At 49.7% G+C, this 72,089-nt stretch overlaps 2 long non-coding RNA genes across 2 annotated transcripts in view; one reads left to right on the top strand and one right to left on the bottom strand.

The window, feature by feature from the left end:
* The window catches only part of LOC136615107 (uncharacterized), a 20,798-nt gene extending 8,674 nt beyond the window's left edge, over nt 1–12,124 (top strand). Inside the window, exons 3-4 of the long non-coding RNA XR_010790974.1 lie at nt 11,567–11,672; nt 11,967–12,124. This is a non-coding gene — a long non-coding RNA (uncharacterized lncRNA). The remainder of the gene's footprint in view (nt 1–11,566; nt 11,673–11,966) is intronic.
* A 31,868-nt stretch (nt 12,125–43,992) lies between these two features.
* On the bottom strand, nt 43,993–62,464 carry LOC136615096 (uncharacterized). Its single transcript, XR_010790973.1, has 3 exons — nt 62,393–62,464; nt 44,374–44,485; nt 43,993–44,081 (listed from the first exon to the last, which is right to left on the bottom strand). It is a non-coding gene; the product is annotated as an uncharacterized lncRNA (long non-coding RNA).
* Between the last annotated feature and the right edge of the window lie 9,625 nt (nt 62,465–72,089).

Raw genomic sequence — 72,089 nt, 5'->3', positions numbered from 1 at the left:
CTTACCGATCTTCTCCTGGCTCCTCTGGCACCCTAAGTCACTGCCAGCCGGCCGAATCGTCACATCTTACATCCTGCAGGGCAGTGTAGGCTCTGGCACTAATGATGTGGCCGTTCACTGCCTAGCAGAAAATGCTGAATCTTCAGCAGCCTGTTTTAGCTCGCAGGCACGGAATATCGAGTGTGCATGTGCTAGAAATAGGCGGAGTAGCACTGTGAGGGCAGATGAAGCTCTCCAGCGGTAGTGACCCTGCCGGCAGAAAGGAGCAAGAGCTGAAGGTGGGAACAAGAACATAAAGCTGAAAAATGGAGCATAGGTAAGTATTAGGCCCCTCCCACACACAGCCCGGCAAAACGCCACGATTTTGATTGCAGCATTTTCCCGTGATGTTATCGCTAATTTTGAAGGCAGGTTATTGTGTTTCACAGCGGTTTTTAACGCACTCCATCATTGTCATGTGTGATACGGTGCAATAAAAAACATAAAAACGCAGCAAAATAGAGCAGACAGCACTCAAAGATCGCAATCGTAGAAAACACAGTATTCGGCTGCAGGTCTGAAATCAATAGACCGAAGGGAGTGTTCTACCACGACTACCGCGGTGTTCAAAATGCGGTAAAAAGCGCATGTGTGAGAGTGTTCTTACTTGTGAAAAGAAAGGTTTTGCACGTTTTGCTTAGAACAATTTATGCAGGCAGACCGGGTCAATGGGAAAGAAGAAAAACACAGACTGTATTGAGGAAGGTGACCAGATTTTCCCAGGGTCAAAGCGTGACAAAGGGGTGTGGTCAGGGCTTACCATGATTTTACCTCCTTCCTTAAAGGTACAGGGCCGGTTCAAAAAAGACAGGGAGCAAATTCTGCATCCAAAAAACAGTCAGAATTGACATTGACTGTAAATCAGCCGCATATGCACCGCTAATTTCATACTATACGGCGCTCCTCCTCACCTCCTCCGAAGGATTCCACTGTCAGCGCTCCCAGGCTTCTGGTTCACAGTGGCCTGTAGCAGCCTCACCTGACCGACGGTGCTGCACCCGACCACCTAAACGTGCGGGAAGGTGGCAGGCAGTGAAGGAGGAGTCGGGGATTTGGTCGTTGAAAAGGTGAAAAAAGAGGGGAAGCAGTGTGAGGGAAGTGCTGGGGACATGTTACAGTGAGGAGGAGAATGTATGCAAGGAACACTGCTCAGGAGTGACTGCACTTTGCCCCGGTGTAATTACAGGTCAGAGGAAGTACACGCATCCCTGCATAAGACATCCATTTTTGCACAAATACCCATCTGGAAAACAGCTTAGACGGGTGGGATTGGTTTTCCCCAACAAAGAAAAATGTTAAATAAGTTCAGGTATTACTGCTCAAGGGAAAATGTTTGAACTAAATACTCAGAATTCTGCTCACATGTTATGGATTCCCTGCAGCAGCTGCACTAGTGGTATAAGGGGATGCTCACATGTTATGGATTCCCTGCAGCAGCTGCACTAGTGGTATAAGGGGATGCTCACATGTTATGGTTTCCCTGCAGCAGCTGCACTAGTGGTATAAGGGGATGCTCACATGTTATGGATTCCCTGCAGCAGCTGCACTAGTGGTATAAGGGGACGCTCACATGTTATGGATTCCCTGCAGCAGCTGTACTAGTGGTATAAGGGGACGCTCACATGTTATGGATTCCCTACAGCAGCTGTACTAGTGGTATAAGGGGACGCTCACATGTTATGGATTCCCTGCAGCAGCTGTACTAGCGGTATAAGGGTACGCTCACATGTTATGGATTCCCTGCAGCAGCTGTACTAGTGGTATAAGGGGACGCTCACATGTTATGGATTGCCTGCAGAAGCTGCACTAGTGGTATAAGGGGACGCTCACATGTTATGGATTCCCTGCAGCAGCTGTACTAGTGGTATAAGGGGACGCTCACATGTTATGGATTCCCTGCAGCAGCTGCACTAGTGGTATAAGGGGATGCTCACATGTTATGGATTCCCTGCAGCAGCTGTACTAGTGGTATAAGGGGATGCTCACATGTTATGGATTCCCTGCAGCAGCTGCACTAGTGGTATAAGGGGATGCTCACATGTTATGGATTCCCTGCAGCAGCTGTACAAGAGGTATAAGGGGACGCTCACATGTTATGGATTCCCTGCAGCAGCTGTACTAGTGGTATAAGGGGATGCTCACATGTTATGGATTCCCTGCAGCAGCTGCACTAGCGGTATAAGAAGACGCTCACATGTTATGGTTTCCCTGCAGCAGCAGCACTAGTGGTATGAGGGGACGCTCACATGTTATGGATTCCCTGCAGCAGCTGCACTAGCGGTATAAGGGGACGCTCACATGTTATGGATTCCCTGCAGCAGCTGTACTAGTGGTATAAGGGGACGCTCACATGTTATGGATTCCCTGCAGCAGCTGCACTAGTGGTATAAGGGGACGCTCACATGTTATGGATTCCCTGCAGCAGCTGTACTAGTGGTATAAGAGGACGCTCACATGTTATGGATTCCCTGCAGCAGCTGCACTAGTGGTATAAGGGGATGCTCACATGTTATGGATTCCCTGCAGCAGCTGTACTAGTGGTATAAGGGGACGCTCACATGTTATGGATTCCCTGCAGCAGCTGCACTAGTGGTAAAAGGGGATGCTCACATGTTATGGATTCCCTGCAGCAGCTGCACTAGTGGTATAAGGGGACACTCACATGTTATGGATTCCCTGCAGCAGCTGCACTAGCGGTATAAGGGGACGCTCACATGTTATGGATTCCCTGCAGCAGCTGTACTAGTGGTATAAGGGGACGCTCACATGTTATGGATTCCCTACAGCAGCTGTACTAGTGGTATAAGGGGACGCTCACATGTTATGGATTCCCTGCAGCAGCTGTACTAGCGGTATAAGGGTACGCTCACATGTTATGGATTCCCTGCAGCAGCTGTACTAGTGGTATAAGGGGACGCTCACATGTTATGGATTGCCTGCAGAAGCTGCACTAGTGGTATAAGGGGACGCTCACATGTTATGGATTCCCTGCAGCAGCTGTACTAGTGGTATAAGGGGACGCTCACATGTTATGGATTCCCTGCAGCAGCTGCACTAGTGGTATAAGGGGATGCTCACATGTTATGGATTCCCTGCAGCAGCTGTACTAGTGGTATAAGGGGATGCTCACATGTTATGGATTCCCTGCAGCAGCTGCACTAGTGGTATAAGGGGATGCTCACATGTTATGGATTCCCTGCAGCAGCTGTACAAGAGGTATAAGGGGACGCTCACATGTTATGGATTCCCTGCAGCAGCTGTACTAGTGGTATAAGGGGATGCTCACATGTTATGGATTCCCTGCAGCAGCTGCACTAGCGGTATAAGAAGACGCTCACATGTTATGGTTTCCCTGCAGCAGCAGCACTAGTGGTATGAGGGGACGCTCACATGTTATGGATTCCCTGCAGCAGCTGCACTAGCGGTATAAGGGGACGCTCACATGTTATGGATTCCCTGCAGCAGCTGTACTAGTGGTATAAGGGGACGCTCACATGTTATGGATTCCCTGCAGCAGCTGCACTAGTGGTATAAGGGGACGCTCACATGTTATGGATTCCCTGCAGCAGCTGTACTAGTGGTATAAGAGGACGCTCACATGTTATGGATTCCCTGCAGCAGCTGCACTAGTGGTATAAGGGGATGCTCACATGTTATGGATTCCCTGCAGCAGCTGTACTAGTGGTATAAGGGGACGCTCACATGTTATGGATTCCCTGCAGCAGCTGCACTAGTGGTAAAAGGGGACGCTCACATGTTATGGATTCCCTGCAGCAGCTGCACTAGTGGTATAAGGGGACACTCACATGTTATGGATTCCCTGCAGCAGCTGCACTAGCGGTATAAGGGGACGCTCACATGTTATGGATTCCCTGCAGCAGCTGTACTAGGGGTATAAGGGGGCGCTCACATGTTATGGATTCCCTGCAGCAGCTGCACTAGCGGTATAAGGGGACGCTCACATGTTATGGATTCCCTGCAGCAGCTGCACTAGTGGTATAAGGGGACGCTCACATGTTATGGATTCCCTGCAGCAGCTGTACTAGTGGTATAAGGGGACGCTCACATGTTATGGATTCCCTGCAGCAGCTGTACTAGTGGTATAAGGGGACGCTCACATGTTATGGATTCCCTGCAGCCACTGCACTAGTGGTATAAGGGGATGCTCACATGTTATGGATTCCCTGCAGCAGCTGTACTAGTGGTATAAGGGGACGCTCACATGTTATGGATTCCCTGCAGCAGCTGCACTAGTGGTAAAAGGGGATGCTCACATGTTATGGATTCCCTGCAGCAGCTGCACTAGTGGTATAAGGGGACACTCACATGTTATGGATTCCCTGCAGCAGCTGCACTAGCGGTATAAGGGGACGCTCACATGTTATGGATTCCCTGCAGCAGCTGTACTAGGGGTATAAGGGGGCGCTCACATGTTATGGATTCCCTGCAGCAGCTGCACTAGCGGTATAAGGGGACGCTCACATGTTATGGATTCCCTGCAGCAGCTGCACTAGTGGTATAAGGGGACGCTCACATGTTATGGATTCCCTGCAGCAGCTGCACTAGCGGTATAAGGGGATGCTCACATGTTATGAGTTCCTTCTATGTATTGCTCTATCTGCCCCATCTGCCTCCTTAGGATCGTCGCTGACTATGACTTTCATGTCCTCCTGAAAGGACAGAGCATATTCTCTGAGAGATTTACTGGGCTTGTCTTATGTTAAAGAAGTGCTTTTTAATCTCCGACATGGTGTGCACATCAAAAATTCCCTGTAATCTCTGAAAGATCTCCTTCACTGTTTTTGATGCTCTTGGGGCCAAGTCCTGACCTCTCAAGTGTTAGCTCCTGCTAGCTGTCCTATGAGAATCTCTACTTTGTGTTCAGCAACGAGCGGGTGAAGTCGGAACACTGCTCCAATCTTGCCATTGAATTCCCTTAAAGTATGTTTTTCCCCATTGTACCACGGCAGTAATGGGGCACCTAAGCAATAGGGCATTGTCAGTTGCACAAAGCCAGAAACGCTAGGAGCTGGTGGAGCAGGAGCAGGAGCAGCTGGGGGGGGGGGGGGGGAGGTTGCTGGGGGCCTGCAGGGAACTAGGCTGCTCGTTATCGCTTACCTCGGACATGGTAAATTTTAGTTAATTTTATTTTCTGATGCAGTCTTGCAAAATGGGGCACTGGCATTTAAATTTCAGCTTCTTCTGCACACATGTGCATTAAGTCACATAAGTAACTATCCTGTTTGTGACGCCAAGACTTTTGGCTGCTGAGCATGGGCCCTAGCGGGGGGACAGCAGGGAACAAGATAGTTGGACAGCAGGGAACCAGGTATGTCCAGATGCGACCTGGCCTGTCTGCGCACAGAATCAAAACAGCAATGGCAGCAAAGAATGATAGAGTTTAAATGTTCTCGTGACGTCAGTACCTCTTAAATGAAGCGTTCTGTTAGCGATTAAATAAAGAGATCAAACCAGACTTGGAAGTTAACGAAAGGTACAGAGTTTACTCCACGCTTGTAAAATTAATAACAGTTCACACTTTGCAGAATTCTTAGCATTTAGTTTAAACAATTTCACTTGAGCAGTAATACCTGAACTTATTTAACATTTTCCTTTGTTTGGGAAAACCAATCCCACCAGTCTAAGTTGTCTGGGGTTGTTTTCCAGATGGGTATTTATACAAAAATGGTTGTCTTTGTTGCAGCCATTCTGAGGTTCCCACCTTGCTTTCAGGCCAAACCAGGGTTTAGCAGCATTCCTACCTCTCCTGGAGCTGAGAGGTGTGGTGGTTGCAAGATTAATGTCAGTCAGCACCTGGTGTTAAGTAGCTCTGCTGCTATTTAAGCAGTGCTAACGGTTACTCCTGTGCTGGTCAATGATGCACTGCCGGTCCATGTTGGACAGCGATGGAGCAACACAGTGTGGTGGAAGCTCTGCTGGATAAGCTAAGTTCTTTGCTGTTTTTGTTTGGTTTTGTTCTCCTTTTGTTTTGTGCTAGGGCTCCCAGTTAGGGACTGGTCAGTGGCCCAGGTTCGAGTGTGGGCTCACACTTCTCAGCGCGGTTAGTCTGCCGAGTAGGCAGGGTCACCTCCCGGGTTAGGGGACGATAGGGAGAGCATTCCCCTTTAGTCTTTGTTTTCCTTTTGCACAGTTGTGCCTTTGATTTATGTTATTGAGGTTGTACGTTTATTGAACGCAACAGTCTTATGCAGGGTTGCATGTACTTGTAATTACACCGGGGCAAAGTGCAGTCACTCCTGAGCAGTGTTCCTTGCATACATTCTCCTCCTCACTGTAACATGTTCCCAGCTCTTTTCTCACACTGCTTCCTCTCTTTTTCCCCTCCAAGGACCAGATCCCTGACTCCTCCTTCACTTCCTGCCACTTTCCCGCACGTTTACTCTTTTATGACATGCTTCCTCCTCCACCTTGCTCACTTTCACAGGCTTGGCTAGATTCCTCACATTCCACCGATTAGAGATGTTACTGACAAGCAGCCAATAAGAGAGAACGATTGCCGGGCAAACTAAACTCAGCAAAATTTCTGGGAAATACAGTGCCTTTCCCTCTGAAGGATACCTGCTATGTCTTTGGAAGTGCTCACAACCAGCTTTTCAGGACTTGCTGACCATTTGACTACCCTGTAGTAACCTCTGGGTCACTACAGTGTCCCCCTCTTTAAACCACAGCCGTCCTCAGCATAAAATCAAATCCGTAGGACAAAACAGGAGACCTACCTGAATTTATGGCAGTACATCACCATTTAGGAGTAGAGTAAGAGCAAGTATAAATTTTAAGTAAACACGCTGGGACTAGACGTACTCCTGAATCCCAGCTAGCTGGGATCAAACCACATTAGATATGTGTCCACTTATACCGCTAGTGCAACTGCTACATGGAATCCTTAACATGTGAGCACTCCCTTATACCGCTAGTGCAACTGCTGCAGGGAATCCATAACATGTGAGCGTCCCCTTATACTGCAAGTGCAGCTGCTGCAGGGAATCCATAACATGTGAGCGTCCCCTTATACTGCAAGTGCAGCTGCTGCAGGGAATCCATAACATGTGAGCGTCCCCTTATACAACTAGTATAGCTGCTGCAGGGAATCCATAACATGTGAGCGTCCCCTTATACCGCTAGTACAGCTGCTGCAGGGAATCCATAACATGTGAGTGTCTCCTTATACCGCTAGTGCAGCTGCTGCAGGTAATCCATAACATGTGAACGTCCCATTATACCACTACACCAGCTGCTGCAAGGAATCCATAACATGTGAACGCCCCCTTATACCTCTAGTACAGCTGCTGCAGGGAATCCATAACATGTGAGCGTCTCCTTATACCACTAGTACAGCTGCTGCAGGGAATCCATAGCATGTCAGCGTCCCCTTATACCACTAGTGTAGTTGCTGCAGGGAATCCATTACATGTGAGCATCCCCTTATACCCCTAGTACAGCTGCTGCAGGGAATCCATAACATGTTAGCGCCCCCTTATACCACTAGTGCAGCTGCTGCAGGGAATCCATAACATGTGAGCGTCCCCTTATACTGCTAGTGCAGCGGCTGCAGGGAATCCATAACATGTGAGCATCCCCTTATACCCCTAGTACAGCTGCTGCAGGGAATCCATAACATGTTAGCGCCCCCTTATACCACTAGTGCAGCTGCTGCAGGGAATCCATAACATGTGAGCGTCCCCTTATACTGCTAGTGCAGCGGCTGCAGGGAATCCATAACATGTGAGCATCCCCTTATACCTCTAGTGCAGCTGCTGCAGGTAATCCATAACATATGAGCGCCCCCTTATACCGCTAGTGCAGCTGCTGCAGGGAATCCATAACATGTGAGCGTCCCCTTATACTGCTAGTACAGCTATTGCAGGGAATCCATAACATGTGAGCGTCCCCTTATACCACTAGTGCAGCTGCTGCAGGGAATCCATAACATCTGAGCGTCCCCTTATACCACTAGTGCGGCTGCTGCAGGGAATCCATAACATGTGAGTGTCCCCTTATACCACTAGTGCAGCTGCTGCAGGGAATCCATAACCTGTCAGCACCCCCTTATACCCCTAGTACAGCTGCTGCAGGGAATCCATAACATGTGAGCGTCCCCTTATACCCCTAGTGTAGCTGCTTCTGGGAATCCATAACATATGAGCGTCCCCTTATACCACTAGTACAGCTGCTGCAGGGAATCCATAACGTGAACATCCCCTTATACCGCTAGTACAGCTGCTGCAGGGAATCCATAACGTGAATATCCCCTTATACCGCTAGTACAGCTGCTGCAGGGAATCCATAACGTGAACATCCCCTTATACCGCTAGTACAGCTGCTGCAGGGAATCCATAACATGTGAGCGTCCCCTTATACCGCTAGTACAGCTGCTGCAGGGAATCCATAACATGTGAGCGTCCCCTTATACCGCTAGTACAGCTGCTGCAGGGAATCCATAACATGTGAGCGTCCCCTTATGCCGCTAGTACAGCTGCTGCAGGGAATCCATAACATGTGAGCGGCCTATTATACCACTAGTGCAGCTGCTGCTGGGAATCCATAACATATGAGCGTCCCCTTATACCACTAGTACAGCTGCTGCAGGGAATCCATAACGTGAACATCCCCTTATACCGCTAGTACAGCTGCTGCAGGGAATCCATAACATGTGAGCGTCCCCTTATACCGCTAGTACAGCTGCTGCAGGGAATCCATAACATGTGAGCGTCCCCTTATGCCGCTAGTACAGTCTCTGCAGGGAATCCATAACATGTGAGCGCCCTATTATGCCACTAGTGCAGCTGCTGCAGGGAATCCATAACATGTGAGCATCCCCTTATACCACTAGTGCAGCTGCTGCAGGGAATCCATAACATGTGAGCGTCCCCTTATACCGCTAGTATAGCTGCTGCAGGGAATCCATAACATGTGAGCATCCCCTTATACCACTAGTACAGCTGCTGCAGGGAATCCATAACGTGAACATCCCCTTATACCGCTAGTACAGCTGCTGCAGGGAATCCATAACATGTGAGCGTCCCCTTATACCGCTAGTACAGCTGCTGCAGGGAATCCATAACATATGAGCGTCCCCTTATACCACTAGTACAGCTGCTGCAGGGAATCCATAACGTGAACATCCCCTTATACCGCTAGTACAGCTGCTGCAGGGAATCCATAACATGTGAGCGTCCCCTTATACCGCTAGTACAGCTGCTGCAGGGAATCCATAACATGTGAGCATCCCCTTATACCACTAGTGCAGCTGCTGCAGGGAATCCATAACATGTGAGCGTCCCCTTATACCGCTAGTACAGCTGCTGCAGGGAATCCATAACATGTGAGCGTCCCCTTATGCCGCTAGTACAGTCTCTGCAGGGAATCCATAACATGTGAGCGCCCTATTATGCCACTAGTGCAGCTGCTGCAGGGAATCCATAACATGTGAGCATCCCCTTATACCACTAGTGCAGCTGCTGCAGGGAATCCATAACATGTGAGCGTCCCCTTATACTGCTAGTATAGCTGCTGCAGGGAATCCATAACATGTGAGCGTCCCCTTATACCGCTAGTATAGCTGCTGCAGGGAATCCATAACATGTGAGCATCCCCTTATACCACTAGTGCAGCTGCTGCAGGGAATCCATAACATGTGAGCGTCCCCTTATACCGCTAGTACAGCTGCTGCAGGGAATCCATAACATGTGAGCGTCCCCTTATGCCGCTAGTACAGTCTCTGCAGGGAATCCATAACATGTGAGCGCCCTATTATGCCACTAGTGCAGCTGCTGCAGGGAATCCATAACATGTGAGCATCCCCTTATACCACTAGTGCAGCTGCTGCAGGGAATCCATAACATGTGAGCGTCCCCTTATACCGCTAGTACAGCTGCTGCAGGGAATCCATAACATGTGAGCGTCCCCTTATGCCGCTAGTACAGTCTCTGCAGGGAATCCATAACATGTGAGCGCCCTATTATGCCACTAGTGCAGCTGCTGCAGGGAATCCATAACATGTGAGCATCCCCTTATACCACTAGTGCAGCTGCTGCAGGGAATCCATAACATGTGAGCGTCCCCTTATACTGCTAGTATAGCTGCTGCAGGGAATCCATAACATGTGAGCGTCCCCTTATACCGCTAGTATAGCTGCTGCAGGGAATCCATAACATGTGAGCATCCCCTTATACCACTAGTGCAGCTGCTGCACTAGTAAATATTAGCTCAGTTTTCTCTCATGTTGTAGAATGGCTTTAGCAGCAGGTTGTGTTGTTGGAAGGTTTTTCCTAGGTACAGGACCCCCCACTGATACTACAGTCTGCGCAGGGTTAAATATAGTCAGTGCCAGCAGCCTCCCCTTCAGACACAGGCGCACCGCACACAGACTTTCCTCACCTTCCACCCCCTATTCTCCTTGTGCAAATTGTTGGGCACATCGATGACCTTTTTAGTGCCCATCTGGGGTCCTGCCATTGGTGCTGGGGACTTGTGCCCGCTCCTCTCATCACATCATGCCACCCTGGAAGAGGCGGCACACAAGTCTCATCTTGACTGAGCCGAGATGGTAGGGGGCAATTACATGTTCACTTTGAGCTCCCCCTCTGTGAACATTACTGACTACATCTGCAGCGTCCCAGCGGCCACCTAGACACGAGGCCCACACTGAGGAGCTGTGACAGTAGAGCTGGCACTTGTCACGGTGGCTCTTACCAGACTCCTCCCCGGAAGGGATGCACGTGACTTCGGCCCAAGTACTGCTAGGCCTCATCCAGGCAACGCTAGGACACCGGTAGTCGTGACGCCACCATTCCTTCTCACCGTAGTTCTTACTCGGTGGATAAATGAAGAGTCCACACACACAGTTGAAATTTGAATACCTCAATCACAGGGAACGGGCTGGGACTGGAAACCTATACTTGAAGCTTTTCAGGTTACAACGTTACATACGCCAATGCAGGAAAGACAATGAATGTGAGGTCAGGAAGGAGGCACAGGATGACACCGGGCCTACAGTCCACATTATCTGTTAGGTACCACTCCTGGAAGGGGAACACTCCGGAGGAGGATGGGGGCAGGATCACTCCGCAGACACTTACTCAGCACTTGAAGATGCTCTGTAAAGCGAACTCTCCACTTCAGTCGCTACTTAGAGACAGTTCCTGGAATACCTCATGAGGGTTGAAGGTACTCCCACGTGGCCGGCGCTCCACTCCACACTCAACCATTGAAGATAATGAAAGACCCTTTCCCGATCTCAGACACTCACATTTATAGGATATAGACATCATGTGACTAGACATTGATACTTTTCCAGATACATCCCAGCCACTTCCAGACATTAACCTCCTACATGCTGCAGCTGTGCAACACACATAACAGCAGACAAGACACTTTGCACAGTGCTTCCACATATAAGACATGACATGTATGACATCTATGGAGGGGCCAGAAATATAGACTTCGGCCCACTACACACCTATGGAGGTTCAATGTCTGAATGGTTTCTATTGTGCTTCCTCTGCAGGTTGGGATGCCAGCAGGAGCTGCGAAGACATGGGAGCATCATGTGTCAGGAAGTGTTTTACCCCCAATTTCTGTACTATAAATGCGGCATGTCCAGATGGATACGTGTAAGTGACATAGACTGCTGGCTGCAGCCCCCGTCCAATGTACCATCAGCAGGTTATATTATAGGCACTGTGCCCCATTAGTGCCCCCCCTAATAATGCCCCCCGCCTCTCCTGCCTCCTTCTAGCCCAGCGCTGACCGGCACCCTGTATTAGAGCCATAGACCTTCCATACAGTGTTCAGTCCTGATGACTGTTTCCACTAGTCATGTGACCTCACTGATCCCCAGACACCTAATAGCAGTGTGATAGGGGAGACGTCATCCTCATCATCCTCATCTCTTTATATTCCTACAGATGTTGTATATGACCTATCAATATTTACATGTCAGAGAAGATGGAAGAAAAGAGGAAGATTATAAATATCACTGACCGGCGTCCGATATCAATGAGGAAAAATATCTATTAGAAAAGTGACGTCAACGCGACATGTAATAAAAGTACTACAACTCCTATCATTCTAGTGTTATTATTATGGCTCTGACACAGAGTCCCCCTCTCCTCTAGCAGCGCTTGCCCCCCCCCCCCCCCCCGTATACATCCAGCCTGTGTTTATAAGATGTTGCACCCTATTATGTAGCTCTTTATATGTCTCTGTCATCACTCTATAGTCCGCCTCAACCCTATTCTATAGTAAGACGTGCCCCCCCATTCTATACTGCACCCAGTCTGGCCAGCCTTGGCATGCACCATCATATAGCTAGCTTCCCCGTATACAGACAGCAGTGATGGGGTAGATGGGACAGGGCTGAAATATTGGGATTGGAAATCCCCATCTCATCTTTACATGCCTGATCCAAAACTGTTACTACTGAATGACCGTATATACTGCCCAACTTCAACCTGCAGTATCTAGAAATGAGAACTCAGATAGCATAAAAGGAGGAAAAGGGAGCTCACTGTGATGGGGTCAGACTGAGTAATGACATAGTATAAACCACCTCACAATATATCTATGGACCTTCCTATCCTCCATGGAGACCCCAAGTGAGTTCTAGCCCAATAGATACTAACTAGGCATAACGCTCATAGATGGGTTCCAATATTATGTCAAAGACTCTACCTATGGTGGATGATCTGATCACTAGCCAGATTTAATACTGACTTAGCGTAGCCCACCTATAGTATACAATGTGTCTATGGATTTACTCAAAGCCAAAGATGCATTCTGACTGTTCGCAACACTCGCAAATGGGTTCCAACATGTTATAAAATATCCAGAATACCACTATTTATCCTCGGACTTGATCTAAATCCTCAGCGGAAAACCATTGAGTCTATCAGGAGTCTAGGTAGGTAAAGAAGATAGTGCTATCTGTTCTATTAGCTTCCAGGATACACTAAAGCTTAGTCAATCTTTATGCCCTGATGTCTGGTGGAATAGTCTAGAGCAGTGGTTCTTAACCTGGGTTCGATCGAACCCTAAGGGTTAGGTGAGTTAGTCTTAGGGGTTCGGCAGAGTTCAAGACACAACATTGTCATGCAGATTATTTGGAAAATTCTGAGTTCATTCCCATTTTGGCATACATGAAAGATATCTTCGATGCTCTCAAACATCTCGATCAACAGATGCAGGGCGGTCGAGTCAACATCATCGAAGCGGAAGAAAACCTGGAGGCTTTTTGAAAAAAAGCTACTGTTATGAAAGCGCCGAACAAAGAATGATTCCTTTGCAAACTTTACCCTGCCGGGTGACTGTGTAAGTAAGATCGAAGACGCGCCTGTAATCTGAGACATTTCTGCACCTGGGGAACTGAAGCAAACAATTGCCATGCACTTAGATGAGCTTGTAAAGTCTCTCGACAGATACTTCCCCACCAGAGAGTCATATCCAGCATGGGTGAGACAGCCGCACACATTTAGTGTTGCAACAACAGATGTCAATGGTGAACACCTTGACAAAATAATAGAATTTCCGCAGAGCCAGGTTCAACAGTAAGAACAACAACGCTCTCAACATTTTGGAGTGACCAAATCAAAGCACATTCTCTTATTGCTAAGGAAGCATTCTTTAGGTCCAAAATAGGAAAAGAACAGGGTCGCAACTCAATTATTCAATGGGCCAAATCTACTTCTTTAACTTCCCGATGTCACAAAAACATGGAATTTGGCACCACCATTCTTTAGGTCCTAAATAGGAAAGGTGAAGTCGTCACAACTCGATTATTCAATGTTAATTGCAAAGGTATTGGCACCCCTGTGTAATGTACCTAATCTAATTCTCTAACTTTCTGGTGTTGTACAAACATGAAATTTAGCAAGACCATTCTTTAGGTCCTAAATAGGAAAGGTAATAGGTTTCACAACTACTAGAGATGACTTACTCAAGCCAAACTTTTCATAAGGCTCAAGAGCTTGTTTCGAGTAATGAACCCCATTGAAGTCAATGGGAGACTCCAGTATTTTTCAAGGTGACCCATGCTCCGCATAGGGGAGGTTGAGTGAATCACCTGAAAACATCAGAAAGTGATGGAAATACCACAGAAATGGATAGGGAACAGCAGGGGCAGCATGCATGGATGCATCCGAGGCTCTCAGGTCGCACTATTAAGACAAATTGTGGGCAAGAGCCAGTTGGTCACGCCCCTAACAATGTAGTTGGGACAAACCGTAATCAGCAAGGCACACATGCTGGCACATCTTAGCTAAGTACCACAACAAGTGCAACGAAGGCCAATCACCACCTGTGGGTGACACCACTGCCTCTTCTCCGAGGTAACAGGCTGGCATTGCTGTCCAATCACCCCAGGATGCAGGACGCTACCCCCTAGGTCTGTTAAGGCCCACTTGGTACCTGGTTGAGCCCGGGTTTTTGATGCTGTTAAGAGCTCAGAGACCAGTGCAGTTCTTGGTGCTCCTAATATGGGGGCACCTGCTGCACAAGCAGGTACTGTATCTGTAGGTGGTCAGGAGGGGTCGCAGGTTTCAGTCGCCCCTCCAGTGGCGACAACATCTGGTAAGAGTTATGCCACTGTCACCGCTGGGTCCTCCTTGTCTCCAGGCTCTAGGGAGGGCAATTTACAACAGCGCCTCCTGGGGGCTTTGCGGAGGGGGGAGAGTTTAATTACAGTTGGGGGAAGAGAGGTGGATCTATCTCTGTGGATAGAGAGACATGGCTTAGGGGCCTTCCGAGAGCAAAGTGGGGAAACCATATGGTCCCTACCGGACTCGGGCAGGACGCAGCTCATAGGTATGTGGTCTGTCTTTGCTGGAGAGGCAATGATGCATGTCACCCAAGGGGGAATGTAGTGGAGCTTCTACTGAAGATGGGCTTCAGGGCAGTTGGCATCTTTGCCCTGATCCATCCCTATGGCACGTCTGAGTTTGACATCAGTTTCATTCACCCAGAGGGTCTATAGATCTTCTGAGGAAACTATGAGCTGATGAAAAATAAGCCCAGCTGGTGAGACTTTGGCGTCCACGTGGTGTCTCACCAGAATGAGGTCAAGAAAGTGACCGTTTTGACGCGTAACAAGTTCCTTTCTTGCAATGACATTATGACATGGCTCAGTCGGTACAATGAAGTGACAGACATGCCCAAGAAGAACAGGGATGAGCACCGCCTATGGTCCGGGGCCTGGACGCTTATGGTCAAGCTAAAGCGTTCAGGGAACTCAGTGGCTCACATACCATCTGCAGCCTACCTCGGTAGGGATCATATTCTGTCCTTTTACCAAGGGCAGCCGAAGCTCTGCCACAGGTGCTGTGACCCATCACACTTGAGCACTGCTTGTAAGACAGTGAAGTGTGCTCCGTGTGGGTGTCTGGGTCATCTCGCTGTCTCCTGTGTGGAGATTAGGTGTAACCTGTGTGGTGACTTAAGTCACCCATTAAGCCACAGTCCACGCTCCTTTGCCAATGTGGTTTCAGCTCCTATGGATGGGGGTTGCGAAGCCTATTGGCCTAAACATATACATATATTCTTCATCCTGTCTCCTATGCGTATATATCTCTGATATACGCTTATACATTCATATGTTGTTTGACCGGAGGGATAGAGCTGCTGGCATTGTGGACAACAAAAGCCGGATTGGAGAGAGAGCTGCCCTGCTTGTGGAGCTCCTCGGCACAGACCATTTATGCCTATGCTTACTGGATCCAAGGCTAGTGAGTGGAAGCATGAGGAGGAGTACAAGGAGGGGACGCAGGGAGCGGAGGGTGGTACAACAGCAGATGAAGCACCTGGGGAAAGCAGAAGGAGCCAATACGATGCAACATCACAAAAAGTCAAATATAGACCATGGATGCCACAAGAGCATATGTCGGTCATACAGCAATTACCAGACCCCATGACCAGACCTATGCATTTCTTTGGACAGATAGCACAAATACAAGACACATACTCTGCAACATCAGCTGATCTGGGTCCTCTGATTATGTTGAAAGCAGGAGAGGCAGTGGGAACTATAATCTTAAATTATGTGAACGACTATTGTGGCACAGATCGGGATAAAATTAAACACAGAGAATTAAGAAGTGGTAAGATATTTTTAATTGGTCTAGAACGTTGGGCAAAAGAAAAATTGAAAGAATCCTCTTTGTCTCTTTCTAATATCACACAAAGAGAAGGAAGAAAGTGTAGAACAATTCTATGCGCGCCTTCAACAACGTTGATCAGATCTGGGGTATAGGGGCATACAAGAATTAGGTGACCATGTGCTTAGCATGGCCTTTGTAGAAGGGTTGCGAGAACCCTGGAGGTCTAAACTCATAGATAACAAACGTGAGTGGAGACAATATGAAGCAGCAGGTCTGGTACAGGCAGCACAGGGGATTGAACTAAATTTAAAAAAAGGACATAGTTCTGTTATGATAGCACAATGCAGCACTGGAGAGAACAAAACAAAACAGAGCACCCATCCTAAACATAACTTTAAGAACCATTTTTGTGGTAAGCCTGGGCACTTTAAACTGGAGTATAGAAAATTCCTCCAGCAGAACGGTTGTGAGCAACCCACAAAGGCACGAGTCGCCAAGAGAGAAATAGAAAAACAAGATTGAATAGCAGGCGACCCTCTGCCGTTCTTCTCCATGAGCAATGCAAAAGAGGGTGTGGCCATTTTTCTAAAAGGGGAAGTACTCAATAAGGAAATTCCCTTCCTTGTTGATACAGGGGCAGCAACTTCAGTCATCCAAAGCCACCTAATTCCTCCAGAATACCGGCAAAATACAGCTCAAACTATTGTAGGTCTTTAAGGAGTTCGTAAGAAACTTCAAGAAACAGACCCTCTCCCCATAAAATTCAGAGACCAGACAGTTTTAATAAAACTATTGGTGAGTGATGATATTCCACTGTCAGTTATGGCCCAGACATACTCTCTGCCCTGTCAGCTTCCATTCAGTTTACTGAAGAAGGAACAGTGCAAATTGATTTAGCAAAAACAAACGCAGAACAATTTTGCCAGATGGTGGCTTCTCTAGATGACCCACAGCCAATTTTTCTCTTAACTCCAGAAGAGGAAGTTCCACAGGAACTCTGGGCCAAGTCCAAAACAGATATTGGTCATACAAATGAGACACCCATGGTAGTCACACTAAAACCAGGATGCGTGGTCCCACAAGTAAAACAATACCCATTGGGTAGGGCCCAAGAGGATTCTATAGGCCCACAAATTACAGACTAACTTCAAATGGGGGCATTACAGGAAATAACATCAGCAGCTAATACGCCCCTCTTTCCAATTAAAAAGAAAGCGCAAAAAGGACAACCGGATGTTTATTGCACGGTACATGATCTTCGGAAAATTATTAAAGTAACTGTACTTGATACCCCTGTAGTGCCAAATCCACACACGCTTTTAGCACAAGTCCCACCCACTGCGACATTTTTCACAGTGATAGATCTCACAAATGCGTTTTTCAGTGTACCGATCCATCCGGATTACCAATACCTTTTTGCCTTTACCTTTAAGGGTAAACAATATGCTTGGACTGTCCTGCCAAAAGGTGCGCAGAATTCTTCTAACATGTACACCCAGGCACTCTGGTCTATCTTGCAGGCCTGGACTCTGCCTGATGGGACTGTGCTGTTGCATTATGTTGATGACCTTCTGCTTTGTGCTGAGGATCATGTCCATCTGCATCCATTTCTCTTCTAAAATTTTTTGCAGAAAATGGCTGCAAGGCTTCAAAGGAAAAATTACAGCTTTGTAAACAAAAGGTTGTGTTCATAGGCCATTGCGTAGCTCAAGGGACCAAACATCTCACAGAAGAACGCAAAGCTGCACTTCAAGCCATTTCTGTACCTTCTTCTGCTGCTAAACTCTGCACCTTTTTGTGACTTGTCTCATACTGTCATCCTTGGATCCGTACTGCCTTATCCCTGATGCAACCACTTTATGACTGTCTTCCAAGTGTTCCTTTCTCTCTCACTCCTGAAGCAACTGACAACTTCCATACACTAAAACTCTCTATTCTCAGTTCTCCAGCACTGGGAATTCCTAACGACACTTTATCTTTCACTCTCTTCTGCACTGAACTTTCTGGTCATGCGACGGCAGTATTGATGCAAAAACATGGAGGACGTCCACGGCCATTTGGGTATTACTCCATGAGATTGGATCCAGTGGCCCAAAGAGCGCCCTTCTGTGTCCATGCGGTGGCAGCAGTACAAGCAATGGTTGACAAGTCTTCTGAGTTGGTCCTGGACTACCCCCTAGTGCTTCTCACCCCTCATGACACCCTTATACATCAAGTACAACCTAAGCATCTGTCTCTAGCTTGTCAAATAAGGTTGCAATGTGCCTTGCTCATTCCCCCTAACATCTCTTTGCAATGGTGCACTACCTTGAACCCGGCTACTCTTCTTCCAATCGAGTATCTCAATTCAAATGGTGGATCTGGGTACTGCAGATCAGTTATTTTTAAATTCTTTGCAGCATGATTCAAATTTATTTGATGCAGAACATCAACATGATTGTCTAGAATTGATGCAGCAAGAAACTGCAGGTTTTGAATCAGTTACTGAAATTCCTATTGACAATGCACATTTTGAGCTTTTTGTAGATGGTTCACGGTACCAAGGTGAGGATGGCCAATTCCATACTGGGTATGCAATAGTCACACAACATGATGTCCTAAAAGCAGAAGCTCTGCCTCCGCATGTCTCAGCACAAGAAGTGGAACTGAAGGCCCTCACTGAGGCGTGTAGAGGGGCAGAAGGTTAGATGGCAAACGTTTACACTGATTTCAGGTATGCATTTGGCATAGCTCATGGTTACGGCCCAATATGGAAGGCCAGCCAATTTTTAACTTCTGTAGGACAACCCATTAAGAATGGTATAGCAGTACAGAACCTCATCAAAGCCCTACTCCTACCAGACAAAGTAGCAATCCTAAAGGTGAAAGCTCATAGCAAAGCCGACATTGCAGAAGCAAAAGGTAATGCCCTAGCAAACTTCACAGCAAAGGCAGCAGCCCTCAAGCCGTGGAAGAAAGAAGAAAAGAAGATACTGACCGCACAAGTCAGAGACTATGTTTTGAACATTGATAAAATTTGGACATTGATGTACTAAAGACATTATAGTCCCAAGCCAGCAAAGCAGAAAAGGATAAATGGACTAATATGGGAACAGCAGAACAGGATGGCGTATGGCGAACAGTCAGTAGAACTTGCCTACAACGATCCCTTTACCCCATGAGGGCCCAATTGATCCATGGAAAGACTCAACTATCAAAGGCAGCTATGCTACTGATGCTTGAGAGAGAATGGGTGGCCGCTGGGTTCTCTGTAGCTGCTATATCATTTGTCCAATCTTGCATGATCTGTGCCATAAGCAATCCAGGACAGAAGGTAAAGGTCCCACAAAAACACTTGCCTAGGCCAGTCTACCCATTTCAGAGATTGCAAATTGACTACATTCAGCTCCCACGTGTTGAGAAGTATGAATATGTGCTTGTTGTTGTTGATATCTTCTGTATCCTTGGGTAGAATTGTAAAACTAATGAAATATACTGAACACCTTCAAAAGCATTTGGATGCTACTAAACTCTCCCTTCTGGAATTAGAAAAACAAACTGTATGGGTAGGAGATAAGTTGGTCAGCATAGGTACTAAGATCCATGTAGACACATAGTATCACTGGTGTGATATTTTTACTGGATGGTCACCTACTGCAGGAAAGATAAAGGATTTTATGTTTCACCCATTACTAATACTGTTTCTTTTGTTCATTCTTTGGAGTGTTTGCAATTTCTGGACATTCTGTGGAATACGGAGACAAGCAAATGATCTGAAATCGCTCCCTCTATAATATCATTGAAACAGTCATACGTAAAGAGCAACAACAATGGGGATCCGGCAAAGATGACAATAAAGAAAGACTGGCAGGGGTGGCTTAGAAACCTTGAAAGTACCACTACAAAAAGGCTCTTTTCAAGATGGACTGTTTCAAATGGGGGATTGTGAAGGCTGTGGGCCTAAACATATACATATATTTTTTTCATCCTGTCTCCTATCAACATCTCTGATATATGCTTATACATTCATATGTTGTTTGCACAGGAAGATTGCATTGTTACAGGAATAGAAATAGAGAATAGTACTCAGCAAAAGTATATATAACTTACATTCTTTCCTTATCTTCTGTTGTTACACTGTTCAAAGGTCAGTGTGCAACAGTGTCCAGTAAAGGCAATGCCTTAATGATTAACTGCTATCTGTGTAAAAGCATATGACTGACTGAAATGTACACAAATTGGCAATAGACCACTCTCCTTTAAGATACTATATAAAGGAAGATGTTTTGTAGTAAAGGTAGATTGCTTTTAGACACAGTCCTATGTCCATTGCTTTCTCAAGGCCGCAATAGCTACCTCCAATTTGGAGGCTCACAGCATATTAATGGAACGATTGAATTTCCCTAACAGGGTTGTGATGTGACCTCCGGGGGAGAGGGGACCAGCAGACGTGAGGGGTCTCAGGAGCCAGGGAAGAAGCGGCAAAAGACGGCTGCTTAGCAGAGGCTCATGAGAAACGCAGACGGAGCAGGGAGCTGGCAGGAGCCCACGTGGCAGGTAGTTCAATGGTGGCCCCTGTTCCCGAAGTGAATCTTGCGGCTGAGGCTTTGAGGGACAGTGAGTTAGATGAAGAGGACAGGAGGATCCAGAGGGAGGAGGACACCAACTTTGCAGATTCCTCCCACTATGACAGTGTGGATGAGGAAGGCAAGACGTGGTTAGAGAAAAGGTACAAGCTAAATGCCACTACGAGGGAACGAAGGGGGGATTCAAGATCTTCTCCCACCCCAAACCAAGTACTGGAAGGAGAAGACTGCTCACCTCCGGTTGGACAAATTGTGGGCAAGAGCCTGGCGGTCACCCCCCTAGCAATTTAGTTGGGACAGTCCATAATCAGCAAGGCACACGTGCTGGCACATCCTAGCTAAGCACTACACTAGGTGGAACGAAGGCCAATCACCACCTGCGGGTGACACTACTGCCTCTTCTCCTGGGTTACATGCTAGCATTGCTGTCCAATTACCCCCAGGTGCAGACATGCTACTGCATCCACAGCGTACTGAAATTTTTCCCAGTGAAGCGTCCAACTGTCCCCATCGCAGACAGGGTAAGGCGCACCCCTTCGCCTACTTCGCCGACGGGAGCTTGACGACACTGTAGGCCGCTCCTTCTGGCTCCTGACGTCCGGATGTATGTCACCGAGCTTTGTGTGTGATGTGTGTGGGGGTTAGGATGGATGCAGCAGAGCTGTGTTTATGATGTGTGTGGGGCTCAGGATGGATGCAGCCGAGCTTAGTGTGTGATGTGTATGGGGGTCTGGATGGATGTAGCGAGGCTGTGTGTGCAATGTGTGTGGGGGTCAGGAACAATGTAGCAGAGCTGTCTGTGATGTCTGGGGATCAGGATAGATGTGGCCGAGCTTTGTGTGTGATGTGTGTGGGGGTCAGGATGCATGTTGCAGAGCTGTGTGTGTTATTTGTGTTGGGGTTAGGATGGATGTAGTCAGAGCTGTGTGTGTGATGTGTGTGGGGGTCAGAATGGATGTAGTGGAGCTGTGTGTGTGATGTATGTGGGAGTCTGGATGGATGTAGGAGAGCTGTGTGTGTGATGTTTGTGGGGGTCAGAATGGATGTAGGGGAGCTGTGTGTGATGTGTGTGGGGGTCAGAATGGATGTGGCAGAGCTGTGTTTGTGATGTGTGTTGGGGTCAGTATGGATGTAACTGAGCTGTGTGTGTGATGTGTGTTGGGGTCAGGATGGAGTTGTCGAGCTGTTTCTGTGATGTGTGTTGGGGTCAGGATGAATGTAGCGGAGCTGTGTGAGTGCTGTGTGTAGCGCTCAGGATTGATGTAGCGGAGCTGTGTGTGTGATGTGTGTTGGGGTCAGGATGGAGTTGTCGAGCTGTTTCTGTGATGTGTGTTGGGGTCAGGATGAATGTAGCGGAGCTGTGTGAGTGATGTGTGTGGCGCTCAGGATTGATGTAGCGGAGCTGTGTGTGTGGGGCTCAGGATGGGTGTAGCGGAGCTGTGTGTGTGATGTGTGTTGGGGTCAGGATGGATGTAGCGGAGATGTGTGTGTGTGATGTGTGTGGGGGTCAGGATGGATGTAGCTGAGCTGTGTGTGTGATGTGTGTGGAGGTCAAGATGGATGTAGCGGAGCTGTGTGTGATGTGTGTTGGGGTCAGGATGGATGTAGCGGAGATGTGTGTGTGTGATGTGTGTGGGGGTCAGGATGGATGTAGCTGAGCTGTGTGTGTGATGTGTGTGGAGGTCAAGATGGATGTAGCGGAGCTGTGTGTGATGTGTGTGGGGGTCAGGATGGATGTAGCTGAGCTGTGTGTGTGATGTGTGTGGGGGTCAAGATGGATGTAGCGGAGCTGTGTGTGATGTGTGTGGGGGTCAGGATGGAGTTGTCGAGCTGTTTCTGTGATGTGTGTAGGGGTCAGGATGGATGTAGCGGAGCTGTGTGTGTGATGTGTGTGGTGCTCAGGATTGATGTAAAGGAGCTGTGTGTGTGATCTGTGTGGGACTCCGGATGGATGTAGCGGAGCTGTGTGTGTGTGATGCGTGTGGGGGTCAGGATGGATGTAGTGGAGCTGTGTGTGTGATGTGTGTGGGGGTCAGGATGGATGTAGTAGAGCTGTGTGTGTGATGTGTGAGGGGGTCAGGATGGATGTAATGGAGCTGTGTGTGATGTGTGTGGGGGTCAGGATGCATGTAGCGAAGCTGTGTGTGTTCGATGTGTGTGGGGGTCAGGATGGATGTAGCGGAGCTTTGTGCGATGTGTGTGGGGGTCAGGATCGATGTAGCAGAGCTCTGTGATGTCTGGGAGTCAGGATGGATGTAGCCGAGCTTTGTGTGTGGGGGTCAGAATCAATGTTGCTTAGCTGTGTGTGGTATGTGTGTGGAGGTCAGGATAGATGTAGCAGAGCTGTGTGTGTGATGTGTGTGGTGGTCTGGATGGATGTAGTAGAGCTGTGTGTGTAATGTCTGTGGCGCTCAGGATTAATGTAGCGGAGCTGTGTGTGTGACGTGTGTGGGGGTCAGGATCGATGTAGCAGAGCTGTGTGTGATGTCTGGGGGTCAGGATGGATGTAGCCGAGCTTTGTGTGTGATGTGTGTGGGGGTCAGGATCGATGTTGCTTAGCTGTGTGTGTTATGTGTGTGAGGGTCAGCATACATGTAGCGGAGCTCTGTGTGTGTGATGTGTGTGGGGGTCAGGATGCATGTACCAGAGCTGTGTGTTCTCGATGTGTGTGGGGGTCAGGATGGATGTAGCGGAGCTTTGTGCGATGTGTTTGGGGGTAAAGATCGATGTAGCAGAGCTGTGTGTGTTATGTGTGTGGGGGTCTGGATGGATGTAGCAGAGCTGTGTGTGTGAGGTGTGTGGTGGTCGGGATGGATGTAGTAGAGCTGTGTGTGTGATGTGTGTGGCGCTCAGGATTGATGTAGCGGAGCTGTGTGTGTGATGTGTGTGGGGGTCAGGATCGATGTAGCAGAGCTGTGTTTGATGTCTGGGGATCAGGATGGATGTAGCCGAGCTTTGTGTGTGATGTGTGTGGGGGTCAGGATCGATGTTGCTAGGCTGTGTGTGTTATGTGTGTGGGGGTCTGGATGGATGTAGTGGAGCTGTGTGTGTGATGTGTGTGGCGCTCAGGATTGATGTAGCAGAGCTGTGTGTGTGATGTGTGTGGGGGTCAGGATGGATGTAGCGGAACTTTGTGTGTGATGTGTGTGGGGGTCAGGATGGATGTAGCACAGCAGTGTGTGTGATGTGTGTGGGGGTCAGGATGGATGTAACAGAGCTGTGTGTGTGATGTATGTAGGAGTCTGGATGGATGTAGGAGAGCTATGTGTGATGTGTGTGGGGGTCAGTATGGATGAAGCAGAGCTGTGTGTGCAATGTGTGTAGGTCAGGATAGATGTAGCGGAGCTATGTGTGTGATGTGTGTTGGGGTCCGGGTGGATATAGCGGAGCTGTGTCTGATGTGTGTGGGGCTTCAGGATGGATGTTGTGGAGCTGTTTCTGTGATGTGTGTGGGGGTCAGGATGGATGTAGTGCAGCTGTGTGTGTGATGTGTGAGGGGTCAGGATGGATGTAGCGAAGCTGCGTGTGTGTGATGTGTGTGGAGTCAGGATGGATGTAGCAGAGCTGTGTGTGTGTGATGTGTGTGCGGTCAGGATGGATGTAGCGGAGCTGTGTGTATGATGTGTGTGGCGGTCAGGATCGATGTAGCGGAGCTGTGTGTGATGTGTGTGGGGTCAATTAGCAATTTAGTTGGGACAGTCCATAATCAGCAGGGCACACGCGCTGGCACATCCTAGCTAAGCACTACACTAGGTGGAACGAAGGCCAATCACCACCTGCGGGTGACACTACTGCCTCTTCTCCTGGGTTACATGCTAGCATTGCTGTCCAATTACCCCCAGGTGCAGGCATGCTACTGCATCCACAGCGTACTGAAATTTTTCCCAGTGAAGCGTCCAACTGTCCCCATCGCAGACAGGGTAAGGTGCACCCCTTCGCCTACTTCGCCGACGGGAGCTTGACGACACTGTAGGCCGCTCCTTCTGGCTCCTGACGTCTGGATGTATGTCACCGAGCTTTGTGTGTGATGTGTGTGGGGGTTAGGATGGATGTAGCAGAGCTGTGTTTATGATGTATGTGGGGCTCAGGATGGATGCTGCCGAGCTTAGTGTGTGATGTGTATGGGGGTCTGGATGGATGTAGCGGAGCTGTGTGTGCAATGTGTGTGGGGGTCAGGAACAATGTAACAGAGCTGTCTGTGATGTCTGGGGATCAGGATGGATGTAGCCGAGCTTTGTGTGTGATGTGTGTTGGGGTCAGGATCGATGTTGCTTAGCTGTGTGTGTTATGTGTGTGGGGGTCTGGATGGATGTAGCAGAGCTGTGTGCGTGATGTGTGTGGTGGTCTGGATAGATGTAGTGGAGCTGTGTGTCTGATGTGTGTGGCGCTCAGGATTGATGTAGCAGAGCTGTGTGTGTGATGTGTGTGGGGGTCAGTATGGATGTAACGGTGCTGTGTGTGTGATGTATGTAGGAGTCTGGATGGATGTAGGAGAGCTATGTGTGATATGTGTGGGGGTAAAGATGGATGTAGCGGAGCTGTGTGTGTGTTATGAGTGTGGGGGTCAGAATGGATGTAGCTGAGCAGTGTGTGTGATATGCAGGGGGTCAGGATGGATGTAGTGCAGCTGTGTGTGTGATGTGTGTGGGGGTCAGGATAGATGTCGCCGAGCTGTGTTTATGATGTGTGTGGGGCTCAGGGTGAATGTAGAAGAACTGTGTGTGTGATGTGTGTGGGGGTCAAGATGGATGTTGCAGAGCTGTGTGTGTGTGATGTGTGTGGGGGTCAGGATGGATGTAGCTGAGCTGTGTGTGTGATGTGTGTGGGGGTCAGGATGGAGTTGTCGAGCTGTTTCTGTGATGTGTGTAGGGGTCAGGATGGATGTAGCGGAGCTGTGTGTGTGATGTGTGTGGTGCTCAGGATTGATGTAAAGGAGCTGTGTGTGTGATCTGTGTGGGACTCCGGATGGATGTAGCGGAGCTGTGTGTGTGTGATGCGTGTGGGGGTCAGGATGGATTTAGTGGAGCTGTGTGTGTGATGTGTGTGGGGGTCAGGATGGATGTAGTAGAGCTGTATGTTTGTGATGTGTGAGGGGGTCAGGATGGATGTAATGGAGCTGTGTGTGATGTGTGTGGGGGTCAGGATGCATGTAGCGAAGCTGTGTGTGTTCGATGTGTGTGGGGGTCAGGATGGATGTAGCGGAGCTTTGTGCGATGTGTGTGGGGGTCAGGATCGATGTAGCAGAGCTCTGTGATGTCTGGGGGTCAGGATGGATGTAGCCGAGCTTTGTGTGTGGGGGTCAGAATCAATGTTGCTTAGCTGTGTGTGGTATGTGTGTGGAGGTCAGGAAAGATGTAGCAGAGCTGTGTGTGTGATGTGTGTGGTGGTCTGGATGGATGTAGTAGAGCTGTGTGTGTAATGTCTGTGGCGCTCAGGATTAATATAGCGGAGCTGTGTGTGTGACGTGTGTGGGGGTCAGGATCGATGTAGCAGAGCTGTGTGTGATGTCTGGGGGTCAGGATGGATGTAGCCGAGCTTTGTGTGTGATGTGTGTGGGGGTCAGGATCGATGTTGCTTAGCTGTGTGTGTTATGTGTGTGAGGGTCAGCATACATGTAGCGGAGCTCTGTGTGTGTGATGTGTGTGGGGGTCAGGATGCATGTACCGGAGCTGTGTGTTCTCGATGTGTGTGGGGGTCAGGATGGATGTAGCGGAGCTTTGTGCGATGTGTTTGGGGGTAAAGATCGATGTAGCAGAGCTGTGTGTGTGATGTGTGTGGTGGTCGGGATGGATGTAGTAGAGCTGTGTGTGTGATGTGTGTGGCGCTCAGGATTGATGTAGCGGAGCTGTGTGTGTGATGTGTGTGGGGGTCAGGATCGATGTAGCAGAGCTGTGTTTGATGTCTGGGGGTCAGGATGGATGTAGCCGAGCTTTGTGTGTGATGTGTGTGGGGGTCAGGATCGATGTTGCTAGGCTGTGTGTGTTATGTGTGTGGGGGTCTGGATGGATGTAGTGGAGCTGTGTGTCTGATGTGTGTGGCGCTCAGGATTGATGTAGCAGAGCTGTGTGTGTGATGTGTGTGGGGGTCAGGATGGATGTAGCGGAACTTTGTGTGTGATGTGTGTGGGGGTCAGGATGGATGTAGCACAGCAGTGTGTGTGATGTGTGTGGGGGTCAGGATGGATGTAACGGAGCTGTGTGTGTGATGTATGTAGGAGTCTGGATGGATGTAGGAGAGCTATGTGTGATGTGTGTGGGGGTCAGTATGGATGAAGCAGAGCTGTGTGTGCAATGTGTGTAGGTCAGGATAGATGTAGCGGAGCTATGTGTGTGATGTGTGTTGGGGTCCGGGTGGATATAGCGGAGCTGTGTCTGATGTGTGTGGGGCTTCAGGATGGATGTTGTGGAGCTGTTTCTGTGATGTGTGTGGGGGTCAGGATGGATGTAGTGCAGCTGTGTGTGTGATGTGTGAGGGGTCAGGATGGATGTAGCGAAGCTGCGTGTGTGTGATGTGTGTGGAGTCAGGATGGATGTAGCAGAGCTGTGTGTGTGTGATGTGTGTGCGGTCAGGATGGATGTAGCGGAGCTGTGTGTATGATGTGTGTGGCGGTCAGGATCGATGTAGCGGAGCTGTGTGTGATGTGTGTGGGGTCAATTAGCAATTTAGTTGGGACAGTCCATAATCAGCAGGGCACACGCGCTGGCACATCCTAGCTAAGCACTACACTAGGTGGAACGAAGGCCAATCACCACCTGCGGGTGACACTACTGCCTCTTCTCCTGGGTTACATGCTAGCATTGCTGTCCAATTACCCCCAGGTGCAGGCATGCTACTGCATCCACAGCGTACTGAAATTTTTCCCAGTGAAGCGTCCAACTGTCCCCATCGCAGACAGGGTAAGGTGCACCCCTTCGCCTACTTCGCCGACGGGAGCTTGACGACACTGTAGGCCGCTCCTTCTGGCTCCTGACGTCTGGATGTATGTCACCGAGCTTTGTGTGTGATGTGTGTGGGGGTTAGGATGGATGTAGCAGAGCTGTGTTTATGATGTATGTGGGGCTCAGGATGGATGCTGCCGAGCTTAGTGTGTGATGTGTATGGGGGTCTGGATGGATGTAGCGGAGCTGTGTGTGCAATGTGTGTGGGGGTCAGGAACAATGTAGCAGAGCTGTCTGTGATGTCTGGGGATCAGGATGGATGTAGCCGAGCTTTGTGTGTGATGTGTGTTGGGGTCAGGATCGATGTTGCTTAGCTGTGTGTGTTATGTGTGTGGGGGTCTGGATGGATGTAGCAGAGCTGTGTGTGTGATGTGTGTGGTGGTCTGGATAGATGTAGTGGAGCTGTGTGTCTGATGTGTGTGGCGCTCAGGATTGATGTAGCAGAGCTGTGTGTGTGATGTGTGTGGGGGTCAGGATGGATGTAACGGTGCTGTGTGTGTGATGTATGTAGGAGTCTGGATGGATGTAGGAGAGCTATGTGTGATATGTGTGGGGGTAAAGATGGATGTAGCGGAGCTGTGTGTGTGTTATGAGTGTGGGGGTCAGAATGGATGTAGCTGAGCAGTGTGTGTGATATGCAGGGGGTCAGGATGGATGTAGTGGAGCTGTGTGTCTGATGTGTGTGGGGCTCAGGGTGGATGTAGAAGAACTGTGTGTGTGATGTGTGTGGGGGTCAAGATGGATGTTGCAGAGCTGTGTGTGTGTTATGAGTGTGCAGGTCAGGATGGATGTGGCGGAGCTGTGTGTAATGTGTGTGGGGGTCAGGATGGATGTAGCGGAGCTGTGTGTGATGTCTGGGGGTCAGGATGGATGTAGCCGAGCTTTGTGTGTGACGTGTGTGGGAGTCAGGATGGATGTTGCGGAACTGTGTGCGTTATGTGTGTGGGGGTCAGGATGGATGTAGTGGAGCTGTGTGTGTGATGTATGTGGGAGTCTGGATGGAAGTAGGAGAGCTGTGTGAGTGATGTGTGTGGGGGTCAGGATGGATGTAATGGGTCTGTGTGTGTGATGTGTGTTTGGTCAGGATGGAGTTGTGGAGCTGTTTCTGGGATGTGTGTTGGGGTCAAGATGGATGTAGCAGAGCTGTGTGTGATGTGTGTTGAGGTCAGGATGGAGTTGTGGAGCTGTTTCTGTGATGTGTGTGGGGGTCAGGATGGATGTTGCGGAGCTGTGTGTGTGATGTGTGTTGGGGTCAGGATGGAGTTGTGAAGCTGTTTCTGTGATGTGTGTGGGGGTCAGGATGTATGTTGCGGAGCTGTGTGTGTGATGTGTGTTGGAGTCCAAATGGATGTAGTGGAGCTGTGTCTGATGTGTGTGGGGGGAAGGATGGATGTTGTGGAGCTGTTTCTGTGATGTTTGGGGGGATCAGGATGTATGTTGCGGAGCTGTGTGTGTGATGTGTGTTGGGGTCAGAATGGAGTTGTGGATCTGTTTCTGTAATGTGTGTGGGGGTCAGGAGGGATGAAGCGGAGCTGTGTGTATGAAGTGTGTGGGGTCAGGATGGATGTATCGGAGCTGTGTGTGTGATGTGTGGGGGGGTCAGAATGAATGTAGCGGAGCTGTGTGTGAGATGTGTGTGGGAGTCAGGATGGATGAAGCGGAGCTGTGTGTGATGTGTGTGTGGGTCAGGATGGATGAAGCAGAGCTGTGTGTGTGATGAGTGTTGGGGTCAGGATGGATGTAACAGAGCTGTGTGTGTGATGTGTGTTGGGGTCAGAATGGAATTGTCGAGCTGTTTCTGTGTTCTGTGTGGGGATCTGGATGGATGAAGCTGAGCTGTGTGTGAGTGTGGGGGTCAGGATGGATATAGCGGAGCTGTGTGTGTGATGTGTGTGGGGTCAGGAGGAATGTAGCAAAGCTGTGTGTAATGTGTGTGGAGTCAGGATGGAAATAGCGGAGCTGTGTTTGTGATGTGTGTGGGGGTCAGGATGGATGTAACGGAGCTGTGTGTGATGTGTGGGGGTCAGGATCAATGTAGCGGGGCTGTGTGATGTCTGAGGGTCATGGATGTCGCCAAGCTTTGTGTGTGATGTTTGTGGGGGTTAGGATGGAAGTAGCTCAGCTGTGTTTATGATGTGTGTGGGGGTCAGGATGGATGTAGCGAAGCTCTGTGTGATGTGTGTGCGGGTGATGGATGGATGTAGCGGAGCTGTGTGTGTGATGTGTGTTGGAGTCCAAATGGATGTAGTGGAGCTGTGTCTGATGTGTGTGGGGGGAAGGATGGATGTTGTGGAGCTGTTTCTGTGATGTTTGGGGGGGTCAGGATGGATGTAGCGGAGCTGTGTGTGCAATGTGTGTAGGTTAGGATAGATGTAGCGGAGCTATGTGTGTGATGTGTATTGGGGTCCAGATGGATGTAGTGGAGCTGTGTCTTATGTGTGTGGGGGGAAGGATGGATGTTGTGGAGCTGTTTCTGTGATGTGCGTTGGGGTCAGGATGGATGTAGCGGAGATGTGTGTGTTTGTGATGTGTGTGGGGGTCAGGATGGATGTAACGGAGCTGTGTGTGATGTGTGGGGGTCAGGATGGATGTAACGGAGCTGTGTGTGATGTGTGGGGGTCAGGATCGATGTAGCGGGGCTGTGTGATGTCTGAGGGTCAGAATGGATGTTGCCAAGCTTTGTATGTAATGTTTGTGGGGGTTAGGATGGATGTAGCTGAGCTGTGTTTATGATGTGTGTGGGGGTCAGGATGGATGTAGCAGAGCTGTGTATGTGATGTGTGTGGGGGTCTAGATGGATGTAGCGGAGCTCTGTGTGGTGTGTGCGGATCATGGATGGATGTAGCGGAGCTGTGTGGGATGTGTGTGCGGGTCAGGATGGAGTTGTCGAGCTGTTTCTGTGATGTGTGTAGGGGTCAGGATGAATGTATCGGAGCTGTGTTTGTGATTTGTGTGAGGGTCAGGATGGATGTAGCGGAGCTGTGTTTGTGTGATGTGTGTGCGGGTCAGGATCGATGTAGCGGAGCTGTGTAAGTGTGATGTGTGTGGGGTCAGGAAGGATGTAGCGGAGCTTTGTGAGATGTGTGTGGGGGTCAGGATCGATGAAGCCAAGCTGTGTGTGATGTCTGGGTTTCAGGATGGATGTAGCCGAGCTTTGTGTGTGATGTGTTTGGGGGTCAGGATCGATGTTGCTTAGCTGTGTGTGTTATGTGTCTGGGGGTCAGGATGGATGTAGCAGAGCTGTATGTGTGATGTGTGTGGTGGTCTGAATGGATGTAGCGGAGCTGTGTGTGTGATGTCTGTGGGTCTCAGGATGGATGTAGCGGAGCTGTGTGTGTGATGTGTGTGGGGATCAGGATGGCTGTAGCAGAGCTATGTGTGTGGGATGTGTGGGGGCCAGGATGGATGTAACGGAGCTGTGTGTGATGTGTATGAGGGTCAGGATGGATGTAGCACAGCAGTGTGTGTGTGTGATGTGTGTGCGGGTCAGGATGGATGTAGTGGAGCTGTGTGTGTGATGTATGTGGGAGTCTCGATGGATGTAGTTGAGCTGTGTGTGTGTGATGTGTGTGGGGGTCAGGATGGCTGAAGCGGAGCTGTGTGTGATGTGTGTGGGGGTAAGGATGGATGTAGCGGAGCTGTTTGTGCAATGTGTCTAGGTCAAGATAGATGTAGCGGAGCTATGTGTCATATATGTTGGGGTACGGATGGTTGTAGCGGAACTGTGTCTGATGTGTGTTGGGGTCATGATGGATATTGTGGAGCTGTTTCGGTGATGTGTGTGGGGGGTCAGGATGCATGTAATGGAGCTGTGTGTGTGATGTGTGTGAGGGTCAGGATGGATGTAGCAGAGCTGTGTTTACGATGTGTGTGGGGGTAAAGATGGATGTAACAGAGCTGTGTACGTGATGTGTATGGGGGTCAGGATGGATGTTGCGGAGCTGTGTGTAATGTGTGTGTGGGTCAGTATCGATGTAGCGGAGATGTGTGTGATGTCTGGGGGTCAGGATGGATGTAACGGAGCTGTGTGTGTTATGTGTGTGGGGATCAGGATGGATGTAACAGAGCTATGTGTGATGTGTGCGTGTCAGGATGGATGTAGCGGAGTTGTGTGTGATGTCTGGGGGTCAGGATGGATGTAGCCGAACTTCGTGTGTGATGTGTGTGGGGGTCAGGATGGATGTTGCGGAGCTGTGCGTGTGGAGGTCAGGATGGATGTAGCTGAGCTTTGTGTATGATGTGTTTGAGGGTCTGGATGGATGTAGCAGAGCTGTGTGTGTGATGTATATGGGAGTCTGGATGGAAGAAGAGAGCTGTGTGATGTTTGTGGGGGTCAGAATGGATGTAGCAGAGCCGTGTGTGTAATTTGTGTGGGGGTCAGAATGGATGTAGCGGAGCTGTGTGTGTGATGTGTGTTGGGGTCAGGGTGGAGTTGTCGAGCTGTTTCTGTGATGTGGGGGGGACAGGATGGATGTAGCGGAGCTGTGTGTATGAAGTGCGTGGGGTCAGGATGGATGTATCTGAGCTGTGTGTGTGATGTGTGTGGTGCTCAGGATTGATGTAGCGGAGCTGTTCGTGTGATGTGTGTGGGGGTCAGGATTGATGTTGCGGAGCTGTGTGTGTGTGATGTGTGGAGGTCAGGGTGGATGTAACGGAGCTGTGTCTGATGTGTGTGGGGGTCAGGATCGATGTAGCGGAGCTGTGTGTGATGTCTGAGGGTCGAGATGGATGTAGCCGAGCTTTGTGTGTGATGTGTGTGGGGGACAGGATGCATATTGCGGAGCTGTGTGTGTTTTTTGTGTTGGGGTCAGGATGGCTGTAGCAGAGCTGTGTGTGTGATGTGCGTGGGGTTCAGGATGGATGTAGTGGAGCTGTGTGTCTGATGTATGTGGGAATCTGGATGGATGTAGGAGAGCTGTGCGTGTGATGTTTGTGGGGGTCAGAATGGATGTAGGGGAGCTGTGTGTGATGGTAAGAATGGATGTAGCAGAGCTTTGGATGTAGCGGCGCTGTGTGTTTGATGTCTGTGGGGCTCAGGATGGATGTAGCGGAGCTGTGTGTGTGATGTGTGTGGGGGTCAGGATGGATGTAGCGGAGCTGTGTGTGTGATGCGTGAGGGTCAGGATGGATGTAACGGAGCTGTGTTTGATGTGCGTGATGGTCAGAATGGATGTAGCACAGCAGTGTGTGTGATGTGTGTGCGGGTCAGGATGGATGTAGTGGAGCTGTGTGTGTGATGTATGTGGGAGTCTGGTGGATGTAGGAGGGCTGTGTGTGTGATGTGTGTGGGGGTCAGGATGGATAAAGCGGAGCTGTGTGTGATGTGTGTGGGGGGTCAGGATGGATGTAGCGGAGCTGTGTGTGCAATGTGTGTAGGTTAGGATAGATGTCGCGGAGCTATGTGTGTGATATGTGTTGGGGTCCAGATGGATGTAGTTGAGCTGTGTCTGATGTGTGTGGGGGGAAGGATGGATGTTGTGGAGCTGTGCGTGTGATGTTTGTGGGGGTCAGAATGGATGTAGGGGAGCTGTGTGTGATGGTAAGAATGCATGTAGCAGAGCTGTGTGTGATGTGTGTTGGGGTCAGCATGGATGTAACAGTGCTGTGTGTGTTATGTGTGTTAGGATCAGGATGGAGTTGTCGAGCTGTTTCTGTGATGTGTGTTGGGGTCAGGATGGATGTAGCGGAGCTCTGTGTGTGTGATGTGTGTGGCGTTCAGGATTGATGTAGCAGAGCTGTGTGTGTGATGTGTGTGGCGCTTAGGATTGATGTAGCGGAGCTGTGTGTGTGATGTGTGGGGGGTCAGGATGGATGTAGCGGAGCTGTGTGTGTGATGTGTGTGGCGCTTTGGATTGATGTAGAGGAGCTGTGTGTGTGATGTGTGTGGGGTCAGGATGGATGTAGCTGAGCTGTGTGTTATATTTGTCGCGCTTTGGATTGATGTAGTGGAGCTATGTGTGTGATGTGCGTTGGGGTCAGGATGGATGTAGCGGAGATGTGTGTGAGTGATGTGTGTGGGGGTCAGGATGGATGTAACGGAGCTGTGTTTGATGTGTGTGAGGGTCAGAATGGATGTAGCACAGCAGTCTGTGTGATGTGTGTGTGGGTCAGGATGGATGTAGTGGAGCTGTGTGTGTGATGTATTTGGGAGTCTGGTGGATGTAGGAGGACAGTGTGTGTGATGTGTGTGGGGGTTAGGATGGATAAAGCGGAGCTGTGTGTGATGTGTGGGGGGGTCAGGATGGATGTAGCAGAGCTGTGTGTGCAATGTGTGTAGGTTAGGATAGATGTCGCGGAGCTGTGTGTGTGATGTGTGTTGGGGTCCAGATGGATGTAGTGGAGCTGTGTCTGATGTGTGTGGGGGGAAGGATGGATGTTGTGGAGCTGTTTCTGTGATGTGCGTGGGGGGTCAGGATGGATGTAGCGGAGCTGTATTTATGATGTGTGTGGGGGTCAGGATGGATGTAACAGAGCTGTATGTGTGATGTGTATGGGGGTCAGAATGGATGTTGCGGAGCTGTGTGTGTGTGTGATGTGTGTGTAGTCAGGATGGATGTAGCAGAGCTGTGTGTGTGATGTGTGTGGGGGTCAGGATGGATGTAGCGGAGCTGTATTTATGATGTGTGTGGGGGTCAGGATGGATGTAACGGAGCTGTATGTGTGATGTGTATGGGGGTCAGAATGGATGTTGCGGTGCTGTGTGTAATGTGTGTGGGGGTCAGGATCGATATAGCAAAGCTGTGTGTGATGTCTGTTGGTCAGGATAGATGTAGCCGAGCTTTGTGTTTGATCTGTGTGGGGGTCAGGATGGACGTTGCGGACCTGTGCATGTTGCGTTTGGGGCTCAGGATGGATGTAACAGAGCTGTGTGTGCAATGTGTGTGGGGGTCAGGAGCGATGTAGTGGAGCTGTGTTTGATGTCTGGGGGTCAGGATGGATGAAGCTGAGCTTTGTGTGTGATGTGTGTGCGGGTCAGAATGGATGTTGCGAAGCTGTGTGTGTTATGTGTGTGGGGGTCAGAATGGATGTTGCGGAGCTGTGTGTGTTATGTATGTGAGGGTCAGGATGGATGCAGAGCTGTGTGTGTGTGATGTGTGTCCGGTTATGATGGATGTAGCGGAGCTGTGTGTATGATGTGTGCGGCGCTAAGGATCGATGTAGTGGTGCTGTGTGTGATGTGTGTGGGGTCAGGATGGATATAGCAGAACTGTGTGTGTGATGTGTCTGGGGGTCAAAATGGATCTAGTGAAGCTGTGTGTGTGTTATGAGAGTGGGGGTCAGAATAGATATAGCAGAGCTGTGTGTGTAATATGCCGGGGGTCAGGATGGATGTAGTGGAGCTGTGTGTGTGATGTGTGTGGGGATCAGGATAGATGTAGCAGAGCTATGTGTGTGATGTGTATTGGAGTCCAGATGGATGTAGCGGAGCTGTGTCTGATGTGTGTGGGGGGAAGGATGGATGTTGTGGAGCTGTTTCTGTGATGTGTGTGAGGGGTCAGGATGCATGTAATGGAGCTGTGTGTGTGGGGTCAGGATGGATGTAGCAGAGCTGTGTGTGTGTGATGTGTGTGGGGGTCAGGATGGATGTAGCGGAGCTGTGTTTATGATGTGTGTGGGGGTCAGGATGGATGTAACGGAGCTTTGTGTGTGATGTCTATGGGGGTCAGGATGGATGTTACGGAGCTGTGTGTAATGTGTGTGGGAATCAGGATCGATGTAGCGGAGCTGTGTGTGATGTCTGGGGGTCAGCATAGATTTAGCCGAGCTGTGTGTGATGTGTGTGGGGGTCAGGATGGACGTTGCGGAGTTGAGCGTGTTGCATGTGGGGGTCACGATGGATGTAACAGAGCTGTGTGTGTAATGTGTGTGGGGGGCAGGATCGATGTAGTGGAGCTTTGTGTGATGTCTGGGGCTCAGGATGGATGTAGCTGAGCTTTGTGTGTGATGTGTGTGAGCGTCAGGATGGATGTTGCGGAGCTGTGTGTTATGTGTGTGGGGGTCAGGATGGATGTTGCGGAGCTGTGCGTGTTATGTATGTGAGGGTTAGGATGGATGTAGCAGAGCTGTGTGTGTGATGTGTGTGGAGTCAGGATGGATGTAGCAGAGCTGTGTGTGTGTGATGTGTGTGGGGGTGATGATGGATGTAGCGGAGCTGTGTTTATGATGTGTGTGAGGGTCAGGATGGATGTAACGGAGCTTTGTGTGTGATGTGTATGGGGGTCAGGATGGATGTTGCGGAGCTGTGTGTAATGTGTGTGGGGGTCAGGATCGATGTAGCGGAGCTGTGTGTTATGTCTGGGGGTCAGCATGGATTTAGCCGAGCTTTGTGTGTGATGTGTGTGGGGGTCAGGATGGACGTTACGGAGCTGTGCGTGTTGCGTGTGGGGGTCACGATGGATGTAACAGAGCTGTGTGTGTAATGTGTGTGGGGGTCAGGATCGATGTAGTGGAGCTGTGTGTGATGTCTGGGGCTCAGGATGGATGTAGCTGAGCTTTGTGTGTGATGTGTGTGAGCGTCAGGATGGATGTTGCGGAGCTGTGTGTGTTATGTGTGTGGGGGTCAGGATAGATGTTGCGGAGCTGTGTGTGTTATGTATGTGAGGGTCAGGATGGATGTAGCAGAGCTGTGTGTGTGATGTGTGTGGGGGTCAGGATGGATGTAGTGGAGCTGTGTGTGTGATGTATGTGGGAGTCTCGATGGATAAAGGGGAGCTGTGTTATGTGTGTGGGAGTCAGAATGGATGTAGCGGAGCTGTGTGTGATGGTAAGAATGGATGTAGCGGAGCTGTGTGTGTGATGTGTGTGGGGGTCAGGATGGAGTTGTTGAGCTGTTTCTGTGATGTGTGTGGGGGTCAGGATGGATGTAGCGGAGCTGTGTGTAGGAAGTGCGTGGGGTCAGGATGGATGTAGCAGAGCTGTGTGTGTGTTATGTGTGTGGCGCTCAGGATTGATGTAGCAGAGCTGTTCGTGTGATGTGTGGGGGGGGGGTCAGGATGAATGTAACGGAGCTTTGTGTTTGATGTGTATGGGGGTCAGGATGGATGTTGCGGAGCTGTGTGTAATGTGTGTGGGGGTCAGGATCGATGTAGCGGAGCTGTGTGAGATGTCTGGGGGTCAGCATAGATTTAGCCGAGCTTTGTGTCTGATGTGTGTGAGGGTCAGGATGGACGTTGTGGAGCTGTGCGTGTTGCGTGTAGGGGTCACGATGGATGTAACGGAGCTGTGTGTGTAATGTGTGTGGGGGTCAGGACTGATGTAGTGGAGCTGCGTGGGATGTCTTGGGGTCAGGATGGATGTAGCTGAGCTTTGTGTGTGATGTGTGTGAGGGTCAGGATGGATGTAGCGGAGCTGTGTGTGTTATGTGTGTGGGGGTCAGGATGGATGTTGCGGAGCTGTGTGTGTTATGTATGTGAGGGTCAGGATGAATGTAGCAGAGCTGTGTGTGTGATGTGTGTGGGGGTCAGGATGAATGTAGTGGAGCTGTGTGTGTGATGTATGTGGGAGTCTGGATGGATGAAGGGGAGCTGTGTCATGTTTGTGGGGGTCAGAATGGATGTAGCGGAGCTCTGTGTGTGATGTGTGTGGGGGTCAGGATGGAGTTGTCGAGCTGTTTCTGTGATGTGTGTGGGGGTCAGGATGGATGTAGCGGAGCTGTGTGTATGAAGTGCATGGAGTCAGAATGGATGTAGCAGAGCTGTGTGTGTGATGTGTGTGGCGCTCAGGATTGATGTAGCAGAGCTGTTCGTGTGATGTGTGTGGTGCTCAGGAAGGATGTAGCGGAGCTGTGTGTCTGATGTGTGTGGGGGTCAGGATGGATCTAACGGAACTGTGTGTGATGTGTGTGGGGCTCAGGATCGATTTAGCGCAGCTGTGTGTGATGTCTGGGGGTCAGGATGGATGTAGTGGAGCTGTGTTTATGATGCGTGTGGGGCTAAGGATGGATGCAGCGGAGCTGTGTGTGATGTCTGGGGGCCAGGTTGATTGTAGCAGAGCTTTGTGTGTGATGTGTGTGCGGGTCAGTTTGGATGTAGCAAAGCTGTCTGTGTGATGTTTGTGGGGGTCAGAATGGATGTAGCAGAGCTGTGTGTGGGAGGGGGTATGGATGGATGTAGTGGAGCTGTGCGTGAGATGTGTGTGGTGCTCAGGATTGATGTAGCGGAGCTGTGTGTTATGTGTGGGAGGGGTCAGGATGGATGTAGCGGAGCTGTGTGTGTTATGTGTGTGGGGTCAGGATGGATGTAACGGAGCTGTGTGTGATGTATGGGGGTCAGGATCAATGTAGCGGAGTTGTGTGTGATGTCTGGGGGTCAGGATCGATGTCGCTGAGCTTTGTTTGTGATGTGTGTGGGGGTTAGGATGGATGTAGCGGAGCTGAGTTTATGATGTAGCGGAGCTGTGTGTGCAATGTGTGTGAGGGTCAGGAACAATGTAGAGAAGCTGTGTGCGATGTCTGGGGGTCAGGATGGATGTAGCCGAGCTTTGTGTGTGATGTGTGTGGGGGTCAGGATGCATGTTGCGGAGCTGTCAGTATGGATGTAGCAGAGCTGTGTGTGTGATGTGCGTGGGGGTCAGGATGGATGTAGTGGAGCTGTGTGTGTGATGTATGTGGGAATCTGGATGGATGTAGGAGAGCTGTGCGTGTGATGTTTGTGGGGGTCAGAATGGATGTAGCAGAGCTGTGTGTGTGATGTGTGTTGGGGTCAGCATGGATGTAACGGAGCTGTGTGTGTGATGTGTGTTAGGGTCAGGATGGAGTTGTCGAGCTGTTTCTGTGATCTGTGTTGGGGTCAGGATGGATGTAGCGGAGCTGTGTGTGTGCTGTGTGTGGCGCTCAGGATTGATGTAGCGGAGCTGTGTGTGTGATGTGTGTGGGTGTCAGGATGGATGTAGCGGAGCTGTGTGTGTAATGTGTGTGGCGCACAGGATTGATGTAGCGGAGCTGTGTGTGTGATGTGTGGCACTCAGGATGTATGTAGCGGAGCTGTGTGTGTTATGTGTGGGGGTCAGGATCGATGTAGCGGAGCTGTGTGTGATTTCTGGGGGTCAGGATGGATGTCGACGAGCTTTGTGCGTGATGTGTGTAGGGGTTAGGATGGATGTAGCGGAGCTCTGTTTGTGATGTGTGTGGGGGTCAGGATGGATGTAGCAGAGCTGTGTTTGTGATGTGTGTGGGGTTCAAGATGGATGTAGCGGAGCTGTGTGTAATGTGTGTGTGGGTCCGGATTGAGTTGTCGAGCTTGTTCTGTGATGTGTGTCGGGGTCACGATGGAGGTAGCGCAGCTGTGTGTGATGTGTGTGACGCTCAGGATGGATGTAGCAGAGCTGTGTGTGTGATCTGTGTGGGGCTCAGGATGGATGAAGCAAAGCTGTGTGTGTGATGTGTGTGGGAGTCAGGATGGATGCAGCGGAGCTGTGTGTGTGTGATGTGTGTGGGGGTCAGGATGCATGTAACTGAGCTGTGTGTGATGTATGTGTGGGTCAGGATGGATGTAGCGGAGCTGTGTGTGTGCAATGTGTGTGGGGTTCAGGACGGATGTAGCGGAGCTTTGTGTGTGATGTCTGTGGGGGTCAGGATCGTTGTTGCTCAGCTGTGTGTGTTATGTGTGTGGGGTTCAGGACGGATGTAGCGGAGCTTTGTGTGATGTGTGTGGGGATCAGGATCAATGTAGCAGAGCTGTGTCTGATGTCTGGGGATCAGGATGGATGTAGCCGAGCTTTGTGTGTGATGTCTGTGGGGGTCAGGATCGTTGTTGCTCAGCTGTGTGTGTTATGTGTGTGGGGGTCAGGATGGATGTAGCAGAGCTGTGTGTGTGATGTGTTTGGTGGTCTGGATGAATGTAGCAGAGCTGTGTGTGTGATGTCTGTGGGGCTCAGGATGGCTGTAGCGGAGCTGTGTGTGTGATTTGTGTGGGTGTCAGGATGGATGTAAAGGAGCTGTGTGTGATGTGTGTGAGGGTCAGAATAGATGCAGCACAGCAGTGTATGTGACGTGTGTGGGGGTCAGGATTGATGTAGCGGAGCTGTGTGTGATGTCTGGGCGTCAGGTTGGATGTCGCCGAGCTTTGTGCGTGATGTGTCTGGGGCTTAGGATGGATGTAGCGGAGCTGTGTTTATGATGTGTGTGGGGGTCAGGATGGATATAGCAGAGCTGTGTGTGATGTGTGGGGTTCAAATGGATGTAGCGGAGCTGTGTGTGATGTGTGTGGAGGTCAGGATGGATGTAGCGGAGCTGTGTGTGATGTCCGGGGGTCAGGTTGATTGTAGCCGAGCTTTGTGTGTGTTAGGTGTGAGGGGGTCAGGATAGATGTAGCAGAGCTGTGTGTGTGATGTGTGTGGGGGTCAAGTTGGATGTAGTGGAGCTTTGTGTGTGATGTGTGTGGGAGACTGGATGGATGTAGGAGAGCTGTGTGTGTGATGTTTGTGGGGGTCAGAATGGATGTAGCGGAGCTGTGTTTAATGTGTTTGGGGGTCAGGATGGATGGAGCGGAGCTGTGTGTGTGAGGGGCAGGATGGATGTAGCAGAGCTGTGTGTGTGATGTCTGGGGGTCAGGATGGATGGAGCGGAGCTGTGTGTGGTGTGTGTGGGGGTCAGGATGGATGTAGCAGAGCTGTGTGAGATGTCTGGGGGTCAGTATGGATGTAGCCGAGCTTCATGGGTGATGTGTGTGGGGGTCATGATCGATCTAGCAGAGCTGTGTATATGATGTCTGGGGATCAGGATGAATGTAGCGGAGCTGTGTGTGTGGTGAGTGGGGGTCAGGATGAATGTAGCGGTGTTGTGTGTGCGATATCTTGGGATGAGGATGAATGTAGTAAAGTTGTGTGCGATGTGTGGGGGTCAGGATGGGTGTCTGGCCGGCGCTGCAGTGACAGTGTTGGGACCTGAGGATGAAAGCGGAGGAGCAGTACATGCGGTACGAGGTATTCACCAAGTACTGCACGTAATCTTGTATGTATAGGGGGTATACGGTGTATCATCTGTACATATAATTACATACAGGACATATGTACCTTACATCAGCAATACTATATACAGAGAAGGTATATCTCCTGTATATAGTGATATGGACTATGCTTGGGTAACCAGGGTACCTCTTGTATATAATTATATATGTATAGACTGTATGTGATGGGAGCGTCTGCAGCGTGTACTCGTGAGTAGATGACGTGTGAATCGCACTAAACTTCTACTCACGAGAACACGCTGGCCTGGATCCCGCACATGCGGACAGTCACTAGACGGGATCCAGGAGATAAAGGAGGGAAAAAATGCTAAGCCACGCCCCCGATACGCCCCATTTTTACTATGGCCGGGTTTTTTTCGTGACAAAGGTGGCAACCCTATGCACAACAGACCCCGCTAACTATAAAGGGGGACCGCAGGCTTCCTCTCATAGTTTCCACGATTTAACTGGAAAGAACAGCCCAACATGCCTATACATGTGTGTGGGGGGTCATTATATATGTGGTCTGGTGGGGGTTGTCCACTGGAGCTGCTTTGTAGTCCCCCTCCGGCCTTGGTGCTGACCAGGTAAGTGATCAGGCAAGAAGCCATTTCTCTCCACCAACTGAATCTCCATCTATATCCGCATCCTAAAGGGGGGGGGGGGGCGGGCGGACCCCCTTCCCTACTAGGTGAATGCGATCCTTAGACCACTGATGACTCTATACATACAGGCTGGATATATACAGGGGCGCCAGCAATGACTGCATAAGGCCGGGGTCACACGGGGGTGAGTGCATTATCTGCCCCACGTCTTTGGGTGGCTGAAATGCACTTATACCGCCATATGTCAACCGCTGCGGCGTTTTTGTGTGCGCGAACACATTGCATGTTCACACACACCAATAAGTACACACAAAGTCACTTTGATTTTCTGCATATATGCTCTGCGAATATGCCGCTTTCTGCTGCACACATTTCCGGAGGCGCCGCAGGAGCCCATAGATCACACTGAGCTCTCGCACTGCACAAATCTGCAGCAGATAGAACAGTTCACATTATTTTTCATGCGATTGCACATCATGTGAAAAAATGCGCTCATGTGAATGACCCCCCTGACATCACTGGGTGCTATTCACTGCATGTTACACTACATTTTGTGCACATAATACGCGGCGCACATCCGGCCGTGTGAACCAGGCTTAGGGGCTTATTCACACGGGGGTGTTTTTCATCAGCATTTTGTGAGCCAAAACCAGGAGCCTGTCCGAAATACAGAAGAGGGGAAAATCTTCCCGATCCCCTTCCTCTCTGAGCGCTCTGCTTCAGGCTCACAAAATACTGATGAAGAACACGGCCGTGTGAATAAGCCCCACGGCTGCACTTACACCGGCGGTTTCCTTGCAATAGTTCTGTCTGATTGTGCAAGAGAAAATGACCTATTATGGGTGGCTTCACACGAGCAACAATGCATTCCCTATGGTGTGTTCACATGTCCGTGCTTTACAGGCGTGTGCCTGCAAAGATAAGACATGCATGCACCATAGGGAATTCAGCATTGTTTTCAATGGAGCCACGGCTGCTGCCGACCCCTGCATTATTTTTCAGGGAAGAGCTTTACATATAAGCTCTTCCCTGAAAAATAAAAATTTTAGTGTAAAAAATAAATAAACTTTCCTTTCCGCCGCTGCTGTGTCCCCCGCGGAAGATGTTTTCTTCATCCCTGCTAGTTAAAAGAATTCCCTGCTGCTACATCTGCAACATCTGTAACAGATGCAGCAGAGAAATTCTTCAATTCTCTACCGCAGCTGTCACACATGGTAGAGGATTCTGCTGCTGGCACCCCGTCATTCATCTGGCAAGAGCTGCCTGTGATTGGCTGAGCACCTCAGCCAATCACATTCAGCTCTTTCAGCAGACGGGGATTTAAAATCTTCGCCTGCTGATAGATCAGCACCACAGTGCAGGGGACAGCAGGAGAAGATGCGGCTGAGCCCCGGCAGCTGAAGCAAGGTATCTATTTTTTTGTTTGTTTTTTACTGAACTTTTACTTGATTTTCAGGGAAGGGCTTATATTTAAAGCCCTTCCCTGAAATCTATTGAAGGGGTGCCAGCAGCAGAAACCTCTACCGCAGCTGACATGTGTGACAGCTGCGGTACAGAATTGAAGAATTCCTCTGCTGCATCTGTCACAGATGTGGAAGATGTAGCAGCAGGGAATTCTTTTAATTAGCGGGGGTGAAGGAAACATCTGCCGCATGCGGCAAATTTGTTCTTCATCCCCACGGGGGTCACGGCAGCAGCCGACAGGTAAGTATTTTTATTTTTTTTACAATAAAATTTTTCCTTTACAAAGAAAAGCTTATATGTAAAGCCCTTCCCTGAAGAAGAATGCAGGGGGCCGGCAGAACATTGTTTTCAATGGAGCCACAGGCAGAAGCGGCGGCTCCATTGAAAGCACTGCACGCGGCTGCATACACGCGTGCTTTTGCTCGTACCTTGGTGCGGACGTATGTACGCACCTAAATACGCACAAAAACATGCTCGTGTGAATGCACCCTAAGGGTGAAGTCACACGAACGTATATCGGCTCGGTTTTCACGCCGAGCCGATATACGTTGTTCTCATGTGCAGGGGGGGGGGGAGGCTGGAAGAGCCCAGGAGCAGGAACTGAGCTCCCGCCCCCTCCCTGCCTCCTCTCCACTATTTGCAATGAGAGGGGGCGGGACAGGGGCGGGGCTAAGTGCCGCAAATTAGCCCCGCCCCTGTCCCGCCTCTCCCCATTGCAAATAGTGCAGAGGGGTGGAGAGGAGGCAGGGAGGGGGTTGGGAGCTCAGTTCCTGCTCCTGGCTCTTCCAGCCTCCCCCCCCCCCTGCACATGAGAACATCGTATATCGGCTCGGCATTAAAACCGAGCCGATATACGTTCGTGTGACTTCACCCTTAGTGCTATGTTTTTAAACACGCGTTATTTTTTTGTCTTGAACCTCTTCGGGTGATATCGCCTATTTGCTACGGGAGCGACAAAAAATATATATATTTTTTTTTTAAATCGCATTGTGCGCATATTTGATTTTCATATGAATTGTAAAGAAGTATTCGATTAAAACATGTTTTTCACGTGTAATGATGCATTTTTCTCATAAAACGCATTGCAATTGTGAGTAAAATCACGTTTACGAGCGCGGTAACGGTCTGAGTTTCTCGGACCAATATCATGCTCGCTCGTGTAAACATGGTCCAAAATGAGGATATGGTATGTTGGAGCCATCTAGAGGTGGAATAGTATCACTACACCCATCGTTCTGCACCACTGCTCAGTGCTGACAGTTATAACACCAGAATGATGAGAGTTGTAGTACTTTTATTACATATCACATTGCTGTCGCTTTTCCTGTAGAAATTTTTCCTCCATTTTTCCTCCGGTCAGCGATATTTATAACTTTTCACCTTCTTCTCCCACGATCACTTACGTACACAACATTTCCTGGAATAGAAAGAGATGAGGATGATGAGGACGACGTCACTCCTGTCACAGTACTACTGGGTATTGGGAGATCAGTGATGTCACATGACCAGTGGAAACAGTCATCAGGACTGAATACTATAAGGAAGGTTTATGGGTGGCGGTGAGAGCAGGGCTAGAAGGAGGATGGATTGTGGGGGAGGGGGGTATTATTAATGGGGGCACTATAGATGGTGCTATTTTGGGGACCCGATGGCTGTAACTGATGGTACGGGGGACAGGCACGCAACCGCCATAAATTGATATCACTTACTTTTTTTGGTGTCCACATGTGCTATAGGCAGGTGTATACTCGTTGTTGAAACAGGCCGGACGACATTGTCCCATGCCAGAAAAACAAGTGGAGGGATTGATGTAGCCACCGGCTAAAAAACACAATACATTCCATTTAGAGACATAAAACCTGTAAGGCAGTAGACATAAATGTTCATGTCGGGGATGTAGTAAAGATGTAACTGCCCCCCACCATCCCGGCTTGTTGGGGTAATGTGCAGACATGGAGCTAACCGTGGTCCTCACCACCGAGGGGGAATGGCGCAGAGCTGAGCTCAGACTCCGTACCAGCCGCGGTCCGCCCTCTATGGTGATCACATGGAAACATTGCTGTTTACTTCCCACCAGCAGGAGGCAGTATAAGCCCCGCTGTCACCTGATACACAAAGACCCCAACCTGTTACAGACCACCTATTAGGCTGGATGTGCGACCTGAGATTGTTGTGTAGCCCCGCCCCCTCACACTCTCACTGAAGTCAATGGGGTTGCAGTACGACTCACAAGTTACCACGACAAGGGCTGCCACCTTTGTCACAAAAAAATGCCGGCCCAGGAAAAAAAAGAAGAGCCGTGGTTTGGGGTGCGGCTTATCACAACATGTGTTTTTAACTCTTAGTGGCCCAAATAGTAAGTGCCCCCCTTAAGCTATATTTACACAGCCGGAAAAAAAAGTTCTTTACAATTGTGAGGCGCACACTGCTCGCACATTATATTAACCTGTTGTACATAATGGGTTAATTTACACTGGAGCTGTTATTCTCTTGCACTGATTGACAAAGACCCCAAGAGGGTCGAAACGTAGCAGGACTTTGGAGGAATAAATTATTATATTATACCACGCCATTCCTTTGGTGAGAAAGTGGAACACAGGTACATTGGGGTCTCTGGAGGCTCTGACCTCGAAATTGTGGCGTGCATCCCATGGACCTAACAGTCATCTTTGTACTGGCTTAAAAATCCTGAAGTGTGCTGTGAGTCACATTCAGAGTGAAGTCTCAAAAGTAATAGTGCCTCCAATAGCAGCCCTAGTAGTAATAGTGACCCCCACAGTGATCTCAGTAGAAGTAGTGACCCCCACAGTGGCCCCAGTAGTAATAGTGACCCCCCCACAGTGGCCTCAGCAGTAATAGTGACCCTCATAGTGAAAGCCCAGGTTGGGAAGCAGTCATAGCAGCCAGAGCATTCAATAGACTGAGGTTCTCTTCCAGATGCTCCCCCTGTAAACTCAGAGGACCCTGGACTCCATCCTCCCCCCGGCATTTGCATCCTGGTTGCCGCTTGCTGTAATCACATAGTTGCCTGAACTTATCCCCCTGGTGTCTACATTTGTATTCATACTGCACCCAGTGCAGACACCGGGGTGAGGAGCCCAGGGTCCTGTGTGAGCGGGTGTTGTCCAGAACATCAATGCTGGAGGAAGGGGTTCAGGGTTCCCTGTGAGGCATCCAGAATGCAGATGTCTGGGAGAGGAGTCCAGGGTGCTTTGTGAGTACAGCGGATGGTGTCAGAACCTACCTGCTGGCCAGCCGGAGCTCTGCAGTGCAGGTCATTATTTTTCATTGAACTTTAATAGGGGTATAATGAAATTTATACTGACACCGATCTTCTGGTCAGATTACCCACCATGCTGGCGGTTTACTGACCGGGTGGCAACCCTAACCACAATCTGCAGGCTGCAAAAATTCTGCTCCCAAAACAGCATTAAGCTTCATCCCCCTCTACAGCTAGGTGCACACTTGTGTAAAAAACCCTCAGAGGTACTTCCTGGGGCTGCAGCTCAAGAAAGAGGCAGAACGGAAGTAGATCATGAACTTTCTGTTTCTTTTCCAATGACCAGTGTGTTGCTAGTGGCCACCCACCTAACCTCCTTGTTGTGCCCGGGGCACATGCCCCACCTGCTTCTTCTACCCATGTTCCTTCATGTTACCTTCACTGATACATTGTAGCAAACTATCAGGAGAGAGATGTGGCTGATGTGTTTATATCAGAGAGGATTGTGTAGACTGATACAATGTAACAGCTCCTCAGACATGGGTGTTATATACAGCAGTACACTGGTGCCTTGGCTTAACAGTTTAATTCATTCTGTGACGGAGCTTCTAACCCAAATCAATTTTCCCCATTGAAATGAATTGAAACGCCTCCCCAAAACACGGCAATTGTTTTGTTACATGTTCTGCCATTGATTGTAGCGGGGCCGCTGCTGCCGGCAGGCACATTCAAAGCAATAAGATTCCGGCACCCGCACGGTGATTTTCGGAGATGGACTTTAACGCCTTCCAGCTCCAGGATATACATTTGCATCCTGAAGCGTCAGGGTATGTATGTAGAGAGGTCACGGGGTGACCTCTCTGCATACAGAGCGGGCGTCAGCTGTTTACTGCAGCTGACACCCGCAGGCAATCGGCCAATCGCAGCTATTAACCCTTTAAATGCCGCTGTCAGTTCTGACAACGGCATTTAAAGCCCCGGAGCGCTGTTCGGGGGTCCCGTATGGCCGCCCCGCGCTGAGATCGGGGAAGCCATGCAGGTGTCATGGCTGCCGGGGGCCTCTGAAAGGCCCCAGGGCTGCCTGTCAGAATGCAGTATGACGTAATGCTATAGGATTACGTCATTCTGCAGGAGCGATCAAAGTAGCACATATTGTGGTCCCCAAGGGGGACTTAAAAGTAAAGTGAAACAAAGAGCAATAAAGTTTTTTTAATTGTAAAAAAAAAAAAAGTAATAAAAGTTTAAATCACCCCCTTTTTGCCATATCTATAATTAAAAAGTCTAAATATTAAAATAAAAATACATATTTGGTATCGCCGAGTCTGTAAAAGTCTATCAAAGTAATGCTTATTTTTCCCGCACGGTGAATGTCATATGGAAAAAAATAAATAAAGAACGCCAGAAATGCACTTTTCAAGTCACCCTGTCTCCCAGAAAAAAAACGCAATGAAAAGCGATCAAAAAGTTGTATGTATTCCGAATTAGTACTATCGGAAACTACAGGACATCGCGCAAAAAATGAGCCATCGCTGAACTACGTCGACAGAAAAATAAAAAATTTATCACGCGCACAAGAGGACGGCAAAAAATAATTGAAAAAAATTAAATGTCTTTGAAAAAAAAAAAAAAAAAGAGTAGTATAATAAAAAAAAAAAACTATACAAGTTTGGTATCGCAGCAATCGTACCGACCCGTAAAATAAAGTTATCACGTCGTTTTTGTTGCAGTTTGTACGAAGTAGAAACAAGACGCACTAAAAGAGGGTGGGATATTGTTTTTGTTTTTTTTTTCATTTTACTCCACTTAGAATTTTTTTTACGTTTTTCAGTACATTATATGGTACATTAAATCGCACCATTGAAAAATGCAACTCGTCCCGCAAAAAACAACAAGCCCTCATACAGCGACGGATAAATAAAGGAGCTATGATTTTTTTTAAGCGAGGGAGGAAAAAAACGAAAATGGGGGAAAAAAAGGGCCGCGTCATGAAGGGGTTAAATATAAGCTCTTCCCTGAAAATCAGCCCTAGCTGTAGTAAAAAATAAAATATAGATATATCCTCAACTGTCAGCCGCTGCCGGGGCTCAGGCGCGTCTAGCCACTTGTTCTCCCTGCACTGCTCTGAAATTCTTTCAGCAGGCGGGGATTTTAAATCCCCGCCTGCTGAAAGGGCTGCGTCTGATTGGCTGAGTCCCTGCAGTGGTGGACAGGTGAGTATATATATATTTTTTACTACAGCTAGGGATGATTTTCAGGGAAGGGTTTATATTTAAAGCCCTTCCCCAAAAATCACTGCAGGGTTGCCCGCAGGCCATTGCTTTCAATGGGGTCCCTGGCAGCTGCACAGAGCAGGGACGTCACTGATCTCCGGTGGAATGCGGAAGCAGGCTCGTAACCTGAGTTTTTGCTCTTAAATCAGAGCAAAAATTCGGGGGTGAGTCTGTTCACAACTCAAGAAGCTTGCAAGCCAAGGGAAGACTGTATATACACGTCTCATGTGTCAGTCAGCACTTGTACATATATATCCATATGTCTGATCTGTGCTGGTGACAGTTGTTCTTCCACTACCCATGGGTGGCGTCATCCAGCTTTCTGAAGACCCTGACTGACCTAAACATCAGCGGGTCAGAGATATCCCACCCAGACATACCAGGAATGGGTGATTGGTGGGAGTACAACAACTGGGACCCCCATCAATCCCCAAAGGGGGTCCTAGTCCCAATCCTCTGCAGAGGGTGTCAGAGAGAGATGCAAGTTCAGTTTCAGCTCACCTCAAAAAATTGTAAGGTCTCAGATCCTCACATTGGGTCATATTTACACTTGTGAGCGCGACGTCGGTCCCACTGCGATTGTGATGCGTTTTGTGCTGCACTTGCAGTTTTCACACGCATGAAAATTGCATGTTATTTCAATAGTAAAAATTAAAGAAGAAATATGCGCCCGCATGTGTTGGGTTGGAACGCCCCCCGGAGGATCATTCATGTAAATACAGCCTTGTACTCAGTGATGCAAGGGAAAGGCTTGCCATGAAATTTAAGAACAATCCATGTGAGAGCCGGGTTCAGCAAGGAGGTCCAGCTGGCCTCTCCTGACTCGGGTCACACGTGGGCTGTCATAGGGTGCCAGGAGAATGTGGTTGGCAAAAATCCACCAACGAGGACCCCCACCACCCCAAGTCCATAAACAACAGAAACAGAAACCTTTCCATTTGTTTTCCCTTGTTATGAAACCCCATTGATCCATTTATTTCCGTAAACCCTGAACGGAGACCCAACGCAGGCGTGACCTATGGGGGGCGCCGGTGACACTTACAGCTGAGGCTCCAGGTGGCAGCGAGGAGGAGCAGGAGACACAGGCTGAGACGTCTCATGATGGGTTCAGTCCTTCTCTTCTTCTGATGGCAGCGTTATATGCCTTCACCTGGATGCTACACCTCAATATATACTATTGGGGGGGGGGGGGGGGGGGGACTCATCACTCAGGAAGAGCCGACCCCTCCCAGCGGAGGTGTAACTATAGGAGGTGCAGAGGAAGCATCACACCTGGGTTCAGCTGCCTGAAGGGGGCGCTCTGACATAGAAGAAGACACCAGTAATGTAAATGGCATCTTGTCGGCTCCAAAGTTTCAAGTTACGTTTTTGTCTTCCAAATATAAAAAGGGTTAAATCACCTAAAATCTCCTAATCCAGAAGGTAAATTCATTAGAGGAGGATGATGGGATCCTGAGAGACGGACGAGGAGAACAAGATCGCCGAGTGCTGCAGACCGAGTCCAGGGGCAATGCCCTACAGCAGCGAGGAGATGCGGAGGGACATGAGATTGGCGCACTGATATGCAGCAACTAGCGACTACAGAGCAGTTTCTCGCTCAGCGCCCTGTGGGGTCCCAACTGCAGATCCAGCCATAAACTGATGATAATCGTTACGTGTAAAAGCCCCTTACGGGCGCTGTAACGTGGGCGTATGTGTATTTGTGCTTTTAATGAGTAGGTGTTTCGCTTTTGCATGTGATCAGTATATTTGCGGTACATTTTACCTGCACAGAAATACCCGCACCGATGTTCTCAGCCAATGAAATGGCCAATTAATTTAACCCCTTAATGCTGCAGCATTGGGGTATGTACGAAGGGAGATCACTGGTCGATTTTGCTCCATACAACACGGGTGCCGGCTGATTCTTACAGTGGACACCCGTACACTACAGCTCCGATAAATGCCGCAGTCAGAATTGCCCCAACTGAAATGCCCCAACCGATATTCCGGGGTCCCACACTGCCCACCACAATGAGATCGTAGGGTGCTGTGTGGTTGTCATGGCAGCCTGAAAGACCCCAGGGCCACCATTACACAGGGACGCATTACACCATTATGCATTACATCATATGGTAGGAGCGATCAAAGCAGTGAAGGTTCTTGTCCTCTATGGGGACTGAAAAAAGGAAAAATAAGATTAAAAAAGTTTTACTAATTATTAAAACAACTAAAAAGTAATAGAAGTCAAAAAACTCCTTTGCCACATTTAGAATAAAATAATCTAAATAATAAAACAAAAATACATATTTGGCATCGCTGCGTCCGTAAAAGTCCAATCTATCAAAATAATGCATTATTTACCACTAGAGATGAGCGAGTATTGTCTTTTTCCAGTACCTGCCCACTCGTGAGAAAAGATTGGGGTGCCGGCGGGGGGTGGCAGGGAAGAGCAGGGAGGAACGGGGGGGGGGTAGAGATCTCTCTTGTTTTTTGCGGGCCGAGTTGTATTTTTCAATGGTGCGATTTAATGTACCACATAATGTACTGAAAAGCTTTTAAAAAATTCTAAGTGGAGTAAAATGAAAAAACAACGACATTCCGTCATTTTTCAGTGCGTCTTGTTACTACGGCGCACAAACTGCAACAAAAACGACACAATAACTTTATTCTGTGGGTCAGTACGATTACTATGATACCAAACGTGTATAGTTTTGTTTTTTACTATACTACTCTTTTTAAAATATTTTTACAGTTATTTTCCGCCGACATTTTCTGCGCGCAATAACTTTTTTTATTTTTTCGTGGACGTGGTTGAACAAAGGCACATTTTTTGCAGGATGTCCGGTAATGCTATAGCATTACGTCATACAGCTTTTTGACAGGTAGTCTATCAAGCCACCCCACGGGAATGGCTTGATAGGCAGTATCCTAAGGCAGCCCTGGAGCCTTTCAGAAGGTCCTTGGCTGCCATGACACCAGCACGGCTGCCCCAGATCTCAGTGCAGGGGTGTGTGATTTTAATGCTGCTGTCAGAATTGACAGCAGCATTTAAAGTGTTAATAGCTGCAATCGGCCGCGTGACCAATTGCAGCTATTGCCCGCGGGTATTAGCTGTAATAAACAGCTGACGCCCTCGCTGTATGAAGAAAGGTCACCCCGCGACCTCTCTTTATACATACCCCGACGCTCCAGGACATAAATGTACATCATGGACCTGGTAGGGGTTAAAGATTTCAACAGGGATCCCATCAGGTGTAGGTGAAGGTGCTATTAGAAGACAAGCATGACTCTGAATGCAAGACGGGAGGGGTGTCATCACTCCTTAAGGAAAGCACCATTAATGCTCCTCTGGGAAATATATGCAAATAAAGAAGATGGAACAATACCTCTGCAGCGCCACCTATTGGATGGCAGAATTCCTGCGATCTTTCTGGCTTGGTTTTTAATCCCCACAAATCTCCCACAACAGCAAACAGTGATAAAACAAAACAGAATTAAAAATACATGAAACACTGTCCCTATATAACTTAACACAGAGCAGGGACCTTCTTGAAAGTAGGGCAATCGTTCCGATAAGGACGGCTCTGACCGTGTACCTCAGTCCCTAGTTGACCCTATGTGGAAAAGGGGAATAACCCAAGAAACCAAAATTAGGAAAGCAAACAAGCGCAGTACTTAGCTCTGAGATGCACAAGTAACTGAGAGACCCAGGACCAAGCTCTGACAGCTAGTCCAGCCAGTGAGAGACTGAAAATTCAACAGCAATTCATCTCAGTATCAGGCCAAGCTAAATAGCCCTGAAAATTACCCACAGGTGTGACTAAGCCTGTCTCATCTAATACCACACACACCTGAGCCAGAAGATGTAGAAACATCTCCAAAACCTGCACCAGACTATCAGGAAGGCAGCAATTCCAGAACCGTAACAACAGGCAGTTCATGAATGAGCAAGGTGCTTCAACCCTGGCGGGGTCAAAATGGTAAAAAGAATAGAGATGAGCGAGCACCAAAATGCTCGGGTGCTCGTTACTCGGAACAAACTTTTCGCGATGCTCGAGGGTTCGTTTCGAATAACGAACCCCATTGAAGTCAATGGGCGACCCGAGCATTTTTGTATTTCGCCGATGCTCGCTAAGGTTTTCATGTGTGAAAATCTGGGCAATTCAAGAAAGTGATGGAAACGACACAGCAACGGATAGGGCAGGCGAGGGGCTACATGTTGGGCTGCATCTCAAGTTCACAGGTCCCACTATTAAGCCACAATAGCGGCAAGAGTGGGGCCCCCCACCTCCCAAAAACTTTTACTTCTGAAAAGCCCTCATTAGCATGGCATACCTTAGCTAAGCACCACACTACCTCCAACAAAGCACAATCACTGCCTGCATGACACTCCGCTGCCACTTCTCCTGTGTTACATGCTGCCCAACCGCCCCCCCTCCCCCCCACAGTGCACACCAAAGTGTCCCTGCGCAGCCTTCAGCTGCCCTAATGCCTCACCACCCTCATGTCTATTTAGAAGTGCGTCTGCCATGAGGAGGAACCGCAGGCACACACTGCAGAGGTTGGCACGGCTAGGCAGCGACCCTCTTTAAAAGGGGCTGGGCGATAGCCCACAATGCTGTACAGAAGCAATGACAAATAGAATCCTGTGCCACCGCCATCAGGAGCTGCACACGTGGGCATAGCAATGGGGAACCTATGTGCCACACAGTATTCATTCTGTCAAGGTGTCTGCATGCCCCAGTCAGACCGGGCTTTTTAATTCATAGACACAGGCAGGTACAACTCCCTATTGTGAAGTCCCTGTCGACCAACAGCTTGGGTGGCTTCCTGGAACCCACCGGCGATACATAAAAATATCCCATTGCATTGCCCAACACAGCTGAGGTAGTAATGTCGTGCGTAATACAGGTGGGCTTCGGCCCACACTGCATGCCCCAGTCAGACTGGGGTTCTTTACAAGTGGACACAGATGCATTTATAATTCCCTGTGGACCCACAGCATGGGTGGGTGCCAGGAAGCCACCGGCGGTACATAGAAATATCCCATTGCATTGCCCAACACAGCTGAGGTAGTAATGTCGTGCTTAATGCAGGTGGGCTTCGGCCCACACTGCATGCCCCAGTCAGACTGGGGTTCTTTACAAGTGGACAGATGTAGGTTAAACTCCGTGTGCACCTACAGCATGGGTGGCTCCCTGGAACCCACCGGCGATACACAGAAATATCCCATTGCAGTGCCCAACACAGCGGATGTAACGTCAGCTGTAATGCAGGTGGGCTAAAAATTAATTTGATTACACTGTAGGCGAGGGCCCACAAAAATTGCTGTATCAACAGTACTAATGTACATCAGAAAAATTGGCCATGGCCAACCAAGAGGGCAGGTGAAACCCATTAATCGCTTTGGTTAATGTGGCTTAAGTGGTAACTAGGCCTGGAGGCAGCCCAGTTTAACGAAAAATTGGTTCAAGTTAAAGTTTCAACGCTTTTAAGAGCATTGAAACATATAAAAATTGTTTAGAAAAATTATTTGAGTGAGCCTTGTGGGCCTAAGAAAAATTGCCCGTTCAGCGTGATTACGTGAGGTTTCAGGAGGAGGAGCAGGAGGAGAAGGAGGAGGAATATTAGACACAGATTGATGAAGCAGAAATGTCCCCGTTTTGGATGGTGAGAGAGAACATAGCTTCCATCCGCGGGTGCAGCCTACGTATCGCTAATGTCCGCTGGTGGAGAAGAGAAGTCTGGGGAAATCCAGCCTTTGTTCATCTTGATGAGTGTTAGCCTGTCGGCACTGTCGGTTGACAGGTGGGTACGCTTATCTGTGATGATTCCCCCAGCCACACTAAACACACTCTCTGACAAGACGCTAGCCGCAGGACAAGCAAGCACCTCCAGGGCATACAGCGCTAGTTCAGGCCACGTGTCCAGCTTCGACACCCAGTAGTTGTAGGGGGCAGAGGCGTCACGGAGGACGGTCGTGCGATCGGCTATGTACTCCCTCACCATCCTTTTACAGTGCTCCCGCCAACTCAGCCTTGACTGGGGAGCGGTGACACAGTCTTGCTGGGGAGCCATAAAGCTGGCAAAGGCCTTGGAGAATGTTCCCCTGCCTGCGCTGTACATGCTGCATGATCTCTGCGCCTCCCCTGCTACCTGGCCCTCGGAACTGCGCCTTCTGCCACTAGCGCTGTCGGATGGGAAGTTTACCATCAGTTTGTCCACCAGCGCCCTGTGGTATAGCATCATTCTCGAACCCCTTTCCTCTTCGGGAATGAGAGTGCAAAGGCTCTCCTTATACCGTGGATCGAGCAGTGTGTACACCCAGTAATCCGTAGTGGCCAGAATGCGTGTAACGCGAGGGTCACGAGAAAGGCATCCTAACATGAAGTCAGCCATGTGTGCCAGGGTACCTGTACGCAACACATGGCTGTCCTCACTAGGAAGATCACTTTCAGGATCCTCCTCCTCCTCCTCTTCCTCCTCCTCCTCAGGCCATACACGCTGAAAGGATGACAGCCCAGCAGCATGTGTACCCTCACCAGTGGGCCAAGCTGTCTCTTCCCCCTCCTCCTCATCCTCCTCATGCTCCTCCTCCTCCTCCTCAACGCACTGAGATATAGACAGGCGGGTGCTCTGACTATCCAGCGACATACTGTCTTCCCCCGCTCCGTTTCCGAGCGCAAAGCGTCTGCCTTTATGCTTTGCAGGGAACTTCTCAAGATGCATAGCAGAGGAATGGTTGACGCTAATGATTGCAGCATCGCCGCTCACCACCTGGGTAGACTCCTCAAAGTTTCCAAGGACCTGGCAGATGTCTGCCAACCAGGCCCACTCTTCTGTAAAGAATTGAGGAGGCTGACTCCCACTGCGCCGCCCATGTTGGAGTTGGTATTCCACAATAGCTCTACGCTGCTCATAGAGTCTGGCCAACATGTGGAGCGTAGAGTTCCACTGTGTGGGCATGTCGCACAGCAGTCGGTGCACTGGCAGATTAAACCGATGTTGCAGGGTCCGCAGGGTGGCAGCGTGCGTGTGGGATTTGCGGAAATGTGCGCAGAGCTGGCGCACCTTTCCGAGCAGGTATGACAAGTGGGGGTAGCTTTTCAGAAAGCGCTGAACCACCAAATTAAACACATGGGCCAGGCATGGCACGTGCGTGAGGCTGCCGAGCTGCAGAGCCGCCACCAGGTTACGGCCGTTGTCACACGACCATGCCCGGTTGGAGGCTCAGCGGCGCAAGCCAGCGGTCGGTCTGCTCTGTCAGACCCTGCAGCAGTTCGTGGGCCGTGTGCCTCTTCTCTCCTAAGCTGAGTAGTTTCAGCACGGCCTGCTGACGCTTGCCCACCGCTGTGCTGCCACGCCGCGTGACACCGACTGCTGGCGACGTGCTGCTGACACATCTTGATTGCGAGACAGAGGTTGCGTTGAAGGAGGAGGAGGAGGAAGGTGCTTTAGTGGAGGAAGCATACACCGCCGCAGATACCACCACCGAGCTGTGGCCCGCAATTCTGGGGGTGGGTAGGACGTGAGCGGTCCCAGGCTCTGACTCTGTCCCAGCCTCCACTAAATTCACCCAATGTGCCGTCAGGGAGATATAGGGGCCTGCCCGCCTGTGCTTGTCCACGTGTCCGTTGTTAAGTGGACCTTGGCAGTAACCGCATTGGTGAGGGCGCGTACAATGTTGCGGGAGACGTGGTCGTGCAGGGCTGGGACGGCACATCGGGAAAAGTAGTGGCGACTGGGAACCGAGTAGCGCGGGGCCGCCGCCGCCATCATGCTTTTGAAAGCCTCCGTTTCCACGAGCCTATACGGCAGCATCTCCAGGCTGATCAATTTTGCAATGTGCACGTTTAACGCTTGAGCGTGCGGGTGCGTGGCGTCGTACTTGCGCTTGCGCTCAAACTGTGGCACTAGCGACGTCTGGACGCTGCGCTGAGAGACATTGCTGGATGGGGCCGAGGACAGCGGAGGTGAGGGTGTGGGTGCAGGCCAGGAGACGGTACTGCCTGTGTCCTCAGAGGGGGGTTGGATCTCAGTGGCAGGTTGGGGCACAGGGGGAGAGGCAGTGGTGCAAACCGGAGGCGGTGAACGGGCATCGTCCCACCTTGTGGGGTGCTTGGCCATCATATGCCTGCGCATGCTGTTGGTGGTGCCTCCCCAGCTGATCTTGGCGCGACAAAGGTTGCACACCACTGTTCGTCGGTCTTCAAGCGTCTCTGTGAAAAACTGCCACACCGTAGAGCACCTTGACCTGTGCAGGGTGGCATGGCGCGAGGGGGCGCTTTGGGAAACAGTTGGTGGATTATTCGGTCTGGCCCTGCCTCTACCCCTGGCCACCGCACTGGCTCGGCCTGTGCCCACACCCTCACTTGGCCCTCCGCGTCCTCGGCTGCGTCCACGTCCTCTAGGCCTACCCCTACCCCTCAGCATGCTGTATTACCAGTGATTTGATTTCCCAGGCAGGAAATAAATTGGCGCAAGCCTGCAGGTCAAATATAATTTTTTCGCTTTTTTGCAAAGGGAAGGCCCCACTGCGTATATTCAATGAACAATACGTTTAATAACTGTGGTGTGGCCCTGAAAAAGTGTCACACAACTTTAGTGTAGCAGAGTTATTAACTCTGGCAGAGCAGGTATTTGCCAGTCAGGAAAGACAATGGCGCAAGCCTGCAGTAAACCGTAGCTGGTTGCGTCTGATTTTTGTACGTTGTCCACGCAGCACACACGTACACGGAGACCTTAGGACTGACACAGGCAGGCCAAATATAATTTATTTTCCTTTTTTGTAAAGGGAAGGACCCACTGCGTATATTCTATGAATAATAACTGTGTTGTGGCCCTGCCTACACAATTCTGTCCCTGTAGTATCAATGGAGGGTGCAATGCTCTGCACAGACGATTTTTAGAAAGAAAAAAAATATGCAACACTGCTAACAGCAGCCTGCACAGTACTGCACACGCTTAGATTTGGCCCTAGAAAGGACTGTTGAGGTTCTTGAAGGCTACACTCACTCCTAACACTCTCCCTGCCTATGCAGCACTTCTGTCCCTAATGCCGGGTGCAATGCTCTGCACTGCCGATTTTGAGAAAAAAAAAAAAAAAACACTGCTAGCAGCAGCCTGGACACAGGTAGATGTGGCCCTAAGAAGGACCTTTGGGGTTCTTGAAGCCTACACTAACTCCTAACGCTCTCCCTACAGCAGCTCAGGCACCAGCAGCACTGTCCCTCAGCTAAGTCACAAGGCATGTGTGGCGAGCCGCGGGAGGGGCCGACTTTTATACTCGGGTGACATCTGATCTCCCCAGCCACTCACAGCAGGGGGGTGGTATAGGGCTTGAACGTCACAGGGGGAAGTTGTAATGCCTTCCCTGTCTTTCTATTGGCCAGAAAAGCGCGCTAACGTCTCAGAGAGGAAACTGAAAGTAACCAGAACACCGCGTGGTACTCGTTACGAGTAACGAGCATCCCGAACACCCTAATATTCGCACGAATATCAAGCTCGGACGAGTACGCTCGCTCATCTCTAAAAAAGAACAATAGTTTTTGTCAAAGGGGTGTATGTGGTGGTGTAGTTATAGAGTGACCAATAGAGTGCTCCAAAGTGGTCATTCCACTGGTTAAAGAGAGAGAAAACCTGTGTGGGTGTGGCAGGAAAGAAAGTAAAAGTCTTGGTTCCTGCCACATTCAGGAGGTTGTTATGGAGGCTAGAGGAGACTGCCCTCTCTGAGATGAGGGCCTGTGAGATCCCACAGAGGAGTATGTTTGCTGCCATGAAATGGTCTGCAGAGAACTCTTGAATGGATTGCTGGTGATTCTTTCCTGTCATTGAAAATAAACAGACTTGCTCTGACTTTCACCACAATCTGGCCTGTGTGGGTTTTCTAAGTGCTGCCAACTGTGTCAGAATAGATGATGTCGGTCCTGAGTGAGTAACAATCCCCAGATGGTCACAGTGGTAATAGGAATGTTGCAAAGGACTTCATAATAAGTCCTTCAGATAAATCCTCTATTTTAGAGATGCCCATAGTGAGCCAAATGCCAAGGTTTATATCTGGGATCAGTAATTGCATCACTTTCCAGGGGCATTTATAAGATTTGAAGGGGCAAATTAGTTAGTTGAGCAGTAAGGCCGCCTGCAGACGAGCGGAAATCCCGCCGCGGGATTTCCCGCGGGATTTCCGCCGCTGAAAGTCTGCATAGGAGTGCATTACAATACGCACTCCTATGCAGACGGCCGCGGTTTGGCCGCGCGAAATCTCGCGCGGCAAACAAACCGCAGCATGTCCTAATTTTCTGCGGGGCACGCACTCACCCGGCCGCCGGCTCCGGTCTGCGCATGCGCCGGCTGCGCGGCAGCCGGCACATGAAAGAGCCGGGGCCGCCAGGCGCGGGTGAGTACGCGCTCGTCCCTGCAGGCGCTCGGGTCGGATCGCGCGGCGAGAATTCTCGCTGCCGGATCCGACCCGCTCGTCTGCAGGCGGCCTAATAGTAGGGAAAACCACTGTGCCAATCAACTGGTTTGACTTTGGGCTAATCCTAAGGGCATTCTCCTGACAGTCCCCGGTATGCACCCTTTAACCCCTATAGAGGGATCTGGACTCCGCAGCTGAGAACCTGAGCAGGCTGCTACCAGTTATCATTTGCAAATAAGGGAGATGGAATAAATCCTCCACAGTGCCACCTATTGAAAGGCAGCATTCCTTCGAGTCAAAGTGGGACTTTTTATACAAGTCTTGTTACAATGACTGGGAATCAAAAGCAAAGCCAGACTCCATGTACATACAGCTGTTTCCGGGTTATTGCCCATCATCAGTGTACAGTAGGAGTCTGGCTTTTGCTAGTGAGAGGTGGCACTGTGGAGGATTTATTCCATCTCCCTTATTTGCATATTACCCAGAGGAGCGTGCGTGGCCATTTGAGTCTCCTCACTTAGTTTATAGTATATAGTTGCTCTCCCTAAGGAGAAAAGAGCGTTTCTGACCAGTTGTCATTTGTGACACTACCATGCCGTCCTCTATGGCGTGATGCGCAATAGTAATTTTTTTTAAACAGGGGCACCCTAGCCCACTCTGGGAGGGATGGCGGTATAATACTTTGGATTGCACTCTTACTCTCCTGTTACACCAAATGTAGCGCAGCAGCAAATTGTATATTCTATGTAGAGTAGCATTAGGTACTTGTGAACATTCGAGTTGTGAACTTCGCAAGATGCAAACTATCTGTCCTGCACAGTATGATGCTATGGCATTACGTCATACTGTGCAGGGACCGGGCAGGCTTCTATCAAGCCTATCCGGTCAGATCGCGGGACGCTGTGCGGTTGCTAGGCAGCCGGAAGCATTCTGAAGGTCCCAGGGCTGCTTATGCAGAGCGCCTATCAAGCCGTGCGTGTGTTGGGCACTCTGCATAGGCAGCCCCGGGGCCTTTCAGAATGCTACCGGCTGCCTATCAACTGTACAGCATCCCAAGATCTTTCCGTGGGACACTGTATGGGCCCCCTGAACATTGGGAGCCGGCTGTTTCTTACAGCGGACACTTGGTGGCAGCAGTTCCGACAAGTCTATTCTGACAGCGGCATTTAAAGTGTTAACAGTCCCGATGAGCGGCGCGGCTTGTTGGAACTGCTGACGCCAGGTGCAAGTACAGTTGGACCCGACGTTGTATGGAGCGGGATCCACCCGCGATCCTCCAGACAAATAAATGTACTTGTGAACAGACTCCTGGCATGGATCATGTTCACAAGTAGGGGATCATCTGTATAACCCCAGGGAGGGCGCGGAATAAATACAAACTTACATCTTACCATAGCAATATGGCCGTCCAGGAAGTCTGCAATTTAGCATAACTTTGAATATCTCTTTCTATACTGGACAATACAATTTTGTAATGATTAGGTCGCAGTTGATTAGTAGGAAATGTTACAGTAACACCTAAGTAGGGATTTGTCCGTCTGCCCATTGGTGAGGATATAATGATTGTAATTTTTACAAACTCCCATTGATTTTGCAGCAGCTAACCAGACTGGATGTCTCTATAATTTCTGATAATGGGCTAAGAGAAGATTCTGGGGATGTCAGACTAAGAATTACATCATCCGCAGCGTTCAATATTACCCATTGTGATACCAGAAATACCTGCAGATGAACGAATCATATGGGCGAAGGGTTCCATCACCAGGGCAAATATTGTCAGTGACAGCGGGCAGCCGTGTCTGGTTCCACTGGAAATATGAATGATTTAGAGATGAAGTAGTGCATGCCTGAGCTGAAGGGAAGGAGTACCAGGCCATCACAGAGGAGGGCAAATGACTTCCAAAACCAAGTTTAGGGGGCACTTCTTTAAGATATCCCCAATACATACAATCAAACATCTTCTCCAAATCCAAAGTGAGGAGCAGAGAGGGGGAATCCCGGTCACAAGCTGCAGAGATGATATTAAGGAATCAAACCTGATCTTTGTCAATTAGGTTGGGCAGGATCATTGATCTGTTTGCAAATATCTTAGTATATAGTTTAGAGCTGTGATTAAAGGGAAATTGGTCTAAAATTGGGAGCAGAATCAGCAGACTCGCCTGGTTTTGGTAATGAGAGCTCTCAACATTTCTGGTGGGGTATGCCCCCTAATGGCTATGTCATTAATACTCTAGTAAGATAAGGGACAAAAATGAACCTCTGAGTCTTGTAATACTCGTTAGTGAAGCCATCAGGTCCAGGAGACATGTGAGACTTGAGGGTTTTATTACTGCTAGAACCTTGAGATACAGCGCCCAACTCTGTGGAGGACAAAGTGGGTAACTGCAGGTTATCTAGAAAAGAGGATATTTCATTATCCTTGGGCTGGGTGATTGAGCAGTCTTCCTCTAAGTTATATAGAGATTTGTAGTAGTTCGCCAATACCTCAGCAATGCCTTGGGGGTCGTATACCTTACCACCCTGAGTGCCATAAAGGAAGGGCATGCACATCCTGGCTATATGGGCTTTGGCTTGTTTTGCTATTGTAGATCCCGGCTTATTGCCTTGCCAATAGTAGGTCAGTTTTAATTCCCCTAAAGCTACATAGTGTACATGGACATGGCGCTCCTGAGGTTGCTGATGTAAGGCGGATATCTCTTTAGCTCCATCTGAGGAGTAAGATGCTTTGTGCGGTCGGTGTAATGTGCGCAGTTGTGTTTGCAGGGAGAGCAGTAAGGTGTTTGTACTTCTATCACGGGACGCCTGTTTGATGAAAGGACCTTATGCACACATCACTGAGTCGGGTCAGAAACCTCACCATTGTCATTAAGGTCAGAGTAATGGGATGCATATCCTGGGTGATGTAATATATAGTTATTGCACTGGGTGGCTGATGGAATTGTTCTTGAAGTGACATGGCTACTGGAGCGTGGTCTGACCAGGATGTGGCGCCTATTGTTGTAGAGGTGACATATTGTATAAGGCTTTGGTCTATGAGAATAAAATCAGTTCTACTATATACCTTATGAGGATGTGAAGAAAGGTAGAATCGCGCTCAGTTGTGTGCTGTAAACAGGAGATTGTTGTTTAGTTGGGAAACAATAGGAATTGGTTGATTTGCAATCTTAGTAGTAGATGACAAATCCACTGAAGGCCACAGAGCTTTTTGAAGTGACCCAAAAGACCAACTTTAACTTCATCTATAATTTTTAAATTAATGTATGCTGCTTAGAGTCAGGGGCATATATTGAGGCTAAGATATACTTGGTGTAACTGATAGAGCAGATCACTACGGCATAACGTCCATTGTCATCCATGATCGCTTTATAAATAGAAAATACAATAGTATCCTTGACAGCTATAGATACTATAGGAAAAAAATATGTGGAAACGGCTTGTGTGTTAGTCTGAATGCATCTTCTTTGTTTAAATGAGTTTCCTGGATCCATAATATGTCCGTGCCAGTTATACCGGCCTCACTTTGCACCATTGATGGTTTAAAGGGTGAGATTAGACCCTTGGCATTTAGCAACAATATTCTAAATGCCATAATGTTGAAAAGTTAGGTGTGTTCACTCAGGGGGGGCCTGAAGGGCCCAGGAGATTAATCTCCATTATGTGTGGCCCCCCAGCTCCCCCATCACAATGCAACCACAACTTCACATGGAAATGAATCCCAGACCAATCAACACAAGGTAACAGTATGAACTTCTTATACTAAACAGTATGCTTGGAAGCATGGGCCTGTATGGCCAACATAGCTAACATAGTTCTAGTGGAGGACTGGATTTTCCAGTTACCGGTCATTTGCATACCAGGTATGTCTAATGTAGGAGATAGACACCCCAGTAAGTAGTCCCCAACCTTGGAAGGGTTGTTATGCAGAGAGCTGTGCTAATTGGCCAGAGAAAGTTCTTTAGGCGTCGTCTGCCATAAGAGACTGTGGACCAGTCTTCCTGAAGAGATGGAGAATTCCTCTTTCCAGTAAAGTCGAGCTGCCCAGGAGAGTCCTATGGGAGAATATTCCCTTCTTTACAACATTAGGGAAAGACTTCCCGTTTATTGTTTGTCAGTTTGTTCTGGCCGCCGCACTGTGAGCAAGTATTGTGCCCGTCTGCAGTTGTTGGTCCAGCACCCCCTCTGCAGACGTAACAGGATACGATCACTCTGATATATTCTGTAAGCCTACTAAACTGAACTCCATTCTACACGCCAGACCCTCACATCATGAGGCATCATATCTACAAGATTACGGGGTCTCTCCTGCTGGGAACAATCACATTATCCTCTTTCACTGGAGGAGTTTGTCGTGACAGATGCCCAACCTTTGGAAAGTTCCCGGAGTCCAGGTGATGAGGCTGGGGACTTCCGGCAACTGTCTCAAGAGCTTTCAGTGGATGAGGAGGTCGATCATGATGAGACACAGTTGTCTATCAGTGAGGTAGTAGTAAGGGCAGTAAGTCCGAGGGAGGAGCGCACAGAAGATTCGGAGGAAGAGCCGCTGGATGATGAGGAGACTGACCCCACCTGGTTTGCTAAGCCTACTGAAGACAGGGCTTCAGAGGGGGAGGCAACTGCAGCAGCAGGACAGGTTGGAAGAGGCAGTGGGGTGGGCAGGGGTAGAGGCAGGGCCAGAGCGAAGAATCCCCCAACTGTTTCCCAAAGCACCCCCTCGCACCAAGCCTCTGTGCAGAGGGCTAGGTATTCAAAGGTTTGGATGTTTTTTAGTGAGAGCGCGGACGACCGACGAACAGTGGTGTGCAAGATCAGCAAGGGAGCCAAAACTACGAGCCTGACCACCACCAGCATGCGCAGGCATATGATGGCCAAGCACCCCACAAGGTGGGACATTCACAACCTGGCACACAGATCCAATCCCCCTCCCAGAACACAGGCACGAGCGCCTCCCGGCCTGCACCCACACCCTCACCTCCACCGTCCTCCACTCCATCCAGTAATGTCTCTCAGCACAACGTTCAGCTGTCACTAACACAAGCGTTGGAGTGAAAGCGGAAATACGCCGCCACCCACCCGCATGCACAAGCTTTAAACGTGCACATTGCCAAATTAATCAGCATGGAGATGCGGCCGTACAGGCTTGTGGAAACAGAGGTTTTCAAAAACATGATGGCAGCAGCGGTTCCGCGCTACTCGGACCCCAGTCGCCACTATTTTTCCCGGTGTGCCGTCCCAGCCCTACAGCAGCACGTTTCCCACAACATAAACCGTGCCCTCACCAACGCAGTTACTGGGAAGGTCCACTTAACCACAGACACATGGACAAGTACTGGCGGGCAGGGCCACTATATCTCCCTGACAGCACATTGGGTGAACTTGGTGGAGGCTGGGACCGAGTCAGAGCCTGGGACCGCTTATGTCCTGCCCACACCCAGAATAGCGGGTCCTACCTCAGTACTGGTATCTGCGGCGTTTTATGCCACCTCCTCCAAACCCTCCCCCTCCTCCTCCTCATCCGCCACCTCCACCTCTCAATTAAGAGGTTTCAGCACATCGCCAGCAGTCGGAAGCACGCGGCGTGGCAGCACAGCGGTGGGCAAGCGTCAGCAGGCCGTTCTGAAACTAATCAGCTTAGGTGACAAGAGGCACATGGCCCCCGAGCTGTTGCAGGGTCTGACAGAGCAGACCGACCTCTGGCTTTCGCCGCTGAGCCTCCAACCGGGCATGGTTGTGTGTGACAACGGCCGTAACCTGGTGGAGGCTCTGCAGCTCGACAGCCTCACGCACGTGCCATGCCTGGCCCACATCTTCAATCTGGTGGTTCAGCGGTTTCTGAAAAATTACCCGCACTTGTCTGACCTGCTCAGCAAGGTGCGCACATTTCCGCAAGTCCACCACGGACGCTGCCACCCTGAGGACCCTGCAACGTTGGTTTCAGCTGCCAGAGCACTGTCTGCTGTGTGACGTCCCCATACGCTGGAAACTTACGCTGCACATGTTGGCCAGGCTGTACGAGCAGCGTAGAGCTATAGTGGAATACCAGCTGCAACATGGGCGGCGGAGTGGTAGTCAGCCTCCACAATTCTTTACTGAGGAGTGGGCATTGATGGCAGATATCTGCCAGGTCCTCGGAAACTTTGAGGAGTCTAACCAGATGGTGAGCGGTGATGCGGGCATCATTAGTGTTACCATCTCGCTGCTTTGCCTGCTGAGAAGTTCGCGGTTAAGCATAAAGGCCAATGCTTTGCGATTGGAACAGGAGACGGGGGATGACAGTATGTCGCATGATAGCCAGACCACCCTCATGTCTATATCTCAGCATGTTTTGGAAGAGGAGAAGGAAAGGGAGGCGGAGGAGGAGGAGGGGGTGGAGAGAGACAGCTGGCAACACTGCAGAGGGTACCCATGCTGCTGGCCTCTTATCTCTTCAGTGTGTATGGGCTGAAGAGGAGGATGAGGATCCTAAAAAGTCATCTTCCTAGTGAAGACAGCGATGTGTTGCATACTGGGACCCTGGCACATATGGCTGACTTCATGTTAGTCTGCCTTTCCCGTGACCCTCGCGTTAGACGCATTCTGGCCAACACGGATTACTGGGTGTACACCCTTCTCAACCAACGGTATAAGGAGAACCTTTCCACTCTCATTGACGTGGTTTGTTGACCATGGAGTCATACTGACGCTATCCGATGTTAGTGGAGATGGAAGTCTCCACGCATGCGCTGACTTGTAAGCACACAGCTAGAAGACGACGGAGGTGGACTGATGCTGCCTGATGACAGGGAAGTTGAGAACATATATACCTGTAGCTGACAGGACGCCATTCACTGCCCAGGTGTAGGTGAGGCGTCCTGATGTAATCAGTGTTTTCACCTGCCGGCTCCTTCCTTCTCCTAGTTTGATCATGGCTATTGGTGGGCAGTTTTTAAAGGGTGTTGGTGATCGGTGTAGCATGTTGTTTTACAGTATATATAAGATGTCATACAATGCATGTTGGCATTGACTAGATAAAGACCGCTGGCAGCGGGCGAAACGTTGTCTGCATTTTTAATGAATGGGAATAAAAGATGATTTTTTGAAGAGAAGAAATCCCAGAGGACGTCTTGTGTCCCCGTTGTGCCCCTGTTGTGCCCCCACTGTGCCCCCGTTGTGCCCCCACTGTGCCCCCCGCTGTGCTGCTCCTTTACACAAGGTTTGCTTTGTTATACATTGTAACACACATATGGGACATCAACCATTATATTAACTGATGATGTACTGTTTGTTTGTGTGGGGGTGCACTCACCCGTGGAACTTGCAAATTTTAAATAGAAATTTTTTATATATATTTTTTGTATATATGTCTAATCTGTATATTGTAACTATCTTTTTGGGGGTCATCTCCCTCACCGTCACAAGACTATGAACATCCCTGCTGTCTGAAGTGCCGGTGAGAGAGAAGCACTGTGATATCTCGCTCTGTATCCTGTTGGTGGCCATGTTTACAAAGGCAGACTATCACCGATAATTGCTGTTACAGTGTTTATTTGGGGTCCCCACCTGTAAAGGTCCCTTTACTTCTTATGTCACCTAGGGCCAGGTAAAAATTGTGGGTGATGCTGTTGGTACTGGATATTGTTCCTCTGAGTTGGCGCATGCGCAGAGCAGAGGGAACGACCAGGGCTTGATTTTCACAATCACATTAGGTGCATGTGCGGTGCGAACAGACGTCTGACCCAACCCTGCGTACGCGCAGCTTATACAATCAGGGCCAGAGATAGGCTGTATAATTAGGTGCATGCGTTGTGCAAACAAGCTTTTGTCGCAACTGCGTGGGGCGAGACGGTGCTAGAATATAGTGCTAGCAGATTTCACAGGATGAACTGCAAAGACATCAGAAAATTGTTTTGGTGTCGGAAATTGGTCTGCATAGTGAATGTGCTATTAGACCAATCAGATGACCAGATTGTAATTGTAGGGGGTGGAGCTTTCTTTATTCTAATAGGCATCTGGTAGTTACTGTATATAACGGGCTAATAAAGGTTTTCCTCTCATTTCTGTGTTTGCATCCATTTGGTCCACACCTTTATATTTGGAATATCACTCGCTTCTCACTGCCCACCTTTATGGCCCCGATAGTAATTATAGTCCCTCATTGTAGCATCAATAGTAATTAGTTTCCCCCCATTATGGCCCACACAGTGATTATATTTCTCTGTTGTGGCCCCTGTGATATAGAGACTGGTGCGGCGTCCGCTATTTTGGCTGCATGTGTTCTCCATTTTTGTACCACTGTGATATCCCATTCAGGTCTTGAGTAGTCAAAATGTAGTTATACGTTTCTCAGTCCCACTTGCCCACTTCTCAGTTCTTCTGGCCCTCCTGGCTCCACTTGTCTATTTAGTTTAGAATTAGCATGAGGATACCAAATTGTGTGACCATTTACTTCCTGGTTTCTCACAAAAACTCCGGATCCAAGATTCAAATTAAGGAAAAAGCTATCAATAGGGATTATTGGTCGTTTGAATGTCCTAGCCCGATGTGAATTATATCTTTGGAATCGTGTGGGCCCGCTGAATAAAACACATCCAAACTCCTTGAGATATGAGCCTCAGAACACCCCAAATAGTGTATCTGTGTACCTGGTTATAATTTACCTGTCACATTTGATATTGCTGAGTAGTTAAATTAAAGACCGCAAATATGCCAGGCATATATTCCTGATCGAAGGATCTCCTGCAGAGATATGGCCAAAATGGGGAATTGTGGTTTTTATCACAGGTACATACGCATTTACCCCACCCTTCTTTGAATGACCACAGAGGAGACGAGGAGGGGTGTGCTCTGGGAAAACTTTAAAAACTGGGGGGTCAGAGATACCAGGTGTCAGACCTTCGGAGATACACTACAGCGTAAGGACTTTCCCACTTGTTTCCAGTGACTCCGCACAATGAGGGCTCAGTGTTTCTGCCCGATAAGACGATCGCACAGCTCCATTGCTGGCCATATGTTCTTTCTGCCGGCGGTGCGGAGAGTCGTCCGCACCTGCAGTGCAGCGGTCAGAATCGGGCAGAAACATGGGTGAATCGTTGCCCGTGTGACTGAGGGCTCAGAGCCTGAGGACGAACATCCCAAATCTAATATCTTTCTTTATTTCCTCATTTTATTTTAAGTGCTGCTCGTTGGGTATGCCTGTAAACCGTACCTCCACTGGGACATCTTGTTCTGTATATTTTTGCATATATACATATTTAGGATCGCTAGTAGAGATGAGCGAGCACCAAAATGCTCGGGTGCTCGTTACTCGAGACGAACTTTTCGCGATGCTCGAGGGTTTGTTTCGAGTAACGAACCCCATTGAAGTCAATGGGCGACCCGAGCATTTTTGTATATCGCCGATGCTCGCTAAGGTTTTCGTTTGTGAAAATCTGGGCAATTCAAGAAAGTGATGGGAACGACACAGCAACAGATAGGGCAGGCGAGGGGCTACAAGTTCCCAGGTCCCACTATTAAGCCACAATAGCGTCAAGAGTGCCCCCCCCAACAACTTTTACTTCTGAAAAGCCCTCATTAGCAATGCATACCTTAGCTAAGCACCACACTACCTCCAACAAAGCACAATCACTGCCTGCATGACACTCCGCTGCCACTTCTCCTGGGTTACATGCTGCCCAACCCCCCCCCCCCCCCACGACCCAGTGTCCACAGCGCACACCAAACTGTCCCTGCCCAGCCTTCAGCTGCCCTCATGCCACGCCACCCTCATGTCTACTTATAAGCGCGTCTGCCAGAGGAAAAGCAGGCACACACTGCAGAGGGTTGGCACGGCTAGGCAGCGATCCTCTTTAAAAGGGGCGGGGCGATGGTCCACAATGCTGTACAGAAGCAATGAGAAATCCAATCCTGTGCCACCTCCATCTGGAGCTGCACACGTGGGCATAGCAATGGGGAACCTATGTGCCACACACTATTCATTCTGTCAAGGTGTCTGCATGCCCCAGTCAGACCGCGTTTTTTTATAAATAGTCACAGGCAGGTACAACTCCGCAATGGGAATTCCGTGTGCACCCACAGCATGGGTGGCTCCCTGGAACCCACCGGCTGTACATAAATGAATCCCATTGCAGTGCCCATCACAGCTGAGGTAACGTCAGATTAAATGCAGGTGGGCTTCGGCCCACACTGCATGCCCCAACCTGACCGGGGTTTTTAATTCCTAGACACAGGCAGGTACAACTCCCTATTGTGAAGTCCCTGTGGACCGACAGCATGGGTGGGTGCCAGGAAGCCACCGGCGGTACATAAATATATCCCATTGCATTGCCCATCACAGCTGAGGTAATAATGTCGTGCTTAATGCAGGTGGGCTTCGGCCCACACTGCATGCCCCAGTCAGACTGGGGTTCTTTAGAAGTGGACACATGCAGTTACAACTCCCTGTGGACCCACAGCATGGGTGGCTCCCTGGAACCCACCGGCGGTACATAAATATATCCCATTGCAGTGCCCAACACAGCTGATGTAACGTCAGCTGTAATGCAGGTGGGCTAAAAATTAATTTGATTACACTGTAGGCGAGGGCCCCCAAAAATTGGTGTACCAACAGTACTAATGTACGTCAGAAAAATTGGCCATGCCCAACCAAGAGGGCAGGTGAAACCCATTAATCGCTTTGGTTAATGTGGCTTAAAGGGGTTGTCCCGCGGCAGCAAGTGGGGGTATACACTTCTGTATGGCCATATTAATGCACTTTGTAATGTACATTGTGCATTAATTATGAGCCATACAGAAGTTATCAAAAGTTATTCACTTACCTGTTTCGTTGCTGGCGTCCTCGTCTCCATGGTTGCCGTCTAATTTTCGCCGTCTAATGGCCAAATTAGACGCGCTTGCGCAGTCCGGGTCTTCTTATCTTCTCAATGGGGCTCCGTGTAGCTGCGCCCCGTCACGTGCCGATTCCAGCCAATCAGGAGGCTGGAATCGGCAATGGACCGCACAGAAGCCCTGCGGTCCACGGAGGGAGAAGATGCCGGCGGCCATCTTCACCGGGTAAGTAAGAAGTCACCGGAGCGTGGGGATTCAGATAAGCGCTGTCCGGTGTTCTTTTTTAACCCCTGCATCGGGGTTGTCTCGCGCCGAACGGGGGGGGGGGTTGAAAAAAAAACAAAACCCGTTTCGGCGCAGGACAACCCCTTTAATTGGTAACTAACTAGGCCTGGAGGCAGCCACCAGGTTACGGCCGTTGTCACACACGACCATGCCCGGTTGGAGGCTCAGCGGCGAAAGCCAGCGGTTGGTCTGCTCTGTCAGACCCTGCAGCAGTTCGTGGGCCATGTGCCTCTTCTCTCCTAAGCTGAGTAGTTTCAGCATGGCCTGCTGACGCTTGCCCACCGCTGTGCTGCCACGCTGCGCGACAGTGACTGCTGGCGACGTGCTGCTGCTGACACATCTTGATTGCGAGACAGAGGAGAAGGAGGAGGGTGGTTTAGTGGAGGAAGCATACACTGCCACAGATACCAGCACCGAGCTGGGGCCCGCAATTCTGTGGGTGGGTAGGACGTGAGCGGTCCCAGGCTCTGACTCGGTCCCAGCCTCCACTAAATTCACCCAATGTGCCGTCAGGGAGATATAGTGGCCCTGCCCGCCTGTGCTTGTCCACGTGTCCGTTGTTAAGTGGACCTTGCCAGTAAACGCGTTGGTGAGGGCGCGTACAATGTTGCGGGAGACGTGGTCGTGCAGGGCTGGGACGGCACATTGGGAAACGTAAAGGCGACTGGGAACCGAGTAGCGCGGGGCCGCCGCCGCCATCATGTTTTTGAAAGCTTCCATTTCCGCAAGCCTATACGGCAGCATCTCCAGGCTGATCAATTTGGCTATGTGCACATTTAACGCTTGAGCGTGCGGGTGCGTGGCTGCGTACTTGCGCTTGCGCTCAAACAGTTGCGCTAGCGACGGCTGAACGGTGCGCTGAGAGACATTGCTGGATGGGGCCGAGGCAGCGGAGGTGAGGGTGTGGGTGCAGGCCAGGAGACGGTCGTGCCTGTGTCCTGAGAGGGGGGTTGGATCTCAGTGGCAGGTTGGGGCACAGGGGGAGAGGCAGTGGTGCAAACCGGAAGCGGTGAACGGCCTTCGTCCCACCTTGTGGGGTGCTTGGCCATCATATGTCTGCGCATGCTGGTGGTGGTGAGGCTGGTGGTGGTGGCTCCACGGCTGATCTTGGCGCGACAAAGGTTGCACACCACTGTTCGTCGGTCGTCTGCACTCTCAGTGAAAAACTGCCACACCTTTTGAGCACCTCGGCCTCTGCAGGGTGGCATGGCGCGAGGGGGCGCTTTGGGAAACAGTTGGTGGATTATTCGGTCTGGCCCTGCCTCTACCCCTGGCCACCGCACTGTCTCTTCCAACCTGCCCTGCTGCTGCACTTGCCTCCCCCTCTGAAGACCTGTCCTCAGTAGGCTTAGCAAACCAGGTGGGGTCAGTCACCTCATCGTCCAGCTGCTCTTCCTCCGAATCCTCTGTGCGCTCCTCCCTCGGACGTACTGCAATTACTACTACTTGAGTGATAGACAACTGTGTCCTCATCACCCACTGAAAGCTCTTGAGACAGTTGCCGGAAGTCCCCAGCCTCATCACCTGGACTCCGGGAACTTTCCAAGGTTGGGCATCGGTCACGACAAACTCCTCCAGTGGGAGAGGAACCATTGCTGCCCATTCTGGGCAGGGGTCCGAGAACAGTTCCTGGGAGTCTGCCTGCTCCTCAGAATGTGTCATTGTAATGGAGTGAGGAGGCTGGGAGGAAGGAGGAGCAGCAGCGCGAGGATTCAGAGTCGTAGCAGTGGACGGCGTAGAACTATGGCTGGTCGATATATTGCTGGATGCACTTTCTGCCATCCACGACAGGACCTGCTCACACTGCTCATTTTCTAATAAAGGTCTACCGCGTGGACCCATTAATTGTGGGATTAATCTGGGAACACCAGAAACGTGCCTCTCTCCTAATCGCGCAGCAGTCGGCTGCGACACACCTGGATCAGGAGCTCGGCCTGTGCCCACACCCTGACTTGGGCCTCCGCGTCCTCGCCCGCGTCCACGTCCTCTAGACCTACCCCTACCCCTCAGCATGGTGTATTACGAGTAGAGCAGAAACAGAACGCTGTAATTAAATGTGCCGCTTATTGGCCTGTGGTTGGAGGCTGACTTCGCTTACGGAACGCACAGCAGAGCCAGGAAAGAATTTTGCGCAAGCCTGTAGTGAGACGTAGGTGCGTATGACTGAGCTAGTGGAATTCACAGCGCAGAAGCAGTCAAGTGTCCAAAGGGCAGTGGTACGCCTTAAGTATTTAGCTTCCCTTTTTTTAAATGGTGAGCTGAGACAGCAGACAGATACTGTAGGCAGCGTATATTATATATTCTGTTTCCCTCTGGCGCGATGACGCCGGTGATGTACCGGGCAACGCAAAGCCAGGAAACAATTTTGCGCACGCCTGTAGTGAGGCGTAGGTGCGTATGACTGAGCTAGTGGAATTCACAGCGCAGAAGCAGTCAAGTCGCCAAAGGGCA

This window comes from Eleutherodactylus coqui, chromosome 1, assembly GCF_035609145.1.
Source record: "Eleutherodactylus coqui strain aEleCoq1 chromosome 1, aEleCoq1.hap1, whole genome shotgun sequence".
Classification (NCBI taxonomy): domain Eukaryota; kingdom Metazoa; phylum Chordata; class Amphibia; order Anura; family Eleutherodactylidae; genus Eleutherodactylus; species Eleutherodactylus coqui.
The sequence above is the reverse complement of the archived record's forward strand: the minus strand, read 5'-3'. Positions and strand labels throughout refer to the sequence as shown.